This window comes from Portunus trituberculatus, chromosome 35 (genome assembly GCF_017591435.1).
Source record: "Portunus trituberculatus isolate SZX2019 chromosome 35, ASM1759143v1, whole genome shotgun sequence".
Lineage (NCBI taxonomy): Eukaryota > Metazoa > Arthropoda > Malacostraca > Decapoda > Portunidae > Portunus > Portunus trituberculatus.
This window is the reverse complement of record NC_059289.1, coordinates 10,463,426-10,530,925: the sequence shown is the minus strand read 5'-3', so window position 1 is coordinate 10,530,925 and position 67,500 is coordinate 10,463,426. Positions and strand designations below refer to the sequence as shown.

General features: G+C 39.4%; 2 protein-coding genes across 4 annotated transcripts in view; one reads left to right on the top strand and one right to left on the bottom strand.

The window, feature by feature from the left end:
- The window catches only part of LOC123513320, a 40,194-nt gene extending 35,225 nt beyond the window's left edge, over positions 1–4,969 (bottom strand). Inside the window, exon 1 of the mRNA XM_045270428.1 lies at positions 4,950–4,969. The gene's annotated coding sequence lies outside the window, so the exon portion shown is untranslated. The remainder of the gene's footprint in view (positions 1–4,949) is intronic.
- A 4,699-nt stretch (positions 4,970–9,668) lies between these two features.
- On the top strand, positions 9,669–48,804 carry LOC123513172 (apolipophorins-like). 3 transcript variants are annotated; one of them, XM_045270116.1, is made up of 58 exons: positions 9,669–9,816; positions 11,234–11,281; positions 14,834–15,039; positions 15,319–15,501; positions 15,680–15,826; positions 16,903–17,068; positions 17,564–17,810; positions 18,271–18,430; positions 18,515–18,593; positions 18,779–18,879; positions 18,982–19,134; positions 19,278–19,425; positions 19,605–19,819; positions 20,111–20,320; positions 23,625–23,801; positions 24,573–24,760; positions 25,212–25,329; positions 26,058–26,484; positions 27,100–27,249; positions 27,410–27,519; positions 27,645–27,807; positions 28,331–28,470; positions 28,605–28,772; positions 28,882–29,056; positions 29,174–29,343; positions 29,584–29,795; positions 30,254–30,498; positions 31,571–31,715; positions 32,325–32,441; positions 32,561–32,660; positions 33,246–33,395; positions 33,718–33,990; positions 34,160–34,306; positions 34,554–34,739; positions 35,048–35,194; positions 35,602–35,861; positions 36,133–36,268; positions 36,570–36,827; positions 37,336–37,456; positions 37,714–37,973; positions 38,139–38,294; positions 38,496–38,696; positions 38,846–39,014; positions 39,283–39,458; positions 40,115–40,350; positions 40,685–40,890; positions 41,577–41,704; positions 42,003–42,074; positions 42,765–42,933; positions 43,252–43,457; positions 43,587–43,835; positions 44,106–44,251; positions 44,465–44,868; positions 45,207–45,369; positions 45,645–45,882; positions 46,035–46,149; positions 46,391–46,497; positions 47,234–48,804. In XM_045270116.1, the coding sequence occupies exons 1-58, from the start codon at positions 9,777–9,779 to the stop codon at positions 47,372–47,374; spliced, it is 10,128 nt and encodes a 3,375-aa protein (XP_045126051.1). In that variant the 5' UTR covers positions 9,669–9,776; the 3' UTR covers positions 47,375–48,804. The 3 variants fall into 3 exon arrangements, with proteins under 3 accessions (XP_045126051.1, XP_045126052.1, XP_045126053.1); XM_045270117.1 differs by lacking the exon at positions 14,834–15,039 and having other exon boundaries at positions 9,758–9,816; XM_045270118.1 differs by lacking the exons at positions 9,669–9,816; positions 11,234–11,281; positions 14,834–15,039; ... (3 more) ...; positions 17,564–17,810; positions 18,271–18,430 and having other exon boundaries at positions 18,530–18,593; positions 18,749–18,879.
- Positions 48,805–67,500: the final 18,696 nt, after the last annotated feature.

Below are 67,500 nucleotides of genomic sequence, written 5' to 3'. Positions count from 1 at the left end.
TCTCCTCTCAAATGAAAACATGTTTAATTCCTTTAATCTATCTCTATACTCCAGGCGCTTTAATGCTGGTATCATCCTAGTTGCTCTTCTCTGAACTGCTTCTAACATGTTGATATCCTGCCTATAATGGGGTGACCAGGCCTGTATGCAATACTCTAAATGGGGCCTAACATAGGAATTATATAAGCTACGCACCACTTCCTTACTTTTATAACTAACATTTCTATTTATAAAACCCAGGATCCTATTTGCCCTATTTCTTGCTTCTAAACATTGCTTTGAAAATTTCATAGTCCTGTCTATCACTACTCCTAAATCCTTTCCTTCCTCTACTGCCTCTAGCCAACATCCCTCCATCTCATAGTTAAAGTTTGTGTTGTCTTTACCTAAATGCATAACCTGACACTTTTTAGAATTAAACTCCATCTGCCACCTGTCTGCCCATGCTATCAGCCTGTCCAGGTCTCGTTGTATTCTGTAATTGTCCTTTTCACCCTGTACTGCACATGCTATCTTAGTATCATCTGCAAACTTTGATACTTTGCTACTAATTCCTATATCTAAATCGTTAATGTACACCAAGAAAAGAAGAGGTCCTAGCACTGATCCTTGGGGTACCCCACTAACCACTTCCTTCCACTCAGACATTGCCCCATTTAATACTACTCTCTGTTTCCTATCAGAAAGCCATTCACTAATCCAATCAACTAACCTACCCCTATCCCATGTAGTCTCAATTTGTACACTAGCCTCCTATGCGGTACCTTATCAAACGCCTTGCTAAAATCTAGATATATAACATCTATGCTATTTCCATCATCTAACTCCTTGGTAATATATTCTAAGATATCGAGCAAATTTGTAAGACAGGACCTCCCTGATCTAAAGCCATGTTGGGTATCTCTAATTAATCTATTCTCATTTAAATGCTCCCAAATACTACCCTTAATGATTTTCTCTAGTATCTTACATACTATACTAGTTAAACTGATCGGTCTATAATTATTCGCATCATCCTTCCTACCTTTTTAAATATTGGAGTAACATTAGCTAACTTCCAGTCCTGAGGTATCTCAGCAAACCTAAGTGATCTTTCAAAGATTAACTTAAGTGCTTCAGAAATACTGTCTACACCCTCCCTAAGTACTCTGGCATGTAGCTCATCAGGACCACTAGCTTTCCTATCGTCTAGTTCAAGAATAAATTTCCTAATAATTCCCGGTTTTATATCAATATTTTCTAAAGCTCTTAAACTACTCGTCGCACTGTTTGTAACAGGATTTCCTATTCTTTCCTAGTAAATACTGAAGAAAATTGTTCATTCAATAATTCTACTATGTCTTCATTTTGATCCACTACTACACCATCTTTTCTGAGTGGTCCAATCCTATCCTTATTTCTTTTATCACTGACCTTGTAATAACTATATAATTTTTGGGATCTTTACTCCCAGCTCTAGCTAGTTTTATCTCTGCCTGCCTTTTACTTTTTTTATAACCTTACTCAAATCATCTCTGACCTGTCTGTACCTAATCAAATCTACATCTTCCCACTTTTCTGCAACTCTCTATATGCCCTCTTCTTCTCTCTGATCTGGCTACCTATCTCATGAGTCCACCATAATGGCTTCCTGTTTCTCTGCCTTATATCTTTGTAAGGGATACACTGCATCACTATACCCTTTACTACAACCTTAAAAATATCCCACATCTCCTGTGCAGTTTTATTTCCAAAACTATCTTCCCAGTTTACCTCTCCTAATAACTGACGTAACCTACCATAATTGCCTTTCTGATAGTTTGGGACTCTAGTCTTATTCACTATATTATCCCTACTGGAATTAATGATAAATCTAATTATATGATGGTCACTGTTTGCTAAAGTCTCTCCTACCTCAACTTCCTTTAAACAATGCTCAATATTTGTTAGTACTATGTCTAAAACCTTCCTCCCCTAGTAGGTTTATCTACCATCTGCACTAAATAGTTATCCTGAAAACTTTCCATAAACTTATTTTCACTAGCATCTCCTACCATCCTCTCCCAGTTTACTGACTTAAGATTAAAATCCCTAAGATAATTGTCTGACTAGTACACCCCTATTTATCTCATCTACCATAAGGTTGTCTACATCTGCTGACTGGTTAGGTGGTCTATAAAAGCTCCTACTCTAATAACCTTACTTTTGTTTACTCTAACATCCAGCCATAAGGACTCTACTCTGTTATCTACCTTAATACCATTAACCTGACTGGAAATGAAGGATTTTTACATAAATAACTACTCCTCCACCTATCCTACCAATTCTCTGGTGTAAATACATAATGTATCCATCTACTTCATATTCTTTCCTATTTTCCCTAAACTTTTCCTCATTTACCCATGCCTCTGTGACACATACAACATCTAAGTCCTCCTCAACTATATAACTAGATAACTCGTCCTTCTTGTTCCTAAGACTCCTGGCATTTACATAAAAACATTTAAGTCCTGCTACCTTCCTAGATGCTGTCTGCTTATTTGGAATCCTAATCTTATTCTCTCCTATTTGCACCTGGAAATCTTTCTTAATCTTTTCACTATCTCTGTTTATCCTATCTAATTTATGTCTAACATCTTTCTTCTGGAATGCAGTTGCTACCTTACCCGCTACACTCCATCCCAACTCCCCCCTCCAGACATCCACTCAGCACATCCACACCCTTCCTACTCAGATGCACACCATCCCTAGTAGTGAACCACACTACTACTACTGTACTACTACTACTACTACTACCACTACCACCACGCTAACACGACTTAGGTAGTTCCACACCCGGGCCAGATAAGCGTGGTGGTAGTAGTAGTAGTAGTAGTAGCAGTAGTAGTGTGGTTCACTACAGTAGCATCACTACGTATTGCACATAATATTATACATGAAGAGGGAAAACATTCACATCACATCACGCAAGACTGAAATCATGCATACTTTCATAGTTTTATTTACATACATAATATTGTTGAAATATTCACAGTGCAAATATTAAATATATACACAAGAATCACAACTCTGATTAAATTGGTCTCAGGTAAGTCATCAGCCTACCGATAGAAATAGAGAATGAGAGAATCGAATCGAATCGAATATAGATAGAAAAGGCGGAGGGGAGAAGTGGGGATAGGGGAAGAATAGGTGTGTGATAAGAAGAGAGCTTTAGTAGGAGAATAAAGTCACTGGGGCTTGACCCAGGCGCAAGATGGTTTTCAGTGATGTACCACTCTATTTTTTGGTTCCATGAGATAAAAGAAATAGTCTGCCTTTTAAATACCTCATTTCTTGTCCCGCGGGAGCTGCCACACACACACACACACACACACACACACACATATATATATATATATATATATATATATATATATATATATATATATATATATATATATATATATATATATATATATACACACACACACACACACACGTATGTGTGCGTGTGTGTATTGGAAATTGCCAATTTAAATATCTAGCATTTATCATTTCTATCTACATAAAGCAAATCACACAGCTCTTTCATAAATATTTTTGTAAAAAAAAATATAAATAAATATATAAATAAAAGACACACGGCCGTCTTCATAATATATTGTGGTTCCCTTTTAAAAGTGATGGGAAATACCTGAATTATAGCAAACTAACATGAAAAAAATAATTCGTAATGGTATACACGCTAAGTACCATGAAAGAAAATGACACACACACACACACACACACACACACACACACACACACACACACAGTCACCCACCCACCCACACACACACACACACTAACCCACCCCCACACCCTCGGGCCTGGAGCCAGGTATCAGCCTGGGTCCGGCTTGGGGTGGGGGGTCGGCCCTCCCTTGATGACGTCACATATATTCGTTACGCAAATCATTTTGAAAATGAGGATTCCCAAAAAGGCAGCTGGACACGAATGTTATAAAAATTCTGACTCGTTATCAATCGAAACTAACTTCTAAAATACAAAAACATTGCCGAGAAAAGGAATAATAAAAATAGCTCAAAAATATACTAAATAAAGTATTTGAACTTCGACTTGCTTAAACACAATTTCAAAGCCCACCAATTTCATTCAACTGAATCGATAACGTTTTTCAAAAATTATGACTATCATTTCGATATATCAAAACCTGGCAACTCGCCCTATTAGAAAAATAATATTTAAAAATGACGTTGTTTACAATATTAACAGGACTACATATCATTCTTAAAGTCCACTTCTTTAACTTCTCAGGAGCCTTGCACACTTTTCTCATGATAAACCATCTTTTGAAAACACAAACACTTCGCTACAACCTCAAATAAAAAAATCACAGATAGCGGAGGTAAAAATTTTTGCGTATTTTGGCCCTCCCATTCAAGTCATAAACACCCTCTACGTCACCGTACTTCACTCAACTCAAACATGGAAGACACGTAAAACACTGCGAACTATCATTAGAAACCCTTAAAAGGCACTTGTGACTCGAAATAAATGAAATGAGACAAATATAAATAATAGTGGAAGTCGAGCATCTGGGACCGGCATTTTGGGCGGGAGCTGGTGATGACGTCACAGCCTGGGGCTCGTGACGTCATGGGTAGGCCCGCTTCTCGCTGAGCCTCCATAGCACACAAACAGGTAATTGCGGATATATCTCAACAATTAATATGAAAGATTAGGCCTATGGGTCCACTTTGTGACCTGTCTAGCCTGTAATGAGTGAGAGATGAGGCAGATGATGGCTGAGAGAGAGGCGGTGGGTCAGGGGATCGGTTTGTTTACGTTTTCAAGATTTGAATTATTTGGTTTTTATAAGTATGTACAGGTGTTAGTTCACTGATATGTTGTCCTGGAGGTTACCAACGTTAGGTTATGACATGGCACCACCGTGAAATGATGAGTTACACCAATATATTACTTACGTTAGCCAAAGACTGCTCGGCGGCGGCTGTCCGTGTCACTAGCAGGCACCCACACTCCACTGTCCACTTTGTGTCCTCAACCATGTTTAAATAGTTAACCTCTGATTACTGAGAGGCTACACACACAATATTCTCTTCGCTTGTATAGATATCACTATTATCGGTATCTTCATCTCCACCACTCACTGTCCCTCACGGCCAGCGCCTTGTCCTGCCAAGTGCACGGACTGGTGGGCAAGTTCCGGTACCAGTACCGGTAATACTGGTACCAGCCTTAACGGTACTGTACCGGTTAATAGCCGAAACGGTACTGAGCACGTATACAGCGTGGAGGTGGCTCAAGGCGAGCGGTGATGGGTAAGAGTGAGTCATTCTCACTCTAGGTACCGCTCCACACTGGTACCGACTGGCTGCCCTGGCGCGTCGGCGCGGTCTCGGTAGCTCGGCGAGACGCGTCTGTACTGGTACGACTGAATGTGCCGGCATCATTTCCGCTACCGCTTGACGCTTGTACCGTCTAGCGTCTGTGCCGGGACTCTGCTGTTTCCTACCGAATGAATAAGCAGCAGAGTCCCGGCACAGAGGCTAGACGGTACAAGCGTCAAGCGGTACCGGAAATGATGCCGGCACATTCAGTCGTACCAGTACAGAAGCGTCTCGCCGAGCTACCGCGGCTCGGCCGGCGGAATGAGGCAGCGGCCGGAAACTGAAGAAAGAGAGAAAGAGTGGTATCACTGAGTCAGTTATCAATGAGTATTGACCATTGACCACAATTATTTTGTTTTTATTATCATGATTACATACATACATACATACTACATACACAAGAAGATAATCAATATGATGAAAATTTGGTAATGCATTATATATATATATATATATATATATATATATATATATATATATATATATATATATATATATATATATATATATATATATATATGTACATATATCAGAGACAGACAGACATAAAATGATGCAGCACTATGCCACGGTTGATGAAAAATAACGGCACTAACTACCCCTAACGGCCTCAGCCGTCAAGGACGAATGAGCAAATCTAAAGGGATGCTGACAGTTGACTTGACACCTTCCTCACACAACTGAGAGGCCCCGCGTTCGATTCCTAAGCGGGATAAGATAATTTGGCCTTGTCTGTAATATTCGTACACTTAATCCTGTGTAGTAGTAGTAGTAGTAGTAGTAGTAGTAGTAGTAGTAGTAGTAGTAGTAGCAGTAGTAGTGGTAGTAATAGCAGTAGTAGTAGTAGTAGTAGTAGTAGTAGTAGTAGTAGCAGTAGCAGTAGTAGTAGTAATAGCAGTAGTAGTAGTAGTAATGGTAGTAGTAGTAGTAGTAGCAGCAGCAGCAGTAGTAGTAGTAATAGAAGTAGCAGTAATAGTAGTAGTAGTAGAAGTAGAAATGCAATGGTAAAATGCCGACCAACTGTAGTGTTACTGCACCGCCAGACGCCAGTCCGCCAGACCTCCACCCGTCCCGGCCACCGATCCGCCGTGTGGTGCCGACACATTATTCATTCTTAGCGGTAGGAAGCAACAGAGTCTCTGCTATTCTCTCCCTTACGTTAAGTTAGGTTAGTGAAAAGTAATCATTTCGTACTCGGTTTACTCGGTTTCACAGTGTAATCAATACCGAAATACTCGGTTTGCAGAAAGTACTCGGTTCGCCCGTCACTAATGTATACTGCTTTGACAAATAACCAAAGCTGGACACGAAAACGAAGAGAAAGATGTCACAATAATCATTAAATCATTATGTGATATTTTTACAAGTACAATATCTCATTGATGATAGATTTAGTAATAGATAGTTATCATAGACATTCATACTATTATACAACCGTAGTGCCTTCACAGACACCTGCTGCTGTTTACAACGGCAGTATTAGTCTTGTGGTGGCGGAGGTGTTAACAGTGGTGGTGGCGGTGGGCTATACTGACCCATACACACCCACACACAGCCATGAACGCTCAAAAAACACTCTTATATACCGAAAACACTCGTAAACACACTCAAAACACCGCACACATCCAGAAAATGTCTACACACACACACACACACACACACACACACACACACACACACAAGTGAAGTGAAATGAAGTGTTGCTATGTTAAAAACAGTTTCCAAGCAGCACCAAACCCCTATAGCGGAAAGACAAGCAGTGCAAGCCTTCGTCACAACCCTCCACATTGCCTTATATTCATCAATTAAAGGTATTTATAAGGTCATTCACTTATTCTTAGGTTTTCTTTACATATGAGAGTGAAAACAGTACGCAAATATTAAAAGGTGATAAGTATAACTACGATTATAGAAGTAACGTCAGTATTAACAGCTGATATTTGCATCCTACACTTACCGTAAGCCAAACATGTGTCAGAATGCAGCCAAGTACCAGTCTACCATTTCATATCCCATAGTCAAAAGTTTCCTATATGGCTTAATTTTGGCTTGGTGAGATGATAAAGACAATATATGGAGATTCACCACCGCTGTTCCAGTGTTGCCTCCGGGCCACATCCCGCCGCGGTACCCCAGCCATCACCCTCCCCCTGGCAGCCTGACTGCGGGGTCAAATACTTTTTTTTCAAATATTTCCTAACGGTAATATTACGCTTCCATGGTATGTTTTTATGGTTTTTATAAATGTTTCGTTGTGTTTGAAGTGTTTTTCGCGCCTGTATTGGGTAAATATATAGCGTTTAGTGGTGTTTTATGGCGTATGTTAAAGATTTTTTAACGGTCATAAATTTAATTTCCCAATTTGAATTTTTTTTTATTTGAAGCTATAAGTGAGCCTTTATGGTATCAACGAATCGTCTATGCTCTTTTAAGTGTGAAATCAGTCTATTGAGAGAAATATGTGGACTTTGAAATGGTTTTTGGTGCTGTTAAACAAAAGTCCTATTTTTCTTTATTTTATTTGCTTGCATTTCTGCTTCTCAGTGTAACTCGCCGTAAAATGCCTTAAAAGATAGCTCAGACTCCGTGAAATGTGGTAAAATACTCGCCAAGTGAAAGTGGCTTGACTTTCCAGAACGTTTTAAGAAAGTAATTGTTGAAAATGTTTTATACTTTTAAAGTAATTAATTTAGACATTTTTTTAAAAACTAGTTCAGCTGGAGATATTTTGATATTTTGAAAATTAGTTTAAATATTTATCACGTTATAAAATGTCATGCATTTGGTCATGGCTTCGTTTTTTCTAAAAACCATTTTTTAAATAAAATTATTTACGTAATTTAGCCGAGTCACCCCCGTTCCCGTTCTCTATGATGACCACAGCCCAGGTGGTGAATCATCATAGCCCCAGACTGGCGCCTCTTTTCCAACACCCCAGTTCGTCAATATTTTGCCTAATATCTACTGATGTCTACGTGTTTTCGTGTGTTTCTAGGTTCAGGTGTGTAGATATTGGTAGCAGAAGGACGAATAAAAGAGAAATAAAAGAGGATGAAGAGAAAGGAAGGAAAAGGGAGGAGGAAGAGGAGGAGCAGCCAAGCCACAATATATGTCTCCCTCCACTTCCTCAATATTTTGCCTAATATCTATTGTTTTGATGTGTTTCTAAGCTCAGGTGTGTAGATGGAAACAATGAAATGAAGAAAAAGGAGAATGAAAGGAGAAGGACGAAGAAGAAAGAAGAAAAGGAAGCGGAAGAAGAGGAGCCAATACGCCATATTTAGCTAAGTTTTCCATGTAAACTTGCCGTTCTTTTTAATGCATTTTTGGTGTTTTTCGGGTGTTTTAAGTTTGTTTTGGATATATTTCATTTGTTTTCAGTGTGTGTTAGATGTTTTTGGGCATTTCATCAACGTATCCTGAGTGTGGTGTAGTGTGTTTGAATATGTGAATGTGTTTTGACTGAGTGGGAAATCTTAATAGATTGTATGGTGTTTTCTGTGTGTTTTTAATTAGTTTTGAATGTGTGTGTGTGTGTGTGTGTGTGTGTGTGTGTGTGTGTGTGTGCGTTAAAATCTTCCATACACGATTTTGAGCAAAATATAAAGGGATGTGGAGCATTAGGCAGTGGCGTAGTGAGAGAGAAATTTACATGGGACGTACGAAACCTAAAAACGCCGTCCCCGAAAGAAAAAAAAATGTGAGATAAGGTATAATACACTTTCTGATTAAGTTTACATAACCCACTGAAAAATATGCAGCCCGGGGCATTCTCCCCGCTTGCCTCCCAATCACTTATGTACAGGGGGTCGCTTTTGCACATGACAGCGGTTCAGAATGAAATGGGTAACGTGATGGCCGGTGTAGAGCCAAATCGTTTTTGTCAATAAAATTTCATACAGTCAGATATGTTATATGAAATTTCGTACTGTATACCGTTGATTTCAGTCCAAATTGTTCCCAAGAGCACCAGTCCAAATTTCTCCTGTGAGTGATTTGTACGGTGGGAGTGGCTTGGCACGACTCCTGATTTTATCCTCTGGTAAGTACACAATTAATACGTTGATCTGTGGACTTTGTGCCATAGGATGCCTCATCTGTTCAAGTTAATGATGTTCTAAGCATTTCTCAGTCCATTCGGAGAAAAATGCTGAAAGAACGAGAAGTAAGATAAGGGTCCAAGGATACCCAGAGAAATACTGCTGGAAGGGGAGGGTATCCTGGGAGGGAGTGGTGCTGGCGCTCGGGTGGAGGGATGGAGGGGAGGGAAGGGTCGAGACGCGGACACGAGCCCTGCGTATCAGTCCATGTCCTAACCTGACGACGAGTAGTGACATCCCTCCCACTTCATTAGCTCCGGCTGGTGGAACACAGCGCCCTACCAGCTAGAGTGTCATTGTGATGTGGCAGTTACTGCTAATAGCGGGCGTGGCCGCGGCAGGTAAGACACGCTATATAATGATCTAATGTTAATGAAGGAAAAGTAATTAGTATGATTATTCTTCTCTATTTTACTAATTTGTTCAACATCATTTTCTTCATATATGATCTGTATCAGTGGACATTTGTGGTGAGATACTGATGGGCCAATAAATCAACATTGTAACAGACACAATTCAACATGGAAGAGAGAGAGAGAGAGAGAGAGAGAGAGAGAGAGATTGTGTATTTACTGGTATGTAATTATACAGACTTGTTAGGCTTGTAATACTAGTTGTTATTTAATCATTATTATTGATATTACTTATAACGGTTTTTATTGTGTAGCCGGTGTTCACCTAGCCACTAGGAGGTACTAGATGTCTCGAAGGGTTATGGCCTCGCTGTCCCCTGGTGTGTGGTGTGCGTTTGTTGTCCTACCCGAGGATCGGTCAGTAAGTTTACGATCTCGATCTGTGAGGCCTCCGTATGGGAACGGCTAGTTGGGTGATCAGTAGATGACCGTGGTGGTAATGAATTACACACACACACACACACACACACACACACACACACACACACCACTTCCTCTGCATTCCATTCATTTAATGGTTTCGGGGAGCTGCACTGTAATATCTTCGTGCGTTATTTACCCGGGATCGTTGTGTTGGTTTTTGGACACGATGATGTATTACGAAAAAATGTGCAGAGCTTATATACAATGATTACAGAACTTCGGTTAGGATTAAAATTACTTGTTTACCACACACTGGGACAACAAGGTCACGATCCCTTTGCTCACTAGTTGGAACCAGCTATGCACATCATGGGGCTCGTCTTTGTCTCGCTTCTGGGACTCGAGCCAGGATTTCCTTGGTGTAGTTATGGGAAACTGCAAGAGGCCGCAACCTGCACGTGGCAGTCCCTGAGACAGAATTATTGAGCCTAGGGTGATGATCTCTACTGTGCGCCGTGTATTTGTGTGGATAAAACCTCTGAAATATAAATGTAAAGACAAAATATTATATGTTTCATCACACACTTGTTGATCATCTTCATTAGCAATTTTTAAGTTTTCGTTTTCGTGAAGCAGTGCAAGTGCATGACCAGTTCCTGCTTAGTGAATGGCGCACGGCGGTGTGGTGAGGAAAGGCTGTGTGTGGGAGGCAACGATCGAGCCACTTACCCTCGCTCCGCTACCACTACCACTACCACCATCACTAGATTGGTCTCAATGTCGTGTGCTTCATGCATTTTTTGTGATCTTCTATTATTTCGCTAGATTTATCCCTTATTTTTGGAAAGAGTAGCCTAGATATTGTTAACCTTATTATTTCATGTCCTCCTTGGAAAGAGCAACATAATTTGATTAATCAAGCCGTTATCATATTAAACTGTGGTAACGTTATTAATGTATCTTTTATATTTTCATGTTGCAGGAGGTGGCGACGTCAGAAGTTGCCTGAGAGATCCTCCTGTTTGCGATGGTGAGTGTTCATAAGCCCCTTTATTTCTTCTTCTATTGTCACCCATCTTTTTTTTTTTTTTTAATTCAAATGTAAGTGTATCAATTTACATTTTGTGTGCATACATTCCATGATTTTATCGTCTCTCTCTCTCTCTCTCTCTCTCTCTCTCTCTCTCTCTCTCTCTCTCTCTCTCTCTCTCTCTCTCTCCGCAAGCCAATAAGAGCGGTAGTTGTGTTTCCGAGGAAGTAGGGCATGTGGGGAGGGATGGCCAAGGAGAGGATAGAAGCTGTAAGGCAAGATGATGCTGTCAGGAAACTGTGTCTGGTGCGTGTCAGGGTCAGGTTAGGCCACCTCCGATACCCTCTTTCCACTGTGTGTGTGTGTCTCTCTCTCTCTCTCTCTCTCTCTCTCTCTCTCTCTCTCTCTCTCTCTCTCTCGTTTAAAAGTTAACCCCTTCAGTACTGAGACGCATTTTTACCATGAGTTTTGGGTGTGATTAGACAATTCTATTTACATTAGGAAGGGTCTATTGACGTCAGAAAATTAATGGCCAAAATCTTCACTGTTTTAATCCCCATGTAAGTTTTTGAAGCTGAATAAAATCACCAAATAGTAAGCAGAATAAATATGAAAACGTGTCATGGTACTGAAGAGGTTAAGTTATGTGGATATGCTACAGTTGCACATGGGGCTCGACACTCATCTCCGTTTCACTCTCTTTTTATTTTAGCTATTGTGTTTTCTCGGGTAGATACTTGGTGAGTTTCAAGTTCGCGTGCACTATTGCCACGTAGCGAGCCGTTGACCTGATTGACCTTTACGCCGGCGGGGTCCTGAGGTGATTCATTTACCCTTCCTCTTTAGGTGCACGATGTGTCTCTGCTGGGGCATGCAGGAACAAAACACTTACTCCAGCTATTATAGTGCACATTACCCTGAGAGATTTAATTGGTCACTACTTTACTGGATTGGGAAGTGTTAAAACTGTTTATTGTTTTTGCTGTTACTACTGCTACTGCTACTGCTGCTACTACTACTACTACTACTACTACTACTACTACTACTACTACTGCTGCTACTACTACTACTACTACTACTACTACTACTACTACTACTACTACTACTACTACTACTACTACTACTACTATTGTTATTATTATCATTATCATTACTATTATCATTATCATTATTATTATTATTATTATTATTATTATTATTATTATTATTATTATTATTATTATTATTATTATTATTATTATTATTATTTATTTATTTTTAAACAGTTCAAAATCAATCACATCTTTGATTACCTTCAATTATTTGATGAGATTTGAAGTGTGTGTGTGTGTGTGTGTGTGTGTGTGTGTGTGTGTGTGTGTGTGTGTGGCAGGGAAAGGCAGGCCAGCAGAAAGCCAGAACGTCTCAGCAGCTGATGGCGAGCAGCTGTCAGTCTGTCAGCCGGCGTGGTCGGTTTAGGCTCACTTCGCTACTTGGATTACCTTACCTCTGAATAGTGTTGAGTTCAACGTTCATATCACTTGACCGCAGGATCAGGAAGTGTGGCCCTATTGCCTCCTTCCTCCTCGACTTACTTTATTACTAGGCTGACTCAGAGGCACAGCAGTCTCATTAAACTTTACTTGTGAGTTGCGCTATGTGTGTGTGTGTGTGTGTGTGTGTGTTCAGTGTGTCAGTGTTCACAAGAGAAGTATTGAAGTTTTTGTTATTTTCTCATTCCTCCCAACCACTTACATCTCCCCTAACATCCCTTTTCCCTATCTTTAAAAAACAATTAACACGCCTCTGTGGAGATGGAAATATGAATACTGATAACCAGGATTGCTTTAACGCGAGATTCTGTATCGCGTGCATTCAACCATGGAAGGACGTACGGGAACTACGAACGCAGAATATGAGACCACTGTTACATTTGGACTTTAGAATAAAAAAGAAAAAAGAAAGAAAATATGATAAATGAAATAAGCAAAAAGATAATTGAAATAACAATAATAACAACAATGATAATGATACAACTATTACTAACAGCTACTACTACTACTACTACTACTACTACTACTACTACTACTACTATTACTACTACTAATGATAATAATAGTAATGCCTCAATCATTCGCTGAACGTGTGTACTCTTATATAAAGCCCTGCAAACGCTGTTCCTATGTAATGTGGGGATTGTCTTCAACAGTACCCTTTGCAGAGTAACGAGTCAAACTTTCAAGAAGGGCGTACAAAGACGGTGTAGCCTGAATGACTTGTGTGAATAGATGCAGTTGGAAACAGTGAAGTTAGTGACGTACTGGATGCAATTGTGTTCTTTTCTGTCTAATTGTTAGATAGGCTGATGTTACATAACCGAGTATTACGTAGTGCCAGGACGTGTCGCTGAGGCTGCTGCTTCAATCCACGAGTTCTCTTGTACTCGAGAGAGAGAGAGAGAGAGAGAGAGAGAGAGAGAGAGAGAGAGAGAGAGAGAGAGAGTATAGACAAATTTAACTACACCACGTACAAGTTGTATTATCAAGAAACCTCTATTACGTAATCCTATGTTGACATCCCGGGTGGTCTCTGAAAATAATAGTGCTATGAGGAATTATGGCTGATTAATGTGGACGGAACTAATGTCAAGGTATTTCCAACACATATCTGTACCTAGTAGTGAATGAAGATCCTTCGATAAAAAAAAAAAAAAAAAGTTCAAGGTACAGTAGCGATCAGTGCTGTAGTCTTTCAAACATTCCGCCCCGGGACTGGTCACATACTTTTTTTTTTTTTTTCCCACTCATTGAGTTTTTGGAGATCTGTCTGTAACTCGTAAGCGACCCATCCCTAAACATGCCTTTCTTCTACGCTGGTCCATGCTTGGAGGTAATCACCTCCGCTTTCTCTCATAAGTCACTCCTAGACACATTATAATATTTGAGGTGATGAAAACCGAGACCTTTTAAGTTCAAGAAAAAGAGGCAGCCTCCAGCTAAGCCATGGAGGTACGTACTGTACATACAGTAACTCATTGAATGCCGTCCGTACATCCTCTCCACCTCCATACATTCTCCTCTTCCTGGAGGTCACAGGTCACTCATGCCACACCATGGAGGAAGTGGGCAAGGCTGCCATCCAGTTTGTTATTTGTTGCACTTCCTGTCATTTTGGAAAGTTGTTAAGGAACAATTACTGTGGGTAGTATTACGACCGTGTCTTTACGTATGTGTAACTATAACTATTTCTTGTTAAGGTTATAACTGCATGGGTAGGTAGTGTGTACGTTTGGTAACCATTGTTTCTACTGTATTGCAATTTTATAGGGTGTCATGCAAGAGCGGGAATGACGCTTTGTCTCGGGATTCATGAGTTCGTTCATGTCCTTTGTTCGTAAACGCATATACGTTGTCATACATATAATCATATCCCAGAGCGAACCTTGCTGGTCTTTTTATTTTTCTCTTACGGCAAAAATGTTAGCATAAAAAGCGATATTACATAATATATTCTGAAAGGAAATGCAGAGCAGCAAGAACCTACATACGTATTTACAATGAAATGTTTCTACAGGATTGGGTGTGACTCACTTGCCTGTGAGACACACAGCCATTTATGTCATAGGAGGATCGTGGGAAATAAACCTGCTTGGTGAAGTAATACGACCATATACAACCAAGAAACAAGTGAGGGTCCAGGGGCACGCTGCCGTGACTCGGGTGTCCCCGTGTAGGCTGAAACTTGACTTGTGGAATGTATCCTTTAGTAACTGGCAAGGGGTGAGTAGACATGCTACTCAGAACTGTAAGTCTTGATTTTGTTAACTTTCCCTAAGTGAAAGAGAAGCAAAACATATTTCTTTTCATTCCCCTTGTTTGAGGAATTGACTCCAGTTTCTCAGACTTTGCTGTGGTGCATCCCTTGCTATCATCAAGTTTAATTTCCATGTGTACTACTCTGAATTTCCTTGCTTACTTTGTATATCCCTTCCCTTTTTTTTTGTACAATGATGCCATTTGTAAACTTGAAACACCTGTCACTTGTCACATTTCTATTAGAGTGAGGAGGCCATGGTGGAGACATGGGTGACGGTGAATGGGGGCAGCGTGGGTGCTGTGTGCAGTCCCCTGCCTACTGTCTCTCGTCACTCAGCTCACCTGCATTCCTTGGCACGGAGTGTGGCATCAGCTGTCCTTAATGTGGTCCCTGCATTAGGTGCTCACCCAGTGACAGCATCTGAGGTACAGTTTAACACTGTTAGTTTAGCTGTGTTATTGATAACTTAGTCAATGAGTGCAGTGGTGTTCTGTATGGACAGTGTAACTAACACATGATGTACATATTGCTTGTGATTACACAACCAGTCAGATGATCATGATATTATGTTGAGGCTTTTCGTATGTTATTAAAATTGTGCAGAGTGATGAGCATGGTCACTGTGCCACAAAGTACCAGTTGATGCAAGCATCGCCGGTGGGAAGGGAGGTGCTGCGGACCAAGAATCTGGCCACTTGTACTCCGAGGGATGCTGGACTTAAGCCACTTTCAGTTCTAACAGACAATGTAGTAAGTCTTTTGTGTCGGCACTTTGATATTTGTGATTCAACATGTAACTCGATATCTGGATACAGGGCATGCAGTTCTGACAACTAAGGGGTGCCAAACAATGATATCCTGCCTCTCCCCCTTCCTAGGATAAACGAAACATGATAGGAAAATATGAATTTGTACCAATAGGTAGCACAATTCACTGTTAGTTTACACTTACAAGCTTAATATTCAGTGTTCACTCCATTGCCGTCACAAACAGCGCAGTTGAAGATGAGCAAGGAAGGGAGGCAAAAATTATTCAAAAAGCTCCGTATTGATCACCATTTGTCAAAGGACAGTGGATCCATCTTGAAGGACCAAGTGTGAGAAAGGATGCTGTCTGAATCTCTAGCAGCTCAAGTTAGATGTACTGGAATGAAGGAGCACATTGATGCTGTCTTTTGAGAAATGGTGTTCAATATGAAGTTTTTGGAGTCACTTGTCTTTCTATTTCTACCCTGCTTGTCTTCAAGCTGTTCATGGCACCAACAATTAATTAATTGTGTTATCATTGTTTGGCTTCTAATTATACTTACAGTACATATATGGTATCAGAATATGTTGCTCATAAGATGCATTGTTTGGAGCTGGTGTCATCTATAGTGCTTTAATTTTTTTTTTGTCAAAGTACACATGTATAATCTTCATTTGGTGTGTCAATGATATATCATTATCCTACAGGTGGCACTGCAATGCTTAGTAGATTCCTTTTTAATCCCCCACAGCTCTGGGTTGCCTCCCTTGAAGGGGAATTTGTCTCTTATATACATGTGTACTACTATATAGAAGTATATATATATTTTTTTCGTCTTAGTAATACAAATATCTAGCGACAATAAACAAGCCACAAAATTCCCATTTCCTTTTTTTTTTTTTTCTTTTTTTTTATACTTCATTAGTAAGTTTGCAAAACTTCAGTCATGAATACTCTTCCCAGTGATCTTTAGCATAGCTAGGAAGTGAAGTTACATTACTACTTGCTATAGTACATTAAATCATGACATTGTCTGAATTTACATTTATCACAAATCTCATGTTTATTTATTTTGTAGACCTTGAGCTGCCACCATGTTTATGAGGGGAGTGTTGGAGATGAGACACTACACCATGTGAGATGTCAACAGACACTGACCCTCAGCTCTGTGGCTGCCATGGACTCCAGCCTCACACTCAGCCTTCTGCAGTTCCATCCTTTCAGACCTACTTCACTCAACCATGGTGATTTTAGGCAGCTCATCTTTCTTGTTTTAACTAGTTTTCATTGATGAAAAATTTATATACATACATGCACATAGTGCCTGCCCCATTAGGAGAGTACCCTACTATGAGTAGGATGGAGCTCACAGGTAGGGTTGGCCAATCACACTGTGCCACATTACTCTCATCCTCTGTCCCTCCCCCTTCTCTTGGTTCAGTTCGCTTGTATTTTTCATTCTACCTTGTACTACTGAAGATGAAGGCAGTGACCTTCGAAACGTCCAGAATAAATACTTCAAGTCTACAACTGTGGCTTTACTGACAAGTTTATATTCACGTTAGTGTGTTATTCCATCCCAATATTAGTATTAGTTTGTGTTGCTTCTCTTAACACTGTATTTCAAATTTACTTCCTAAAATGTAGCATAAAAGATTCTTTAAAGCTCATGTTTCTCCTTTTGACTGATTTATCATGGTGACTTGAATATGGGTGATATTTCTATCTTGAATATTCAGGTCCCCTACATGAAGTCAACCTGGGAATGGAGATGATGTCCAGTTTAACTAAGCAGGATCAAATTACAAAAGCCTACAGTCTGCTGAGTCAGATGTGTGAGGAACTGAGTCAAAGGGTAACATCTAAGGCAGCTCTCTTGTACCCTGACCTGGTGGATGTCTTGCAGCACCTCGACCAGGAAACTCTCATGCGACAGTATCAAGAGGTCAACAGTGGAAGACTTTGTCCTAATCACCAAAAATTGAGGTAATTTTTTTTTATTGTTTCTGCAAACAAATAAACACAAACTAACAGACTTATCTTCTGTGGAACAATGCAGTAGGATATGTGACACAGGACATGATTGGTTCTAATGCTGCATTTAGTTATGGTGACTAAAGAACCTATGGGAAAATATTTATTAGTTTCAGGGAACCAGAAAGTAATATAACAAATTCCACAATTTTTGAAAAGTACATTAAAATGAGCACATTTGCACTACTACATTTGAGATAACATAACAAATATATGCAACACCTGGTAGGCCTAGAAAGCATACAACGTAGGCTGCTTCAGCAGGGGACAGTCTCCTTGAAAAAATGAGACAACTGTAGATTGAAAACTGTAGGGAACTGTCTGATGGACAAAGATATGAAAATCTAAGAAAGATATAATCAAAAAATCTACATATTATAATGGTAATGTTGACATAATCATACGTGTTCAGGGGTGTGTTTTCTGGTGCTTTACGGGACTCTTCTGCCTCCACTGCTGCTGCTGCAAAGTGTTCCTTGATATTATCTGGGCTTGTGAGATCTTCCTCTAGTTGGGCATTGTCTCTTGTCAATGTCAAGCAGCCAAGTACTGAGACATTACATGTTTGTGGTGTAAGTATTTTTGTGTGTATTATCATGTGTATATATGAAATTATTCATGATGTATTCTAAGTTACACTAACAGTTTGGTTGCAGGGTCTTCTGGCCACTGACCACTGGGAGGCTTCAGAAGTTTTAGGTATTGCAACTATGGCAAGACATGCATCATGTAAAAGTGAGTTGAAGTCACTTGTATCTTCATGATGTAAATTAAGTGAACCCAAAATGAATATTTTATTTTATGATGCTTGTTATAGGCTGCCTATGTCCTTTGCTCTCACATCCTGATTTCATATCACACTATACTATATATGTTGTTATATATTATAGATAGCCATTGATGATTACCAAACATATCAGATGGTGATGACAACTGTTTAGTAATGGAGGCTGCAAGGAGGATTGCCCATCGCCTCAGTGGAAAACTTAACAGTTGTTCAGAAGTGGACCATCACCATCAGGTGAGGCAACATTTTAAATAACCTGCAGTGATTGCTCTACCCTCTCTATATAATTCACAAAATTTAAATCCAAATAATTTTCAAGGCTTTTTAAACTTTCAGGTGTTGATTGCAATTCGAGGTCTTGCCAACATGAGACATTATGGACGCGAGGTGGAACTCAAGTTACAGACGTGCGGCGGCAACGAACGGGCAGCAGATTCCACTCGTGTGGCAGCCATTGCAGCGCTCGGCAGGGGACCTTGCTCATCACAGGTTTGAACTGCTTATGTTGTATTGTGTTTAATGATAATCATTGTTAATAACATTCTCAATGTGCAAGAAAGAGAACTGTTTTTATTTTGGTGCACTTCTTATAAATCGGGATTGTCAATAATAAGGGAAGTTTCCTGTTTCAGGTGTTGAATTGGCTTAAGTGGAAAGTTCTGAATGAAACCTTATCATCTGAACTGCGCATCACAGCTTTCCAGTCTTTGTGGCAATGTAGTGAAAAGGAGGCAAAGGCAGCAGCCATCCTTATCACTCAGAGAAATTCAGACCCTCAAGGTATTATTGGCAAGGTCAAACAGTCAAAAATGGGTGTGCTAGGTGTCTATTGCATAGTTGTGCAAAATATTCATATACAGGAAGGTCTCATTATACATACATTAGTCACTGGGTGATATTATTATCTTGTACTCCAGATAAAAACTATGTTGAAGTACAGTCTCATTTATAATCAACAGTAAAATCCTATGCGAATGACTTCCTGAGTGACAGCAAGACCAATGAAGATACTCGCCAGTTTTCTCGCCATCTGCTGGCCAACCTAACGGCTCTACTAGGACTGCAAGACACGTATCTTTTTACTGATGTTGTATTTCAAGACTCCTTCTTGCCTCGCAGTATTGCATTGAATCTGTCGTCTCCCTTGCTGAAGCATGTTGGAGGAAGTATTCAGGTACGTTCCTCTGAAGGTCCTTAGAGACCTAGAACATTTATGTTAACTCAGTTATTAGTTTTATCAGAGTTCTTAACATGTGATTGAGTGAAATCTTAATAATTAATACTGTTCATGAAGATTAATAAGTATAATGATATATTCTTATTATGCTGCAAAGTTTACCTATATGTATTAGATTGTGTAACTGAAATACATTTATATTTTCATTACTGAAATTTGCAGTTACTTAATTCGATCTCCATGGTATACTGAAGAGTTAATTGAAGCAATTGTGGATCTCTCAAACAGTTTGGGAGTCGACTGGAGAATCTGGAGAATGTGCTACAAGCTGTGTTTGGCCCCAATGGTTTGGCTAGAGGCAGTGTGGAAATGTGGCTTTCTACACTGATAGAGAAAATTGAGCAGATGTTTGCTACAGCTTCACAAGACTTCATTCAGAGCCACGAGCGAAGTAAAAGAAGTTATGCTCTATCAGATGTTGTTCAACTTCTTAATAGGGTAAGTTGTGTGTATGTGTGTGTGTTATTCACCACAGTCATCTGCTGGTCACCCAGCCAGTCTTTTCCTGATGGAAAGACCTCAGAGCTCATACTGACTGATCTCCAAGTAGGACTGAGACCACATCACACACCACACACACTGGGAAAGTGAGGCCACAATTCCTCGAGTTACATCCTATACCTACTTACTTCTAGGTGAACAGGGACTACACATTAAGAGGCTTGCCCATTTATCTCACCGTTTCCCGGGACTTGAACCCAGGCCCTCTCGGTTGTGAGCTGAGCTGCTAACCACTGTGTGTGTATTTACCTATTTACCTAATTGTAACATACGGGAAAAGAGCTATGCTCGTGTTGTCCCGTCTCCATATCTATTAATGTCCAGCTTTTTCTTAAAATCATGAATATTCCTTGCGTTGACCACTTCCACGTCTAAACTATTCCATGCTTCCACCCTTCTATGAGGGAAGCTATATTTTTCACATCTCTCCTATAAGTGGCCATTTTAGTTTTTCCCATGCCCTCTCGACATTCTTCCATTCCACATACACAGATCTTCCCTATCCATTTTTCCATGCCAATCATCACTCTGTATATTGCTATCAGGTCTCCCCTTTCTCTTCTGTTTTCCAGGGTTGGAAGTTGCATTCTTTTCAGTCTGTCTTCATAAGTCAAATCTCTTAAGTCAGGCACCATTTTCGTTGCAGCCCTCTGTACTTTCTCTAGTTTCCTTATGTGTTTCTTTAAGTTCGGAGCCCACTGTATTGTTGCATATTCAAGCCTCGGTCTTATCATTGCAGTAATTATTTTCTTCATCATTTCTTCATCTAGATATACGAACGCCACTCTTATGTTCCTCAATAAGTTCAATACTTCTCCAATTATTTTGTTTATATGTCTCTCTGGCGATAGGTCATTGGTAATTGTCACCCCAAGGTCTTTTTCTTCATGACTGGTTTTATGTCTTCATTTCCTATCTTGTACATACTCCTGATTCTTCTTTCACTCTTGCCAAACTCTATTTTCTTGCATTTTGTCGTGTTGAACTCCATTTGCCATGTACAGCTCCATTTCCATATTCTGTCCAAGTCTTCCTGGAGTAGTTCGCAATCTTTGTCACATCTCACTTTTCTTAACAATTTTGCATCGTCTGCAAATAGGCTCACATAACTGGACACCCCATCCACCATGTCATTTATGTAGACTGCGAACATTACTGGTGCCAACACTGATCCCTGTGGAACTCCACTCTCCACCAATCCCCATTCTGATGGTCTGTCCTTAATTATTGTTCTCATTTCTCTTCCTACCAAAAGTCTTCCATCCATTTTAGTAAACTGCCATGCACTCCTCCTACCATTTCAAGTTTCCAGATCAGTCTCTGGTGTGGTACCTTATCAAAGGCCTTTTTTAAATCCAGATATATTCCATCAGCCCAACCATCTCTTTCCTGTATTACATCTATCACCCTCGAATAGTAACATATCAGGTTTGTCGTGCATGAACGCCCTTTCCTAAAACCAAATTGACACTCACAAAGTATGTCATTTTCTCCAAGAAGTCTGTCCATCTAGTCTTCACCACCCTCTCACACATCTTAGCTACCACACTTGTAAGTGACACTGGTCTATAGTTCAATGGGTCTCTCTTGTTACCTGATTTATAGATTGGGACAATGTTAGCTCTTTTCCAGTCTTGGGGCACTACACCTTCCCTTAATGAGGCATCAATTACTTCACAAACTTTTTCTGCCAATTGCTCCCTGCATTCTCTTAAAATCCATCCTGATACCCCATCAGGTCCCACAGCTTTTCTCACTTCTAAACTCCCCATCATGTTCTTGATCTCCTCCACCGTTACTTGAAACTCCTTCATAATCCCTTTCTGTTCCATTACCAGTGGTTTGTCAAAAGCAGTCTCCTTTGTGAATACCTTCCGAAAGCATCCATTCATAGCCTCTGCCATTTCCTGGGATCTTCACTGTATACTCCATTTACTTCTAAACTTTCAATACTTTCTCTATTTTTGATGTTGTTGTTCACATGTCTGTAAAAAAGCCTTGGTTGGTCTTTACATTTATCAATTATATCCTTTTCTTGTTTCTTTCTTTCTTCTCTTCTAATCAACACATATTCATTTCTTGCTCTTTTGTAACTTTCCCACTGCTTAATCCGTCTTTTCCTTCTCCACCTCTTCCATGCATCCTCTTTTCTTGTTCTAGCCTTTTCACATCTATCGTTAAACCAGTCCTGCTTTCCAACTTCTCTATGTTGTCTTATTGGTACAAATTTTTCTCACCTTCTTTGTATATTTTTATAAATTCCTTCCACTTTTCATTTGCTCCTTAGCACTCTTGAATTTCATCCAATTTGTCTCTTGAAAGAATTTCTTTAGGTTTCCAAAATCTGTCTTGGCATAATTCCATCTTCCCACTTTATATTCTTCATTTCTTCTAGATTTCTCTTCGTCTATCACCTTGAACTCCAAAACTGCATGATCACTCTTTGCTAAAGGGCACTCCACCCTCATCTCCTCAATGACCATTGGCTCTGTACTAAAGACCAAGTCCAGTCTTGACGATGCTCCCTCTCCTCCAAACCTAGTATCTTCTTTGACCCACTGAGTTAACACATTTTCCATTGCCAGTGTCAATAGTGTATTTCCCCATGTTGTCTCTGATCCTTCCATTGACCAGTCCTCCCAACACACCTCTTTACAATTAAAATCTCCCATCATTATAGTTCGTTCACAGCCACCCAACATTTCTTCCAGACATGTTCCTGTATCACTTATCATTTCTTCATATTCCTGTACTGACCATGCATTTGTCTTAGGTGGTACGTACACCACTATGTAGTGCCTCTTTTTTCCTTCATTAGTTTCTGCTCTGATCTTTAGCACTTCTGCCTTTCCCATACCTTTTTTCACTTGATCCACCTTTATATCTTTTTTAACCAGCAACATCACTCCTCCTCCCATCTTACCTACTCTATTTCTTTTCCAAACGTTATATTTCCCTTCTCCAACCTTCATCAGGTCTTCTCCCTCTCTCAGTTTTGTTTCAGTAAGACCCACAATATCTGGGTTCTTGTCCCTCAAGTAATCGTTGAGTTCTAAAATCCCCGATATCACTCCATTTATGTTGGAATACATTACATTTCGCTCATATGTAAGTTTCTTTAGTCCTTTCTTGCTGTACTTTTCTGGGTTATGAACCACTTCCTCAGTCTGTGTGTGTGTGTGTGTGTGTGTGTGTGTGTGTGCTGATATAGTAAAATTTGATAACTTTTCTTTTGCACCAGGTCCAGCACAGTGCAGTGACAGAGCTGCAGGGCTGGATATCAGCAGGTCTTGGGGAACAGGAATGTGTTTTTCTTCCCTATGCATTTGATCCAATGGCTCTTCACTGGGAAGAATTAATTACATCATGGTTTGATGATCTTCTGGAAACAACTTATTCTTCCCTTATCAATTCCAATGTAAGTGTAACGTATGATAACTACAAGGCAAGCTGACTTTTTTAATATATTGTTTAGATATATCTTCAGAATATTAAACCTGTTTCCTACATTATCTTTGGTAAATTAGAGGAATTAACTGGCAAGAAGTGAAAACTGGAAGGATAATAGGTAGGGGAAGGCTGGTTCAATTATCATGCCACACATTGCACACAAATCAACTCCATGCAGGCTGCCAGCCATAAAACCTTTCCCACGTGCCAAGAAAATTTTTTTTTCCTATTTTTTTGTGCAAAAGAATTTCATTGATTAGACACATGATTGATACATTTTACTGCTTAGCTCTTATCATTTCCTTTCCTTGATTTTTAGCCGCTGGAAATTGCCCAGAGACATTGACATCTCACTTTCCTCACCACTATTACAAGGGTCACTATCAGACTCAGTCACTTACATCACTATCCGTGAAGTCACTGAGGACTAAGGGCTTCATCACAGACATGAGTAAAGTTGGATGTTTGCAAAATATCCTTTGTGCTGTAAGACATCCTCCCTGTACTGCATTATGGTCAGGAAAGTGATTCATACCTTCAGGATACCTTAAACTCTGCCAGGAGGAAGATTTCTAGAGATTTATCCTTCAAATTAAGATGATCTTTATTATTTTTCTTTTTTGTGACTGGCTTTCTCAGTGGGCTCTTTTTTTTTGTTCCTTTTGTTGCCTATACCAATGTTTTCTCGTAGTTGGTTAAGGTTGTAATGTGATCTTTTCTTTTTTTCATGTTTTTTAAGGCAGAACTAACAACTGCATGGGCAGAAGTTGATGAGCAAGTGGTGGTGTGGAGTGTGCTAGGAACTCCTGTGGAGGTGTGGCAACGGGAAGGTGGTTTGATCTCCCTTGCAGCTTCCTCTAAAGTTAATCTTCTTAGCCTTCTCACCAATCCTTATACCTCTACCCTTAATATTGGTTTAGGACCAAGGTAAGTAAGTCTGTGGTTACTTTTTAATGAATTATGTATGGTATTTGAAAGAAAATTAATATCAATGTAGAGTGATCATTCGTGGTGTACAATTGAGTTAGTGTGGGTGGTTATATCATAATTCAACCATTGCTTCAGGTCAGGATCAAGGCAGCCTGCATTAAGTATGCTTGATTTTTATTGGAAGATAATAATTGTCAACCATAGCTAGTCCAGAGTGATACAGTCATGAAGTACTTCCCTTCTGAGTATCTACAGAGGAGAATGACAGCATCTTGACAAAATAATTGACTTGGAAGTCTCAATCTCGTGTTTAATGGAGCAGCTTTGAATAATTACGCATTGAACCTTTCACATGATAAATACAAAATATTCCATTATATATATAAATGCCTTAGTTATTTGCTTTAATATCACCATTGGTATACATGAAACAATATCTTCTACACAGCATGGGAGTATACTCCAGGCTGGGTATGAGCATTAACAGTCTCCCAGGAAGGATTGTTGTAACTTCCACTACACAAGCTGCAGCTTCTATTGACGTCAGTGCTGTGTTGGCGTTACAGGTTAGTTTCAATCCGTCTTTTATATCATTATGAGAGGGAGCAGATGGTTAAGAGGAGCAGCAATGCTTAGACAGGAAGTCCTATGGGCATTTTTTTACCTTGATCATATTGTGTGTGAAGATCCTTAGATGAAGGAGCAAGGATAATTATCAAAGGTGGGAAGTGTTTGCTGTGTTATATTGTACTGTTATTGACAAACTTGTGTTTTTTGAGTAACAGTAATGGCCTTGTTCATTGACTTTTTTGTTACATTATTCTATTGCATACTGAATTTGGTACACCTATGTGTCAGCTACTCAGCACTGTCACTCAGTGGTGCTGCTTGTTGTTTGACCACTGGAACATTCAACAGCCAATGGTGATCACTGATCCAAACAGTAATGAGTGTCTGGCTGGTAGGTCCACCACTAAAATAGAGAAGTTAGTGTGATTCACAGCTAATATGGACAATTTGATTCATGAGATTTTCAGTAAAGCAGAAAGGCTTCAGGTTATTATTATGGTTTGTTGGACAGGAGAAAGCATATAGGATTAGTTTGCTGGTTGGAAGTACATAGAATATAATTTGATCATTATACTATAGTCTTGATTTTTTTAAGGGATCTGTTTTAAATACATTAAAATTTAACACTAAAAACTGCACAGTACAACTGTTACATCATTACCTATATCATACCTGTTATTATCTCAGGCATGCTGATTAATTTGTACCATAATAATTCTGACAGGGCAGTGACCATATTGATTTGCGAATTGATCTTCCCGACTCCTCCTTCCACGGCTATTCTGTTCAAGCTACTCATAGCTTGGAGACTCCAGATGACAATGAAAGGAACCATGAGGAAGAAGCCAGTGACATTCATGAGAGTCAAGACACTTCAAATGGAGCTCAAGATGATGACAGATCAAGTTGTGACGAGGATGATGACATTCTTTCTGGCATTGGTGAAAAAGTATGGGATAATGAAATTGGAGGAAAGTTGGTGACAAAGCGATACTGTAGCAGAGGCCTTGAGACAGCTTTGGGAATAAAGTCTGGCCAGGTGAAGCAATGGGTTGTAGGCCAACAAGAAGCAGCTTTCAGATCTTTAGGTTATCTTCACAAGAGGGAAGGTATCACAGGATACAAAATACTAATTTCCTGGAAGAATCCTGGTAAGTAAAAAGTTATGAGCCTCATTAATCAATGTTATTTGCCTTTCAGATGTTAATTTTTATATGAAAACTATACCATCATAATTCCTATCTGAATGTTGATATTTGATTAATCTATAATCATTAAGTATCAACATCGAGTAGTTATTATTTAAACTTGTTTCAACATTCTTGTGAAACTCTAACACTTGTAGTGCTCTGTGATGATGGCCTGGTATTGCAGATCACCTCAGTAGAATACTTTGTTTAAAACAAAAACAGCCATTTTGTTAACTGAAACAATAAGAAATCACAAAAGATATCTCTTAATCTTGACAATATATCAAAGTGTGAATGAAGTATGCTATACTTTCAAAAACATATTAGGGCCTAAACTGACTTTCTTTGTGATGATTTTTTTCCAGACTTTTTTTCAGGTTGAGAATGAGCAATTTGTCAGTTTGTGCCGTGTAATGCTCAAATTGGCGGGAATTCATTCTGAAGTCTTTGGCACTGAGTGTATATTAGATAGTCCTGAGTCTAAGCAATTTAGAAGGGACTAGTCACAGCTTTTATAAGATATGAATTATATTACTGATTGGCAAGTTTAGTGTAAAATATTTTCCCATGTTACAGGCAGAAAGTCGTTTTTCCTGGACATGTCCATTGAAGCTGAAGGCTTGTACCAGGACTACAGGGCAGGCATAGTTGTTGGCCTCACCTATAGTCCTCACATCACGTTCAAGGTTCAGTGTCACAGTAAAGAGTATTCTGCCTCTACTGAAGGTAAGGAGAATTGTACTGGCAGTATTATGTTATCATTTTATTCAGTGATGTGATTTAGTGTTTGGGGAAATATCAGACATACAGTATGCTTTTAACATAATATTTCAAATAAAAAATATGGTTCAGTTGTAATGTTTTTAAGTGTGCTAATTTTGCACAGTGTCACTGGTGAATGACCCAAATTTGAAACGCATTGATGGTCACGTTCGCTACCAAAGAATTCACTATGGACTGAAGGCAGAGCTGCTCATGGTGCAGGATGGAGGGCATGTGAGTACACATGCAAAAGTTAACATTGAATCCCAGTCATGTGTGACTCATGATGATTAGTATTGATGATTAGTATATAGAAAGTGACAATTTCAATATTTGTTGAATATTATAATTGTCATCAGATGAGTGTAAAGCCCAGACTGGTGGTGAGCTATCCTGGTGTGCAGGAAGATGCATTGCTGGAAGGATACTTTGCCAGGTACTTTTCTGACAAGGTCACTAGTGTTACTGTTGATGTCTACACTGAAGGATCTCTGAAGGCATACCTTGATGCTGCTCTCAAAGGTTAGTTTTAGAAGGATACACAGGCCTGTTTGCATTTACATTACATGTGTTGTGTGCATAGTAGCAGGAATCTGCATGTGAAATAATTAGGTTGTATATATATATATATATATATATATATATATATATATATATATATATATATATATATATATATATATATATATATATATATATATATATATATATATATATATATATATATATATATATATATATATATATATATATATATATATATATATATATATATATATATATATATATATATATATATATATATATATATATATATATATATATATATATATATATATATATATATATATATATATATATATATATATATATATATATATATATATATATATATATATATATATATATATATATATATATATATATATATATATATATATATATATATATATATATATATATATATATATATATATATATATATATATATATATATATATATATACACATACACAGCATATAATAAATTTGTTTCATTGCCTAGGTACAGCAGAGGTTAAAATCACACCTGATGGGAGCAAAGTTGTGATGCTAAAGAACATTAATTTTTCCTCTCAAAATCTGTCATTTGGTGTGGAAGCTACTCTGTCTCGGAAAAGCAAGGGTGTGGAAGGAAGAGTGCAGGTGAGGGTTATGTTGTATGTTGTTTTGGTTAGTGATATCAATTCTAGACATTAATCAGAGTATTGTGAAGTTTAAAAAATATGAAGTTATTTAATGCTTTGAAAAACAGTGACTTTTTATTATTATTTTGCTAGGTGATGTGGGGAGGGAAGATGGCAGTAGTAGATGGAAGAGTTACAATTCTTGGAGACACTGGAGATGGAGAGGGCAAGGCTTATGAGATGAGCCTTCAGGTTTTGCTTCCCAGTTACCCACACCTTACCACCAGCATCCTTTGCATTACTTATACACAAGATTCACAGGTAAAGCTGAGCTGATTCAGGAATCATATATGCTATAGTTGATATAATATTCTTTATTTATTCTGTTAAACTTAATAGTCATTTGATGTCAGTGTGTATGTATCTTCAGATAATGAATAACGTGACTCTGACAATGGGAGGTGAGGCTGTACGTAGAGAGTTCCAAGTGTTTCATTCCACGTCATGGAAGGTGACTCGGGAGCAAACTAATTTAAAGGAGCATTTGCCACAGATGGTGCCTCAACATCATGGTCTTGCAGTGGAGGTTATAAATGAACTGTGTAGTAAGTGAGATGACCATCACGCCTGACCAAAACATTGAATTACTCATGGACATGAGAAATGTGACTTGTAAGAAACAGCTTCATTAGAAGTTTAACTGGATGGTCTTTTCTTTTCAGTCACATCTCCAGATGTGAATATTGAGTGGAAAGTTAATCATGGGATGAAGATGACACAGAGATCTGTGGAGAATGTTATCACTGCTGATGTGAACAGAGAACTCCACAAAATCAAGGCAAACTTTTATGACCAAACTCGGGATACATTCAAGTATCATGTTGAGTTGGAGGTGAGAGAGAGAGAGAGAGAGAGAGAGAGAGAGAGAGAGAGAGAGAGAGAGAGAGAGAGAGAGAGAGAGAATGTGTGTGTGCTTACTATCTGAATACTTGAAAATACTAAAAGATTATTCCTTAATATTCGATAATGGACAAGCAAGTAGACACTACTAAAACTGTAATTGTTGCTTCTATATTTCATTGTAAAAGACTAATTCTTCCCTTTGAACACCTGCATTGATTTCTGTTTACAGGTGAGCTTGGCAGATTGGTACTTCAGTTACATTGACACACTAGAGCAGCAGACAGAAGGGGAGGTGTTGGGTGTCAGCACCACTGTCATGCCTTCGGGCAGAATCTATGCCACTACATCCAGATACTTTATAAATACCAAAAATTCAATAACTCAATTTGAAATATACTTTGATATAATGGTCAAGGATGGCAGTGTGAGCTGGAATATCATGTAAGTTGTTTAAAACATATTTTCCTTGTTATAATCTATTGATTGTTTTGCTCAGTAGGTCCTCATGATCTGTCTTATTGGAAACAGTCAACTTAGCATGTGTCAGCAACAGGATCTTTTCTTTTGTTAGGAAAGCACACATTTCTCAAAGCAAGTGTAAATAAAACTGACCATTATTATCAATGTAATGGGCAAGAATGAAAGTATTGCTGTATACTATATAGAGTCTTTTCTCGTACAATATTTCTGTGATGGATACATTGGTATAATAAACAATAGGCATGCTGATTGCCCACACAGGATCCTGTAATCCCATTGATGAGTGCCAACTGTATAAAGTTTCCATAGAAAAAAAGGTATCCATCTTTCTTCTCTTTTACATAGTTCTGATATGTAGAGACACTACTTTTATATTTCATTTTTTATGTAGATTATGGCTAGATGTAAATTTTCTCCAGTGGACAGGAAGCTTTTAAATGTACACCCTCTGGAATCACCTTGGTGGCCAATGTGAAGGCTGGCCAGGTGGAAGTGTTTGGGCTTGAGGCATCACTGGAGGGCATCACTACGTCACAAGTGGACTTCCATGCCAAGACATGGGCCAGGAATGTGTTTGAGGGAGAAGTGTCTTTTGGAATTGAGGATGGCAAGACTAACTTCTCTCTCAACCTTCTTGTGATTCCACTTGATCAAGAAATTATCAGTAAGTAACATAAGTAAATATTTAAAGACAAGAGGAGAAATATTCCTTCCATATTGTTGCATATTTTCCTTAGGTGTGTTTCATGGAGTCACTCCCACATGTAAGCCTGATGGCCTCTTGCAGCTTCCCTAATTTTGTTAAGTTCTTATGTTTCCATCTTGCTGGAAGTTTGCATACATTCAGCCTTTTCCTAAAAAAAAGTATGATCATTCTAATCTCTCAAACTACAGTCGTATTGCTTTGATTTCCTGCTTATCTAACGTTTTTTAATCTATCCTCTATAGCAGGGGTACTCAATTGGCGGCCTGCGGTCTGGATCCGGACCCTCTGAGTGTTGTAGTTGGACCCCAGGCCCCAGGAAGAGAAAAATCTAGTTAATTAGCATGAAGGTCCTGGTGATGGTTTCTTGCAAGTGTATTTCCTTGACTGACTGTAAGTTAGGTGTGTATAGAGAACATACGTACGGTATTTAGCTTACGAATGCTCCCAGGGCCTTACATATAAATATTTAGAATAGTTTCCCTCTGATATTGCATTTATTGCATTTATTTATTGCATTAATTATTTTCTTTATTTCATGTAATAAAAGTTTTCGGACCTGTGCTCACATTAGAACTTGTCTAACTGGACCTTTGCTTATATTAGTTGAGTAGCCCTGCTCTATAGGAAGATTCTTAAACATCTATCGACTCACAATCTTCTATCTCATCACTACTATGGGTTCCGTCAAAGCTACACTACTGGTGATCTGGCTTTCCTTACTGAATCTTGGTTATCCTCTTTTAGAGATTTTGGTGAAACTTTTGTTGTTCTCTTAGACATATCAAAAGCTTTTGATAGAGTCTGGCACAAAGTCTGACTGACCATCTTCAGCCTCTTTCTCACCACTGCAGTGTTACAACTTGCTATCTTTTACCACTATTTTTATGCCAACTGGTCTTCTGATCTTGCTAACTGCATGTCTCCCCTCCTCCCATGACCTTGCTGCACAAGCCTTTTTTTTTGCCCTTGGCCAGTTCCCCTCTTACATGAAAAAAGACCTCTGCTGTTTGACTCATGAATGTGTGTTCAGGTCGGGTGGCAGTGGACCACCAGCAAAACAGTGGTGGAAAGCTGGATGGGGAATTATCATGGGATGCTCGTGGGGATCCCTCCAGTGCCCTCACTCTCTCATCTGCTCTTCAGCTGCCTCAGGTTGGCTCACCTCTACAGATCAGGTACATCACATGTTTTTAGACATTTTTTATTTTCATCTTTATAGCGTGAAGTGTGGCCATTAATACAACATGAAGTGATTAAAATTTATGTACTTATTTAACAATTCTTTATGCATGAAGTAGCAATTAAAGTGACAGATGTCTGCTCCTTATATGGCTCTTTATATTGTGGGTAAACACTGCTGAAATATTAATTACCCCCAGTGAGGTCTGAAGCAATAGGATCATGATGTGCTGAACTCATCAATAACCCAGCCCACATCACTAACCCATTAACCCACCTGTGAGCCTGTGACCTCACTGAACCTTTCTCTTTGTCAGTCTTATTGTTATGTATTTGAGAGACACTGGTCTACTGCAAGAGAAGAACAAAAAAATAGTCCACTGGTGGGGCAAAATGACTTTGGTCTCATCCTATTTAGGAGAGCAGTGTGTTGAAAAACTAATATGCCCATGTTTTGTAATAGTTTAGATGATTGTTTTTAATATTTAAGAGTACACCTACAACTCAGATTTTGTAATAAAAACTCAAGATAGAAACAAATTAATTATAAACATGTACTGGTTACATTCCCTTGATTTACTTTGCTTTCCCATTTGTGTGTCCAGCGGATCATTGTCTCTTCTTCATTGGATGTGGAAGACTAACCTGATGGTAGAGTTTGGAAATGAGGTTGGTGACATACACAAAGTGTCTTTCATCTTCATCTTACCTGATAAATCAAGGTCAGTTAAGTCTTTTTTGTAATATCCCTTAGAATATTGTGTAATGTGGCATGCAATTCATAACTGTAATCTGTGAATTATTAATGAAAATATTTTAAATCTCTATTCATGTTTTGTAGGTTTGAGACGGGTTCACAAATGGATCTGTCATTCAGCCAGAAGAACTTCTCTGTTATGACTGATTTTTACCTTCACCTACCTGCTGGAGACAGGCATAATGTGAGTGGAACTCATTGCTGATGGTGTCATATATTGGTACTTTGGGCATTGGTGTACCTACCCTACAGTTATGTCACTTTTACACTGACACATACATTGTGATATCTCTCTCTCACTCACTCAAACTTTCATTCTTTGCTTTAATTGATCTAAAATTATGATATTTCATATACGACTGCATGGGTAATTGATTGGTTTTTACTTTGTACAAAAAGAGAATAAAAGAAGATATGAAAAGATATATTTTTCATGACAGCAATTAGCCAACAGAATTCATTGACTGAGAAAATTGTGTATATATGGAGCATTCATAGTTTTGAGAGAGAGAGAGAGAGAGAGAGAGAGAGAGAGAGAGAGAGAGAGAGAGAGATGTAGCACATGAATTAAAGGAAGGGACAGTACAAGTTTTACTCAAACCAGTAAGTCACACAACCACACATGCACATAGGCAGGCTAGATGGGTAAAACACAGTCCACGGAAGGATGAAACACATGTCTGGCATAATTACAAAAAAGAAAAAACATAAAGCACAATTATGATATTGAATTTCATTTACAAAAATACTAATGTTTTATGACTGTCAGTTATCAGTGGCAGCCAAAGGGATACTGAGTGATGAGCTGAGTGAAGCTAGACTGAACCTACATGCTGATTCTCCAGTCAGTCAAGAGATGGTTTTCCTGGCCCATGTTATTAAAAAGGAAAGTGAAGATGCTAGCAATCTAAACTTTAAGGTATGGTGAATACTGCCTTTTGTATTTCCATATTTATTGTTTCTCAGACTTTGTGATGGTCAGGAGTAAGGTTACTGACCTAAAACAAGTTGTGCCAGGATTTCTTTTTCTTTATGGACTTAAGGCCTCATGAGTTTGAGTGTTGTACATTGCAGCCACAGCATGTGAATATATCATGAATTCTATTTTTCTGGTTCTTTTAATCAAGTCCATCACTTCTCAAAACTTTTCTCATAAGGCATTTTGCTGAAATATCTTGTGTAATTTTTCTTTTGATCTTTTGTTCCCCATTTCCCTCATTTTATTAATTTTGCTTTCCCAGTTACAAACCAGCTCAGAGGCCAAGTACTGGGAGATGTTTTCTTCTGAAGTCAAGGGTGAATGGAATGGCAAGCAAATAGATGGAGCTGTTGAGGTTGACTGGGGAGATGTTGCAGTTATTCTGAATATGTCGGGTCTCTATGAAATTATAGATAACAAACATCACTTGGCAGCTTCATCAGAGCTGAGGGTGCCATCATTAGCGGCTTGGCATCAACTGAAGTCTTCCATTGAAGGAACTTTGAGTAATGAGCAAAATCCATCTTCATTCAAGGTAAATCTTGCTTCATGTAAGCTGTGCTTCATCACAGTGCAAATCTTTCTTAGGTTACTGTATTGTTTTGTTAGATACTTTCATTTGAGTTTTTTTTGGGGAGTAGCATTTGTTCTTTATTTATCTCATGTTTAAAGTGTTTAGTCAGTTGATAAAGACTGTGATGCAGGTCATCCAGACTGTCATGGTTGAGAAAGACTATAAGGAAGTGTTCAGCAGCCAAGGACATTTGACAGTACATCCGCCAGAGATGACTGGTGAACTCTCTATTTCCCATGATGGAAAGTTTGCCTCCAGGCAACTCTACAATATGGAAGTAAGTGTTTGCTTAATTATAAGTTTGTGCCAACCTATTTTTATTGTTTGCTAGCCAATTTAACATATAACACTTAAGATCTGTTCATGACATCACACTCTCTCATTGATAGTTTGAATCTCTTTAACTTTTTTTATTATTACCTCTCCATTGTTCCCCAAAATAACTTCCCATTAATAAAAATGCAAGATATCTATATTGTTCCTACTGTGTCCCAGGATGAGCCTCATTTGCTATGTATGTTTAGGGAAAATTTACAGGGCAAGAAGTTGAGATGAGGGTTGTGGGAACAGTGGATGGTGAGCCTGTGAGAGCCACTGTTCACTATATCCACAGCAAGGAAGTCAAGATCCATGCCAGCTACCGAAGTGAAGACTACTTTAGCCTCTCCGTCACTACTCAGCTTCAAGACTTCCTCATTGGCACCATTGGGGTAAGTGCATGGATTCTTTTGTGCCATTACTGATTTTACAGAAGTTTTTTCTGTAGTTGTCACTTGAGTTTAATGAGATGCAATGAGTAGCACAACTGTTTGATAGGAGTTGGCCAAATCCCTTGGCAATGCCTGTTTTTTCCCTTGAAATCTCTACCCAACAGTGTTTTCTTTCAAAATTATTGCACCATAGAACTTTTGACTAAAGGAATGTGATTTAGTTTTTATCTCACTGATCTTCAGCATCATCACTTGGTAGGTTTTGAGATATTTATTTAAGATATTGAATATGCTGGTTGTGTATACAGGAAAGGGGTCCAGCTTACTCCCTCAGCACAGAGGGCCAACTGGTAGTCCTTGGCCAGAGGACCAAGATGAGTCACCAACTATCCTTCTCTGATACACGAGCCTCTTCTTTCTTCAAACTTGATCCCCTTCAAGGAAAACCTTTTATGGTAAGTTAGTTTATGTTTTAATTTGAGTCTCCACCTCCATCACAAATTTTGTTCATTCCAAGTCTCACGCTTGTGTTGATTTTGTACCACAGAGTTTTGATTTTGTTTTGCATGCAGTGGGGAGAGTCCCAGGATCACATTGTCTTTATGCTGTAAGCATAAATGTATGTGTGCTTTCCTTGAAAGACCAAAAATTACTTATAAAGTATAACAGTATAAGGATGCATCAGAGAGACTAGAACTGATGCATACCATACTATAAGGGTAAATAAAAAGCACAAAAATAATAGTATTATATCATCTTAAAGGTGTGATATGTTGGGGATTTTTCATTTACCAATTCTTTTGAAGATTTTTGAAGATCACTCATCACTTTATACATGCGGTGGCTTTCTGATGCCTTACAGCTCAAGAAAATTCGTATCAAACTTGGTCACAATCACTGGCGCACTGATGTCATCCTTAATTGGGGCCAGCGTATCTTCACCTACCATGATGAAGTCAACATTCCTAGTCTGAGAGGTCTGTCATTCAAGGTAGAGGTTAATGCCCCAGCCCTCAGGCTTAATTCAATAGTGATGTCATTGGAGACAATTGAAGAAGCTCAAGGAGGACAAACTGTTTATTTGCATCTCCAAAGACACAATTCTACTCTTCACAGTGCCAGGTAAAGGTTTCCTTCTTCATTCCTTGGCCTTAGAGAAACACCATAAGATAGCACCATGCAAGTCCTTGTGGTATTTGCTAAGTAATTGAAACTGATAACATTTTGTTCATATGTAATATGTGTTCCTTTCTGAATTAATATATTTGGACATCTGTAATCCATTCTGAAAATTTCACTTGACTTGATCAACTTTAAAGGGTTTGCTTGCTATTGCTGGTAAATTTGTAGAACATTATCTTTGAATATGCTAATATTTCTTCTTTCCCAACAGGGTTATGTTTTATAAGTATGACACAGATGGAGAAAGTGTGTGGCAGGCCGGAGCCACAGATGTTGTACTTAACAAGCAAACATACCAAGATGTTATGTTTCGTCATGTTGTTATACCTCTTACATCAGGTCTAGAGGTAATTGTTGTTATAATCAAGGCATCAGTAAGCTCCCCCCCGTCTCTCTCTCTCTCTCTCTCTCTCTCTCTCTCTCTCTCTCTCTCTCTCTCTCTCTCTCTCTCTCTCTCTCTCTCTCTCTCTCTCTCTCTCTCTCCATTTGGTTTTATTTTGTACAACTATTTTCTACTTAAAATAACTTGTACTTTCATCTCCAGCAATATCCACAGAAACTCATGGTGCATCCTCTATATATAAAGAAGTCATTTGCTTTTCTTTGATCAAAGTAGCATTGTTTATATATGTTGTATTATGTTTGCAGGTAAAAAGCAACATGACAGTTGGCCACACACCACTAGTGATAGTTGCAGTGCGAGTCACTCCCGATGCAAGAGCCTTAGGGCTGGCTCTGTGTACGACCGGTGAGGAGTGTGTGCGAGTACAGGCACAGGCCAGGGCACAAAGCACGCTGTCCACCAGGACTCTCTCTGTCTCTGTACATGCCCTTAACTCACTCTTTTGGAAAGATGAACAGGAACCACTCATTCAAAACTCAGTTACTTTTCTTGCAGAAGAAACGGTGAGTTGTTATTTAGGAATATCCCTTTATTCTCTCCTTTATTCTGTTCAAATCCTTAATGCAAAACTTAACATTCTTTCCCTTATTATGTTCATCTCGTTAAGGAAAAAGTTAACTAGTATTCTTAATCTTTCATTCCTTTTACTGGTAAATGTTGGATCTTCCAGCCTGCTTTTACTTTTCCCATACCGATGACTTGAACCCTTTCAAGAGGGAAGGTTATATACATAATTCTTCATGTTTTTTTTTTTACAATTCTTTTCATTATTTAGTTACTGATGCCTGCCTTTATTGTTATCCTGGACCAAAATCCATCTTACATAAAGATGAAATATAATAATGTATTAGTAGATTATCCTGATGTGTGCATCACTAACTGGCGTACAGTTCAGAGCTTAGTTTTCTTTTTAATCCAATTTGGCACAGAGTCATGCTTTCACTTAATTCGTGTGATCTAATTATCTGAATTTTTTTATTCTTTACTTATGTTTGCAATCCTGCCTTTCAGGCTGAGAAAATGCTGGTGTCTGGGGGTGTACAGCGGCTGGAGTGTGTGGAAGTGGGCTGCACCACTTCCACTACCAAGGGTCTTCTGCACACTACTTTGCTTCTTACTCCTAACACTCTTGGTCAGTATTGTGACCTGACATCTTTGAGGCATCTCTTATTCCATGAATCTGCGGAATATATTTATCAAAGAAATGCAGGAAAGGGAAAATACTTGTGTCAACTGTGTCTGTAACAGCAATGTAAAAAATTTTCAAGCAAGAACAATACTAATAGTCTATAACCAGTCTCAATTTCAGCAAAGAAGAAACTTTTCTTGACATATCACACAGTAGATTGACTTGCGGCTACATAAGATTTTTGCCTTTCTAACATACAGATGTGATGGTGAACACAACCCACCGCACTATTGCACTGACAAGTGTACTGCAGGAGAGCCAGCCCAATGAGGTTCCTGAAAGTAGCCTTCCTGGCGGCATTCTGGCTCACTCCTACATACTAGAAAATCAGCTTTGGCTTGACAAACAGCATGATCCTTCTGGTGGAATTAGATGCACCATCAGCTTAGCTTCTTATGAATCCTCCAGAGCTTCAGAGTATGTCCTCGCTTCATCTCTTCATCACTCATCTTTTACCAGGGTACTGAAGAATGATCTTCAAAACATTGGTTTGGTTGTTATAAAATGACAAGTAAAAGGTAGCTGCCAGTAGCTATGAATTTGTCTTAATACAGTTATCTTGTGTTGATCTTGTTAGATTATTAGCCTAGATTCTTTCTTACATGTATAATGTTGTGATTGCCAGGACTTAGATGTGCAGAGCTCCCTCATACTCAGAGCAGAGTCCACCGTAACCATTGTGGCAGTGCTTGATGTTTTTTCCTTGAGAGAGGACTCACTCAAAATGGAGGTTAATTTGCAACAAGAGAGTGCTAGATACATCCTGCATGGCACCTTATCTGTAAGTATATACTGGTGCTATCTCCTCTCATCTATTTATCTATGAGAAGAAAGTATTTGTTCTATTTTTATCACATAAGATATTCATAGTGTTTGCCTCTGAATGATGTTTCTGGTACAATATAAGTATAAAACAAGCATTTCATACTAAAATGTATAACTTGTGCTATTATATTTGTACTATTGTGCTTCCATTTAACAGAAAGCTAACTATGTAAGTGGACGCTTGGTTGATGCAACAGTTGTAGTTGTGCCATCACCAGATAGCTGTGAATTCAGCATTGCTGTGGTGATTCTTCCACAAACACCACCACACCTCCCAACTATTATGCCTGCTACTCTGGAATTCAAACTGTTTTGTGAGCTGGATGCTGTGGATGGCCATACAACTGTCTCCTGCAAGGTTCATTGGTGTTTCAATCATTGTCTTATTAATCCATGTAGTGACAAAGACTTTTTACTTATTGCTGCACTACCTTCATCATGGAATATACTGACATGACACTTGGAAAATGAGCACATGTAGATATTTGACTCCTTATTACAAAACAGGTAATAACTCCATCAGTGAATGAGAAGATTAGTGTTGGGTACCAGAAGTGGGAAACAATAGGCTGTGTAGGAGGCCTTGGTTTTCTGGACCTCCTAAACCATAATTACCAACTCCAGTACAACTCCTGCCACGATCCTGCCAGTGTACAGACTACTCTCTCTCGGAACGGTGAGCAATGTGAAACATGTTGTGCAGTACCTCATGGCTACTGTAGACTGCCGAGACAACTTATCACATGTTAGTTAGTTAGTATGAGAAAGGGTTCTCTTGAGATGACTTTCAAGAGTGGTGGTGGTGGTGGTGTGGTGGGTGAGACAATATGCTTCTTGTGATTACAGATGCACGTAAAAAATGAATCTAGGTATATTTCATGACGACTATCCTCTTGTAAATATTAGTGAGTTTAGTGAAAGTGTTTTCCTATTACTTTCTGAAGGTGAAATGGAAACCAAGGATGAACTTTCACTTAAGTTTGGGATGGTGGATGTACATCGGGCAGAAGTGGATCTTTTGAGTGCCACCGGCCTGAGTGTGCAGCTGCATCCACCTTTCTTGCTTTATGTCACAGCCCACCACAGCAGGAGTCTTCAGTCATGGTGGCAACATATCATGGTAAGCAGATGGTAGGTTGTTATGTTTTGGGTAAGTGATGAGAATATATTTACTGTGAACTTGACAAGAAATACTGTATAATGTTAAAAATGTTCCAGTAACATTTATGCAAAGTTATCTATACTGTTTGTGCCTAATTAGTTCTTGCTCAGTTTTGGGAATAGTTGGTATTCATTATCTTCCCTTTCTGTTGGTGAGCTGAACAGTGGCAGTGGTTTGATCAGTGATGGTGGTTGTTGCCTGGATTTGTTGTATTAGTGCCCTGCATTACACTGTGTAGGAGCACTGGGCTACATTGGGATAAGCTAATTCATGTCAGTGGGAGCTGTGTGAGGGGTTGTAGTTGGTTGTAAAGAAAGTTGCAGATGCTGCCAGCCTTCATAGGGTTATCATGTTATCATTCACATTATCTGTTTTCCTAGACTGTGAGCTCCATATACAATACATTTGAAATCTATGTACCAATGAGATTGCTTTTGAAGTAATAGTGCTTGTGGTCCAAGTAATCATTGTATTGCTTAAAATTTTGCTAGCTTTGATTTCTTTTTACATTCATGCTTTCATTTGGTTAAATAATTTCAGTATCCCTCTAATCTTTCATTGTCACTCTTACTGACCAATATATATTACTGTAGTCTTATTTTTTTTTTCTACAGATTGGAGCTCATGATGAATTATATAATTTGACAGTCATTGCCAGAGGTTTGGTACAAGATTTAACAACAGACCTTCAAAACACTGAGAGCTTGGTGGCCATAAGTAGTTCCAGCTCAGCTTCCAGTCTAGTCCAACATCTTTGTAGTGAAGGCTATCAGCTACTGCAAGAAGTACAGAATGACCAGCTCCTGCTAGACATAATCCATAGCATCCAGGCCTCTATTGATGTCACCAGGTGTGTCTTTATTCAGTTTATTGACTTTTTGTGAATAATTTTTGTAAGTAATACAGGCTGGGTGTGAATATGTGTGTATGGATTGCTTCTTACCAGACATCAGAAATAATCAGAAATAAAGAAATAGGTATATTTAGCTGGCTGACTTTTGCAAAGGTGGAAGAGCTGAAGTAAGGTGTCTACATGTGTACACGTACAATCACCTTCACAGTATATCTCACAAGCTATCCTCACAGATTTACCTCTTGATATGGAAGTGTATGGTAAATTAAACACCAATGTAGATAAAATAATGACAAAAAAGTGTGATGTTTTAATCTTGAATTTTCAACAGCACGATTGTTGAGACTGGGTTTGCTTATATCAGTCGCAACTATGGAGAGACTTTCCAGGAAGTAGTGACTGGCATCAAGGTGTGGCTGGAAGCTGCCACCATGAACATTGGCAGCTACTTTGTCCAGTTGGTGGAAGACGTTCAGCATTACTTCATCACCACTCTTACTTTCATCTCTAGTTCTCCTCACATGCTGCTGGATCAAGGTATGGAAACCTTGGCATCACCATGGGTGGTGTTAAGTCATGGTTATATAATGTTTACCTTGTAATTATATAACCGGTGGCATAGTGGATGAGGTGGTGAGCGTGGGATCGGGCAGATGTCCATGCGTAGGTTCGAATCCCACTGGGTACAGCCTTAAACACTTTGCCATTTTTCGAGTGGTTTAAAGTTACCTACATGTGACCACGATACCCAGGTACTAGGTGGTTACACCCAAGATGAGCTTGGGTGGTGATATGGCCTGAGTCTAAGGTCTGAGGCTTGCTAGGATATGTGGCTGTGTTATTTGTGTGGATGTAGAGAGCAAGCTGTTAACTAGAGTGAATGGATGGTGTGGCTGACTTGTAACTATGGAATTCTTGAGTGGAATGTGTAACCGACTTGGCCGTGTTTGATATGAGCCCTTAACATTCTAGTGTAGGTGTTTGGATCTGACTCAACTCCAGGTCCTAGCTAGTTTACCCACTCCTTGAATTGAATTTTAGATTTGAATTGCTAGTAATTACCCATCACCTTTTTATCATTATTTTGTTGAAATGTAACTTAATTCTAACAGTAATTACAATTCTATAATTTCATGTTTGATTGGAGCTGTTTTTATAATATTGTGGTAAAAAGTTGGATGTATTTTTGAATTGAAATGCCAAATGTTTGATGTTTTTTGCAGTGTTGTCAGTGCCTTTGATAGAGCAAGCAGCAGAGTGGACTTTGGGACAGATTCACCTGATTCAAGAGTCTGTTGTCTATTCATTCACCAGAGACTTGATCTCCATTATTACAAGCTCTCTCCACAAGGTAATGACTGTTTTGCTTGTAAGAATATTTTTTTATAACTCTTGCATAATTCCAGTCAGGTAAATGCTAAGAAAGTAATGCTATATAAATTGCCACACATTTTGTTTCATGTGTCAATGCAGGGAAATATTTCCTTCTTTAATTCCTTGTATGTTATAACAGGAGACTGGAAGAGATGGAGTCAGGGCATTATGGACCTTCTCTGTTTTTGTTTTGTTTCATACCTTTTGTTCTTCGATGTGACAACGTATAATGTAAGCCATTTTATTTTGTAAGATCATACTTTGATCACTTTCAGGTGTTGTCCTTTCTGTACTCTGAGGAAGAAGAGACACATAACAAAGTGGACAGTGAAGTCTGGCATTTCTGGGTAAGGCAACACCTAAGATTGAGACACAACAGAAATTAAGTGAGATTTTATGTGTAATTATGTTGATGTTACTGGATTTACTGGAATGTAATAACTACATTAATTTGAATTAAGTTTATTATCCTGATTCTCATTAATGTGATTGGAACTAACACTTTTATGATCAGACAGTTTTGATCACTATTATGCTGGAGTTTGAAATCTAGTACTTGTATATATGTTAAACCATACAGTATGATTCTTTATTGAATTATTGCAATCACTTAGTTATGTTATACAAGAGTTGATTCAGTCTCTGTAGCTAGTATATCTATCCTGTTTTACCTTCAATTTTTATACATTCTTTGGTGCTAGTTCCTCTTCTTGTATGTTCAAAGTATATCTATACATACTTTAATAAGGAAAAGCTGTACTGTATTAAATCATTTGCCTTCCATTTCTTAACTTTTATCTTCATCTATATATCCAGTCTCAGTGCTATATTGACTTAGTTTGTTTTGCTTTTTAGTTCTATTATTCTTTTGAATTTGTGAAGACATAACAGCCAGAATAACAAAGCTTCCACATATGTTTTTGTTTACAATGTACTGTATAAGTAATGGGTGCCTGCTGAAGCATTTTCTGCTTACCCATGGCAGCATGCATGTGCACTTGTGTGTGTAGATGATGATCAAGAATACATTCATACAGGTTCCCTTGGGCAAATGTAGTCACTCTTTGCTGGATGTGTGGCAATACATTTCTGGCACCTTCAAGAGGACCTCACATCAGGAGTATTTGGGATCTGTTCTTCTCAGGTGGTGGCATCTCTTCACACACCCGCAGCAGCTTTTCCACCACCTCTCCCCTCCTTTCCCAGGTGAGTGTATATATAAGCACATATTAGTTGTGTCATTCTTTTCATGTTATATTTCTGTCATAACTTGTTTGCTTTAGTGTTAAGTTGCTGCAAGTATATATATTATTATGAGTAGTGCTGTAACAAAAAGAAAGAAAGAAATAGAGAGAAGGAAGCAGCAAAGAGAGGAAGAGAGAGAAAGACGAAGATATCTGATGTGCAATGTCTTCCTGTCCGTCCCATGGCACTGAACATTACACCATTGAAGTCATCCTTCCATTTGTTCTCCATTTGTTCTTATATAAAGCAGAATGTATAATTGATATTCTTTATTTGCAGGTGAAGGAGCCATCATTGGGAACAACAATTTTATAACAATAGATGGTAGAATCTTTACTTTGACTCCTTCCTGTCTACACGTCCTACTAACTGATGCAAAGCACCAGTCCTTCACTCTTCTGTCCCACCAGCAAGATGTTGAGACAGGCACCAACTATACACTCCTATTACAGAATACAACTGTTAATATTCATTCTAACATGATGGTATGTAGACCTGATTATTGCATTAAATTCTAGTATAAAATACTGTAGATGTCTTTTCACTTATGCATGTTAAACCTTATGAATATTGTCCTGTACTATTTTGTAATTTCTTTTTGTTTTTATCATCAGGTTACTATAGATAATGCAGCTGTCAGCCTACCATACATCAGTGATACTTTGAATGTGGTGCGTCAACTCCACAAATTGGAAATTACTGCCAGACACACTTCAGGAGAAGACTTGATCACTTTCACCTGCTGGCTGGGACAGCAAGCATGTGTTGTGGGTGTGAGTGGCTGGCTCCATGCTGACACTAAAGGACTGCTCGGCAATTTCAACCTTAATCCAGCTGATGATTTCATGAGACCTGGTGGAAAGGTTTGTGATACTATGATGTATTTTGTTTTGTTATGGCTTTGTATTAGTAGGAGTAATGGAATACAGAGCTTTTATTATTCAAACTTTTTTTGTCTACTGTATTTATTTAATTTTAATTTCTTTGATTTTATTCTCCTTTTCTTTTTTTCTTTCCTTAGTTACATATTTCTCCTGGAAAGAACTTGGTGTATATAAAAGAATGAATTAGAAAAGTAAAAGCTAGAAATGCAAGCAATTGAATGATATTTTTATTTATTTTTTTTCCTCCAGGTTGCATTAAGTCAGGATGTGTTCAGCCAGAGTTGGCGATTGGCTTCTGACTGTGTGCCAGAGAGGGAGATTCCAGTGCTTGCACCACAGCCTGAAACACAGCTGCTGTGTCACAAGTTCCTTCTCCATTATACTGCACCTGTCTTGTTAGTTTCTGTAATACTAGAGAATTCATTATTTATATTAGAAAACTTTTAAGAGAATATTTGATGGTAATGATTTTATACAATATTCTGTCAGGCCTATGGATGCTTTACTTAGAGTAAGAGGAGTGTCCAGGATTTACATCCTGCAGTTGAGCTTAAACACAATGTTTTCATGTTTTGGACATTAGTATACAAATACTTTTCTGTTTTCAGTGCTTGTCATAAAGCTGTGAACATCATGCCGTTCTACGATACCTGCCTGAAATTTCTGACAACTTCACATGATGATAGACATGAGGCTCAGGAAGAAGACCATGAAAACAGCAACACACTGCACACTGGTGAACTTGGTACAGCACATTCCTTGCTGCCATCCTCAGTGCCCACTTTCACTTCACAGAGAGATGAAGGTAACCAAGGAACCACTAGATCTCTTCTTAGCAATAGCACAGAGTATGAAGTCAAAAGGAGAGATGTGCCCCTCCTATTGACAGAAGGAAATTATATATTCAGCGGTATTTCTGAAAGGAAAATTTCAGTGTTGTGTGATGTTGCAGCAGCTTACTCTACCATATGCGGCTGGCACAAGATTGACTTCACTTTACCTTCTCTTTGTGGTAAGGCCGTCACAAAAGATTGATGTGTTTTCTCTAATAGAGCTCATTATTTCTTACTCATTTCATAAGGCAACACTTGTCAAAAGATCCATATGGAACTGCAACTTTGCTAGGCTGGAATGTAGATCAGTACAATGTGATGATAGAAACAATGAAACTGTCTGTCCTCTAATCCTAAAAAGGCAGGAATGACAAAGTATCTGTCAAACACTTTAAATCTGTACCAATTTGTCTCATGAATGACATTCAGTGACTAAATATTAAAAGATTAAAACATCTAGTGTACTACATACTAGTAATGGATTACTAACCCCTTCGTTATCTCCTTCTCTAAACAGAAAAAGGAAAGCAGCTTACATATGAGGAGCCCCTTTCCCCAGAGCCACAGCTAGACTTAGTGATGCTCATTAATGAGGAGTCATGTGATTCGTTCATTTATCAAAACTTAGTGCGTCCATTTCCTCAAGTCCTGACGAGAGTTGCCCAAGGAAAGAATATAAGGTAAATATTCGTGTGATGCTTTGGAGAACAATTTAGAAATAATGGATTTTCATTCTTGTCAGTCAGACATACAGGGGCTTTTGATAAAGTTCTATAACTAATCCAACAAGTATTCTTGTATCATTTGTTGTTGATCTGTTAATGTTGTTATTTTCAGTAGAATGTTTAATCTTGTTAGTGATCATTGATACATCTCACTTGTTTCCTGAAAGGTTGATGTCACCTAGAGAGCAATCTGGCATTCATATGAAGACTAAATGAAATCTGTTTGACAGTGACGTTCAAATTGGCCTACTGGGCTTTGGGTCCGGCACCGGTGAAGTGGTGTACCGCACTAAAGGCACGTCCCTCCTCACTCCAGCCTCTCAGCTAAGAATTATTCGCCCTCCGGAAGGACAGCGCTCCCAGGCATCCCTTCTCACTGGAATGAGAGCAATAAGCAAATTTCCTTTCCGAGCAGGATCCATGCGTGTTGCTCTCGTCATGCGGTGCAACAGCCGTGATATTCCAAAGGTTACCTGTTGTTCAGATATTTAATTTATTACTTGAAAATGGGTATTGTGTGGTCGATGAATTTTCATTGTGTGAAATATTTGAATGTATCCAAGATAAGTGAAGATTTTGAAGTCAGCCACAGTGTAAAAATTACTGTGTATATTTTGCAGTTCACAGACACTCTGCCTAAGGAAATGCAGAGGAGACGTTTGGTTCTGTTCACCCTCACACCAGACCTCCTGATGTTTAACCCTCGCCGTCCTAAAGCTGTCCGCAATACTATAGGTGTGTGATGAAGTGACCAAGCTTGTAGTTCCTAGGCTGGTGGTTACCAACCTTTTGTGATCTCTAGTAGATTCTTGTTTTTTTTACATGTTTTATATTGCAATCTTCTTAAATAATCTTCATAATCTTCAGAAGTGTTATAACAAGACTTCAAGATTCATTAAAGCTTTCTGAAGCATACTTTGATGTATTAAGATGTATTATTTAAGCTCTATACTCTTACATGAATGTTTGTACACAGGTATTGACCGATGGAGGGTGTACAACCTGCACCTGGATCGCCAGCAGTCCACAGACTCTTGGGGCATCAGGGCGCCAGGCTCCAACATTGCTCAGCTCGCTATGAAGGTCTGAAAGAAAAAGAATTATTACCATTATATTCACCTGATCTGAATCGCAATACTCCTTTACAGACTTAGTAGGTTTGCTTCTTGATATATGATATTTATTGATAGAGGAAATCTATTAGCTAAAAGCTGTACAAGCAAAGACTATGGTAGATATCATAAAGGACTTATGTAGATCATCAAACTGTAAACTCATTGACACAACTTGATGCATTTACAAAATTTTAAAGATTTCTATTTATAGGAAAATCTTTAACCTCTCTTCATTTGGCTATGGTTTGCTAGTCTTTCCAGTCAAATTTCATTCATCACATTATTTATATTGAGCTACGGCTAAATGTGTATTTAATGCATGTCACGGAAAATTTATCAAATAGCCTCTGTATACGGCATCCTGAAATTTAAGGACTTGGCAAATACATCGATCTAGAATATGTCCCTACTGAGAATAATAATAACAATAATGCATTATGGTGTGTTTAAAAGTGGTATTATGGCTTTAAGGAATGTATTTGCACAACTGATTCCCATAAAGTGAGGTTAAAAGGCTTTGCTTTTTCTATTTAGGATCAAGAGTAGTATGAATGAGTGAAAGTTGTGTGCTTTGTCTTGGCTGCCCTGATTTCTAGGGGAGCCACCCCTGGTATGTGCAGGTATTAATTTGTGTATTTGGTATTTTTAGGTGCTGTATAGAAAAATATTGGATAAATAATTGATGTCTTTTTCTGGTTTATCAGAGTGGTGGAGGAGTGTTCTCCCTGTCTGCACTGCGAAGTGATGACCGGACCAGATACCACATGAAGCTGTTTCGAAGGGTCCTCAGCAGAGCAATGGTCAGAGTAGCAGTGAATGCGTATAGACAAAGGCCACAACCTTGAGTGAATGTTTTGTGTGTGATCAGTCTGGGAGTAGTACTTGTAATGTAACACTTGTGCTTGTAATTGGCCCTTGACAAGTAGAATGGTAATGTATGTGTTGGGAGTAGTTTACTAATTTACAAACTTAATAAGCATTGCTTCTTTAAAAAAAAAAAAAAGTGTAGTTGGAAAGTAATTTGTAAAGCAGTACTTAAATGTATATCAGTAAAGCAAAAATGGAAGTTAAAGTGTTTAGTGAAGCTAAAATACAAAATTGAAGTAAGATGTTCATGTTCAGGTAAAAGTTCTTCAGATTGGTGAACCACATGTTAAATTTTTATAATACAGTGAACCAGAGGTCTCCAACTCGTGGCTCGCAAAGCAATTTTCTGTGGCCTGCTATCTCCAAGGAGAGAGAACCATCATTGTCATCAGTTGTTGAGAAATTAATATGCTGCCTTTGCTTGGGAATAAATTTCTTGGGTCTTAATGTATGATCAGAAATAATGGGAAACACCATCAGGTGTAGCTTTTCTTTGAAAGAGTTCCAAACACACGCAGAAAATAATTTTGTTGCCCTTTAAGACCCCCACTGGCATGAGGTGTGGTCCTCGAGTCACTTGAGTTAGATCCCTGCAGCCCTTGTTATACCAAACTACAGAGTGTCACCACTTCACTGATTGACCAAAAGTTGTGTTAAACTGTCATTCTATTGTATTATTAACTTTCCTTGTTAATTAATCCAAAGAAATAATTGGTAGTGAAATTGCCATAATTGTTTATGATCATAATTGTCAAGAACATGAATTCACAGTATACTTCATCAACATGCTCACCTGCTGTAGCCATCAGCCACTTGTAACAGTTGTTGTAGGGGGGAAGAGTTGGGTTAGACTTTCCATGACAGAAGTTGGATAAGTGTATAATACACAGCATACATGTAGTGGTCATGCATGGAGGTATAACTAGTTGAGCTTAATCCATAACTGATCTAAAAATTTTGTTGAAACAATGTCAAAAGAATCTTGTTTGATCTTTTTGAATGTAGTCATAACTTATTTTTCTTTTCTTATGGGCAGCTTTCCTGATTGAGTGTGTGATTTGCTTGTCATTATCACTAAAGTATGATGCTTTATGTAATATTTTCCTCTCTTGTCTTTGTTGAAATCAATGAGAACATTTGTGGTTTAAAGTAATAATGTTTGTAAAGTGACAAATGGAAATTTTATCTCCTTTTAAGATGAGAAAGGTATCCAAAAGATATTATACAAATAATTATAATAATTTACTGATCAATCAGATACTTTTTGTTTTATGGCACTCTAGAGAACCTTGTATTGTTTCACATTAGATATTTTTGTTTTTTGAAACTAAAGAGATTTCTATATTGTTGTAGCCTACATCTCTCGTAGAACAGTGCAGCTGAGAGTGAATACAGTGCAGTGAGAGAAGTCTATTCTTATTATTTCATACCCTGCAGTATTATTTTGTCTGTCGTTGTGATAGCATTCAGATGTCAGGAACATCGCTTTAATACTTGTCCTTAAACCACATTGCATGAACATGAACCAAGAAAAGAATAATGAAATAGGAAAAGAAGGGGAAAAGAAAGAAAAGAAAGAAAGAAAAAAAGAAACAAGAACAGAACCAGCGCAGTAGTTATTGTTTTGAAGCACTTGAAGTGAGCGAAGGGATGGGAAGCCAAAGCAGACATGACACGCGCGGAAAAAGGTTATATACATTATGGAGATTGTGACCGCGGGCGAGGGGGAGCCGGACAGAGATGAGAATGGCGGATGTCGCAATGATTTACCACAAAAGGCAATCACAGTATCACAACGGTGGCTCTGACATGACACTGAGCGAACCTTGAGGAAGAGTCTTAAAGGTGATGCCATGTTGACTAACTGTGCTACATCTTTCATTACCTTATATCATATGCTTTTTTCCTTCACAAAATCTCTCTCTCTCTCTCTCTCTCTCTCTCTCTCTCTCTCTCTCTCTCTCTCTCTCTCTCTCTCTCTCTCTCTCTCGCTCTGGATAAAACCTTTGCTGTGATGGGGAGCGTGAAATATTGTTCGATGCATCACGCGGCTGGCCGATGACGTGCCATTTCGCGTGCGCTTTAACGCCTCTCATCGGCCGCGAAATTGGGAAAATTGGCAAACTGCTACCAGGAAAAAGGATGAATAAATGAAGGAGTCCGTGCACGTGCGAGTTGCCGAAAACTGACGAACATTTATTTAGATAGTGGATACAAATTTGGGGTCTCTCTCTCTCTCTCTCTCTCTCTCTCTCTCTCTCTCTCTCTCTCTCTCTCTCTCTCTCTCAGTCCAGCGTTGGGTATAATACATTGAAATATGGTGTTTTATGATATTTTCCTGTCGCTAGCTTGTTTGAGAGAGAGAGAGAGAGAGAGAGAGAGAGAGAGAGAGAGAGAGAGAATGGGATAATTTTTGTGTCATTTTGTTTATTAATAAAAGGGGGATGAAGGAAAGACGAGAGAACGAGGTGTTACTTCCATCATTCTTCTGAGTGGGGAAATGTCGTATGTTTGTCACTATACGTTGATGATGATGATGATGGTTTATGGACGGTGGTGGTGCTGGTGATGGCGGCAGTGGCGAGTCAGTGCGTTGGTGATGGCAGTAATGATAATGATGGATAGTGCGTACCGTTTTTGTGGCAGTAATTTGTAAATGTAGTTGTTGTGGTGGCGAATACAATATGGTGGTGGTGAAACAGCGGCGGTGCGAGCGTTGACAGTTGCCACAGTGGTGATGATGGTGACAGACTAGCGGTGATTGTAAGGTCCGTATTCTGAAACGCTTTGCTCTCTCACCAGTCACCATCACTACTTAACAAAGATTTAGTTGAAGATACTCTTGTTTTCAGGGATATTTTTATGGTTCAAGTGATGGATTGGCAAGCTTTCTAGTGTATCATAAGGAGAAACTGTCTTGAAAACCTGGTTAGTCGTCTCTGTGGCCTGGGTAAATTGAGGTGAGAGAGGAAGGCGTTTCTGAATAGTGGCTTTAAGTGCGGTGTTTGTTTAGTGAAAATCTTGTAGTGATAGTAATAATAGGTAAGATAGAAAATAGAAAGTAGAAAATAGGATAGCATAGCAAATAGATAGAAAACAGCAGTGATGAAACGTTTGAAGTGAAATCCAAATCAGAAACATGAGCAGTTTCAGTTATGCATTGTACTACGGTAAAGGTGGATTTGCATGTGGTTTGGTGTGTCTGGGATGGTTTGGTGAGGGTAGAAGGCGGGTTGTGGGGTGTGGGGAGTGGGTGGAGATGGATTACGCATGGGGGTAATGTGATGAGGGTAGAGGAGGTGCGTGGGAAGAGAGAGAGAGAGAAAAAAAAAGGGTCGTAGTGGTAAGAATGGAGGATGTGCAAACGTTTGTACTGAAATCCAAATAAGAAAAGAGCAAAAACAACAGTTACAGTTATGCCTTCTTTACTGTACAGCGGCGAGAGCTGAAGAATTAATGAAGACAAGACAAACCAAACGACAAAAAAAGCGACATATAAAAACAATCCAGCAGTGAAGAATGTGTTGGCAATTTTCTTACTTTCTTTTTCTTTTTTGTCTCCCTCATTATTTAGCATGCACGGACAAAGGTTCACGAAAAGCTACACGTTGTACCCAAGTTAGTAATGGTGTGTGTGTGTGTGTGTGTGTGTGTGTGTGTGTGTGTGTGTGTGTGTGTGTGTGTGTGTGTGTGTGTTGGCTCTCTCATCACCTCGCTGGCTAACGAAACAAACACAGGCAGACATAGGTGGCAAACTTGTACGTATTGGAGGAAGGTGACAGGAGAAGACTTTATTGGAAACTTTGATCATTGTTTACAGTTTTCATTTGTGTGTGTGTGTGTGGGGGGGGGAAGAGAGAGAGAGAGAGAGAGAGAGAGAGAGAGGAGAGGGAGAGGAGAGGAGAGCAAAATGAATTATAGGCAAAGAAAGAAAGAAAAAAGTAAATGTAAAGTAATGTTCACTGTCTTTTAATATCAATGCTGGAATTTATTAGTATGAGGAAAGGAAGAGGAAGAAGAAGAGGAGGAGGAGGAGGAGGAGGTGGAGGTGGTGGAAGAGACGAGAGCAAAAATAAGAGGAAGATAAAAGAAATAAACGAGAGGAAAGAAGGAAGGAATGGAGGGAGAGAGGCAAGAAAAATTAAAACAAGTGATATATTGTGACGCGAGTGTGGAAGCTCGGACGTAAGAGGAAAAATAAGAAGAGAATAAAGAGAGTGACGAAACAAAGAAGAGATTGGAAAAATTAATAATAAATGATGGAAAGATAAGAAGAGAATAAAAATAAGGCAAACGCAAAGACTGGACGAGGAAGAAAAATGAAGTGAATATAAAAAGATAATAGATTAGAGAGAGAGAGAGAGAGAGAGAGAGAGAGAGAGAGAGAGAGAGAGAGAGAGAGAGAGAGAGAGAGAAGGAAAAAGAATATATTAGTTTTTATTTCAACAATATGGAAAGCAGGGTATTGGATTATTGGCGGCAAGAGGAAGAATGAAGACAAACACAGACGATTGAGGATGACAAATGTAAACAACGCCGAAATAAATTGACAAAATTGAACCAACCATATTAACAACAACAACAACAACAACAACAACGGCGATAATAACAACATCAACAATAATGTCTTAACAATAATCTCTCAGCACTCAACGAATAAATATAGAGAGAAACTAAGAGAAAAAGGGGAAAAAAAGGGAAGGGTGAAGGTGAGATGGAGGAAAGGAGGACAGGACAGAGAGAGAGAGAGAGAGAGAGAGAGAGAGAGAGAGAGAGAGAGAGAGAGAGAGAGAGAGAGAAAGCCAGGAAATAGGAGAGAGATATCTGCCTCCGGTGCGTGGAAGGAAAATGAGACATCGTGACTTAACGGGAAGAAAAACCCTCATTTTTTTTTATGAAGATTATCCGAGAAGGAAGTTTTCGCTCAGGCGGGAAGAGGAGGAAGGAGGAGGAAGAAGAAGAGGAGGAGGAGGAGGAGGAGGAGGAGGAGAAGGAGGAGGAGGAGGAAAGCAAGATGAAAAGGAGGGACAATAAGATATTGAAGTAAAAGGAGGAAGAGGGAGAGGCGGAGGAGGAGGAGGAGGAAAAAGGAAAACAAGATGAAAAGGAAGAAAATTAGATGTTGAAATAAAGAAGGGAAGAAAAATGAGGAAGGTAAGGACGAAGAAAAGAGGAAGAAGGATGAGGAAGAGGAAAAAACAACACGAGAAGAAGAATAAAAAAAATACCACAGGAAAGAAATAAAGAAAAGGACGAGAAACAAACAAATGAAAAAGAACAAGAAGGATGAGAGAGAGAGAGAGAGAGAGAGAGAGAGAGAGAGAGAGAGAGAGAGAGAGAGAGAGAGAGAGAATAAGATAAAATGGACATGAATAAGAATTAGATAAAAATTGGTAAGATAGTGCTGAGTGACCCATTAAGACATGAAACGTACTCTCTCTCTCTCTGAAGGTTGCGTTAATGGTCTTATTTTATCTTTATTCAGTCACTATCAGCTCCTCTCTATCATGTGGAGCTAGTAGTAGTAGTAGTAGTAGTAGTAGTAGTAGTAGTTTTGGTAGTAGTAGTAGTAGCTTTAGTAGTAGTAGTAGTAGTAGTAGTAATAGTAGTTGTTGTTGTAGTAGTAGTTGTAGTAGTAGTAGTAGTAGTAGTAGTAGTAGTGGTGGTTGTTGTAGTAGTAGTAGTAGTAGTAGTAGTAGTAGTAGTAGTAGTAGTAATGATAGGTGATAGTAGTAGTGAAAAATAATGGTATGAATAATGGTAGAAATAAAGAAAAGAACACGAGTAACAACAGTAATAACAGCCACAAAAAAAAAAAAAATAGAAGAAAGTAGAAACAGAACAATAACAACAAAAATAAGAGAAAAAAAAGAAATAGAAAGAGAAGAACGAAGAGGAGGGAGAACAAGAGGAAAAAGGCAAAAAAAAATAATAAAATAAAAGAGGAGAGATGAATCCACTGTGAAAGACGTGTGAATGAGACGTGGAAAGGAAATGTGCCCCGAATGTTTGACAGAAAACTTGAGTGAATTTTCAGATAAGAGAGAAATCTGAAGCGAAGAAAACAAAACGAAACATTGAAAGCTGAAAAGGAAAAAAAAAAAAAAAAAAAAAATAGAAAGAAATGAAAATAAAAAAAACTAGATGTGATGCGAATTAGTGAATAAAAACAAACGTCTCATTGAACCAAAGTAAAGAGAGAAAGAGATCAAAGAGGAACATAAACAAACCTTGGAAGAGAAAGAGAGAGAGGGAGAAAGAAGAAAAAAAATAGATAAATAAACATGATACTCTATTGAAGAGGAGAGAAAGTAAACAAAATAGATGAATGAAGGAAAAAAAAAATCAATGCTCTTCAAACTTAATTAAATGACCTTAATTAAAAAGAGAAAAAAGGAGAAAAGAGTAAGATGGGAGGGAGGAGAAAGATGAGGAGTGTGAGTAGAGGAGGGAAGGATGGCTGGAGGGAAGAGGGTTGGAGGTGTCAGGTGAAGAATGAAGGAGGAAAGAGGTGTCAGAAAGAGGAATGCAGTGTCGAGAAAAGGAGAGAGAGAGAGAGAGAGAGAGAGAGAGAGAGAGAGAGAGAGAGAGAGAGAGAGAGAAAGTGGTAAAAAAAATGGAAAGTAAGAATGCTGGAGGAAATAAGCTCTCTCTCTCTCTCTCTCTCTCTCTCTCTCTCTCTCTCAATTTAATAATGTTTTATTTTTGGAAGTAATAAATATTCGCTATTCGCTCTCTATATGAAATCTTAATTTTTCTCACGAATTTCGAAAGAAGGAAAATCGTCAGACTTCATAAAGCAGGAGTGGAACTTGTGGCAGGAATAATTTGTTGTCCGTTCCTTTTTTTTCTATTAATACCATGTGGGCTTTTCACGGGAATTTATGGGCTAAAGGGGATAATTTTTGGGGTATCTCCTATCTCAAAGCCCACCCGCTAGGAAACCGTTGCCGCGAGTGAGGAAGCCCAACCTACACTCGGACCGTGGACAGGATTCGAACCCGTGCGCTTGGAGACCCCTCGGACCCCAAAGTGCGCATGGTTCCACTGTACCACGGCGGCCTAGAGAATCATGTTCCTCTCTCCCGTCACTGCCATTCCACCATCCAACCATCCAGCCATCGCCTGCACCATCCAACCATCCAGCCATTGCCGTGACCGCTGCATTATGCGCATCTTGTATTATTGCTATGAAGAAACAGTTTGAAATAATTAAAACAGTGATTATAAAATGAGGATCACGCGATGGTGACTCAGAACAAACCGTAGAAAGAAACAGGTTATGAATAATTCTGCTGACTCAGGAGCGCACTGTTTATTGCCATGAAGAAACAGTTTGAAATAATTAAAAGGGTGGTTATAAAATGAGGGTCACGTGACGGTGACTCGGAACAAACCGTAGAAAGAAACAGGTGACAGAATTCTGCCGACACAGGATCACACTTTATTGCCATGAAGAAACAGTTTGAAATAAAGAAGAAAATAGTGATTATACAATGAAGATGATCACGCGACAGTGTCCCAGAACAAACCGTAGAAAGAAACAGGTGACAGACAATTCTACCGACACAGGAGCACACCGTATGTCCATCAAGCCGTCCTCCCTTCAAGGAATCCTGTGTAGAAACTGCTTTGCCGTCACGGAGACCGTTCCACTTCCAGAACATCACTCCCGAGGTAATAAAGTGTTATCACATTTTACCAGCGTCACCACCCAATGCTCTCTGTCAACTTTCATCAGATGCGTTAAGTGAAAAGTCATTTAAAGCTTCAAAGTCAGACGTATGAGAAGACCGAACCAGAGTTGTTTGAGCAGCTTATTTCCAACACCAGTACGAAGGGCGACCGTCTCCCGCTACGTACTAGAATGAAGGCGCCAACTTGGATCGCAAAGAAGGATGGTGAGCGTGAAGCATCAGTAAGACTCAAGTGGTTTCATCAATTATTGTAGGTATTCCTGATACTTTACTTCAAATTGTAATCTTAGAGTAATCTGAAAAGTAACCACAATCATTACATATGGAAAATTTAGGGAGAAAATAATGAATTTCTTTCTTGTAGTTCATCCAGATTAACGAGTAGTGAGGAAGAATTAGAAAAAAAAATATATAAACAGTTGATATCTAGGTGTTGGAGATACTCAAAAGAAGATGTCGCCTAGTTAAGTAGTAAAGCGTGGGCGTCACCTACAGACCAAGGCAGCCATAAGACACTAGTCAACTGTCTGCTGGTGGATGAAAACCGTCACACAGAAAGACCCAGCAACACCACTGACAATTCGAAAACCTGTAAGATCTGACGTGTGCATCAGAAACATCCTTGACAGCAACGTTACACCAATTTAAAAAAGCGAACGAGACTGTCACTAGACACGAGTGATGGTGCTGCGCTAGGGAAGGTGTGATGCTGGTCAACACTAATATTGTTATCTTCAGCGAAAGTTATGAAATGTTGGTATTAGGTGAACTGTAACTCATATATATCTAGTATGAGAGAGAGAGAGAGAGAGAGAGAGAGAGAGAGAGAGAGAGAGAGAGAGAGAGACAGACTTCATTGCACATAAACACACACGAGGGAAACCTTGCATATAATTTAATATAATGCACAACTTTCCTTCGCGCTGCCAAATGTGTTTATAGACACCATAAAGTATAAATTTCTTTTGAACATAAATTTGCAAAACATTCAACTTCTGTAGCTGAGGTTAAAGAAGAAAGGGACGAAGAGAAGAAGAGGGAAGAAGAGGAAAAGGAGGAGATAGAAGAGGAAGAGGAGGATGAAGAGCAGGAGGAGGAGGAGGAGGAGGAAGAGGAGGAGGAGGAGGAGGAGGAGGAGGAGGAGGAGTTATTGGAGGTGGTGGCGGAGAAAAAGGGAAAGGAAATTAAAGAGAAAGGAATTTAGGTAAATAATAGAAGAGGCTTAGAAAAAGACAGGTTTTGGAGGCAGGAGGGAAGGTGTGAAAAAAAAGAAAAAGAAAACGTGTGCTACCTACCTGGTGATAAAACACACACACACACACACACACACACACACACACACACACACACACACACACACACACACACACACACACTGGATACTATTTTCTCTTTTCCTCTTTTTCTATTTGTTCTTTGCTTCTCCGTTCACTTCCTGTTCCTTGTGTGACCCTTCTATATTCCCGAGCTAACTGGCATTCCCTTTCTTTACGTCCTCTTCTCTTGTTCTTGTACACTCATTATCCGTCCCCTAATCCCATTCCTTTAGCATTCTTCTCTGTCCTTCCCTTCCCTCTTTCGACCCCGCCCTTACTTCCATTCCCATTATCTTTCGTTTTTCTTCCTTTCTTTTCTACAACATCTAGCCATTCAGTCCCAGCGTCTCCTTTCCCTCGTCTACAGCTCGCTTTGAAGGTAAACAAGAGTGTAAGGAGGGTGTAAGATAAGAGAGCAGAAGATTTGAAGATTTTTGTATATTGGCCGTTAAGTTTGAAGTCTCAGAATCCCTCAGGCTCTAAATACTTTCCAAGACTCTATTTCTCAGCACCAGTTCGGCTTAAGTAAAGCTGGAGGGAGTACAAAGACGCCCCCACTAAAGTGATCCTCAGAAAAACCTGTCTACTGAGACAGGGTTAATATATTAAATAAAGTACTCTCTCTCTCTCTCTCTCTCTCTCTCTCTCTCTCTCTCTCTCTCTCTCTCTCTCTCTCTCTCTCTCTCTCTCTCTCTCTCTCTCTCTCTCTCTCTCTCTGTGTGTGTGTGTGTGTGTGTGTGTGTGTGTGTGTGTGTGTGTGTGTGTGTGTGTGTGTGTGTCTGTCTGTCTGTCTGTCTGTCTGTCTGTCTGTCTGTCTGTCTGTCTGTCTGTCTGTCTGTCTGTCTGTCTGTCTGTCTGTCTGTCTGTCGTCTGTCGTTCTGTCTCTGTCTGTCTGTCTGTCCGTCCGTCTCTCTCTCTCTCTCTCTCTCTCTCTCTCTCTCTCTCTCTCTCTCTCTCTCTCTCTCTCTCTCTCTCTCTCTCTCTCTCTCTCTCTCTCTCTCTCTCACACACACACACACACATTGTCTCCTTATCCATCAAAATCAATACTTCTCCTCCATCCCTTCTCTATCTACGTGGAGTACTAACTATTAGATGCTTTTTATGTGCAGTAAGAGTAAATGCAAGGAAGAAAAGTTGAATTATCTGAGCAATATAAAATCCATTAGTACCACAATCCTCCAGCTGCCTCCTGCAAAACTTATCAATTTCCTCACAATGGACTTCCTTCATTCTCTTATATCCAACCCCCACTACCTTGCCTTCGTTTGATTTTCCTTCTTCTCCCTCCCATGTATTCTCTTTCTCTGTGTCTCTCTCTGTGTCTGTCTGTCTGTCTGTCTGTCTGTCTGTCTGTCTGTCTGTCTGTCTGTCTGTCTGTCTGTCTGTCTGTCTGTCTGTCTCTCTCTCTCTCTCTCTCTCTCTCTCTCTCTCTCTCTCTGTGTGCGTGTGCGTGTGCGTGTGTCCCCTCCTGTCTTTTCATTCAATCCACTCATTCCTCTCCAAATTCCTCTCTCTATTTTTTGTCCGTTCCTGTGTTTCTCCTCCATTTCTTTTACTTTGTTTCTGCCATATTCTTTTTTTTTTTCCTCTTTCTTTACATTGGTTCTTTACATTGGTTCTTTACATTGGTCAGTCCTTTCTATAAATGTTTCGTTATCCACCTTCTCGTCTTTTCTATTTCCATTATCACAAATTTCGATTCTTAGTATTCCACCTCCTCTCCTATCTCATCCTAAAGCCTTCCCTCTCAACTTTCCTTAATACCTCCCTCCATCCTGCTCTCTCACCTCTCCTTCATTCCTTTTTTCTCTCCATTCCATTGAAACAAGACTTGATTTTCTTTTTTCGTAAAGTCACCCCTAATTTTGAAATCTAAATGCAAGGCCTGCAGGACACCCAGCATAAAGGAGGTGGTTCCTTCGTCACCAGAGCACTGACTCTCCCGTGACGCGCCACAGTGTTGCTTCTTGTTTTTCGGTTCAACATGGAAAGAAAATGTTTTCTTAGATGCAGGCCAGAGTCTTTCTAAGTCTTTTTGTATGTATGAGAGTCACTGGCCAAGGGAAACAAAAAGAAGGAAAAATGCTGCTGGGTGCTCGTCATAAAACAGATGTTAAGAGAATCATCAGAAATTGAAGTTTAAGTGTCTTGAGACCTTCCTCTTGAAAGAATTCATGTCATAGGAAGGTGGAAATACAGAAGCAGACAGGGAGTTCCAGAGTTTACCAGGGAAAGCGATGAATGACAGAGAACACTGGTTACTTCTCGAATTAGAGAGATGGAAAGAGTAGGGGTAAGAGGAAGAAGAAAGTTTTGTGCAGCGAGGGTAGAGAGGAGAGACATGTAGTTAGCAAGATTGGAGGAGCAATTGACATGAAAATAGCCGTAGAAGATTGCAAGAGATGCAACACTGCGGCGGCGAGAAAGAGGCTGAAGACAGTCAATCAGTGGAGAGGAGTTGACAAGACGAAAAACTTTTGATTCTGCTGCCTAAAAGAACCGTACGAATGGAACCGCCGCGATACATGTGAACCGTACGTAAAGTCAGATAAATAGATAGATGCTCCTTCCCTTTCCTGGCGTTTTGATACTCCTGCTCCTCTCTTCCTCTTCTGTTCCTCCTTCGTCTATGCCATCCAGGTTTCTTTCATTGTACTATGCGAAAGGGTTCCCACTCACGGTCCCTCGAGGTCCAATAGGTTTGCTGCTGTTTGCTCTTCCTTTCAGCCTTTCATTTTTCTCCTTCTCCTCCTCCTCCTCGTCCTCCTCCTCCTCCTCCTCCTCCTCCTCCTCTCCTCCTCCTCCTCCTCCTCCTCCTCCTCCTCCTCCTCCTCCTCCTCCTCCTCCTCCTCCTCCTCCTCCTCCTCCTCCTCCTCCTATTATTATTACCACTATTATTAGTACTACTACAATTACTGCTATTGTCACTCATCCCCTCAATCTCCTCCTCCTCCTCCTCCTCCTCCTCCTCCTCCTCCTCCTCCTCCTCTTCCTCCTCCTATTATTACTACTACTATTATTACTACTATTTCTACTACAATTACACCTATAATCACTCCTCCTCCTCCTCCTCCTTCTTTCCGTACCATTAGAGTGAATATAATTTCCCGCACGAAACACGCAAGAGGAGAAGATACCAAATACGAAAGAAAAAAATAGACAAAGTTTAAGATATATTGCCATCAAGTTTCCTCACCGTTACGCGAGCCGTTTTAATTTCCCGGTTGGCCGCACTAATGGACGGGCAAGTGAGGTGTCGGTAGCCGTGTAAATCCGTGCTGGTGTTCGTGTCTCCTCGCAACTGGTTAATCCGGACCCCGGGATTGGGGCCGAACTAAGTGCTTGAGGACAGATCCTTCCTGCCACTCAGTGAAGGAGAGAGAGAGAGAGAGAGAGAGAGAGAGAGAGAGAGAGAGAGAGAGAGAGAGAGAGAGAGAGAGAATTTTCTATCGTTTCTACATATCTCACTGATCTCTACTTAAGGTTTATGTTCTTTCATCTTCCTTTGTTTTCAGTGATTATCTTCATCTCTCTCAGCTTGCACTTATTTTTCTACTAAAGAAAACATTTGATCAGTTCCTTTGTTTATGTACTTACACATCACTCTCTTTTATATATATATATATATATATATATATATATATATATATATATATATATATATATATATATATATATATATATATATATTGTATGTATTTCCCTTGGGACATTCCCCATTTGTACCCTACTTAACTTTTGGTTCCCCTTCCTACCTGTCTTCTTACCTAACCTCCCTTCCTTCCTCCTTTCCTTCCTCCCTTCCTCTCCTCTCCTCTGCTCTCCTTTCCTCTCCTCTTCTTTTTCCGGACGGTTTAAGACTTTTTGCCATCGAATTGATATATGTTCGTTTTCATGTGCATTTATTTCTGCGTTTGCCAAGTACTCAGATTATAATTTTCCTTCACTGAATATGTACGACAAGAAAAAGAAATCACTTTTTACCACTTTCCCTTACTTGTATTTAGTATTCATTTATTCATTCTTTTTAGTGTGCGTAGCAGCCCCTCACAACACAAACAGTCTGAGGTGAGCGAAAAAGTGTGTCCAACAGTCGCTTCAGAACCCCGCTGCCTTTATCATCCTGAAAAAAGAGTGAGGGAATAATAAATGATAATAATAAGAGGAGGAGGAGGAGGAGGAGGAGGAGGAGGAGGAGGAGGAGGAGGAAGAAGAAGAAGAAGAAGGGAGGAGGAAGAGGAGGAAGAAGAAGAAGAAGAGGAAAAGGAGGAAGAGAAGGAGGAGGAAAGGTTGACGACCCTGGCCTCATCTTAACACGTTAGTAAATCTTTCATATCTATCTCTCGTTAAGAAGTTTGCATCTACCGATTAGCCGTGGCAGCACCTCTCCTTTTCCCTCCACCCTTCTCTCTCTCTCTCTCTCTCTCTCTCTCTCTCTCTCTCTCTCTCTCTCTCTCTCTCTCTCTCTCTCTCGTCTTTAATAGCTCCCGACTCCCTCCCCGTCTCGCCCTCTCCACTAACATCACCCTGGTAATGCTGGGCGGGCCATGGCAGGTGCGAGGCTCCCGAGGGAACACACAGGTGGGTGAAGGAAAGCGATGGTTCGAAACGGAGGCAGAGAGAGATAGAGAGAGAGAGAGAGAGAGAGAGAGAGAGAGAGAGAGAGAGAGAGAGAGAGAGAGAGAGAGAGAGAGAGAGCGGGGGGGGAGAGGGAGAGAGCGAATGATGGGGGCAATAACTCACTGACTTTGATGACTTGGTAGTGTCCCGTGGAAGAAGAAAGGGGAAGGTATGGGAGTGGAAAAAGGAAATAATGGCTTTTAGAGTGTGAAAGATGAAGGATAGGGAAAGAAAGACGACGCCAAGGACTCCAGAAAAGGAAAGGAGAGAAGAGAGTGAGTAGAGAGAGAGAGAGTAGAGAGAGAGAGAGAGAGAGAGAGAGAGAGAGAGAGAGAGAGAGAGAGAGAGAGAGAGAGAGAGAGAGAGAGAGAGAGAGAGATGTGTTTCTATCATGGGGAAAAGGGAGAGAGGAAACTTAATTTAGGGAGTGGAAAGAATGATGTTCTGCGCTGGAATAGGAGAGAAAGAGGGAGAAAGTTTTGAGTGTGACGGAAGAGAGTGAAATGTTTAGGGAATACAGAGAGAGAGAGAGAGAGAGAGAGAGAGAGAGAGAGAGAGAGAGAGAGAGAGAGAGAGAGAGAGAGAGAGACTAAGGTGTCAGAAAAGGCTACGAGGCAAGGATATTAAGTACGTTTGTGAGTAATGTAGTAGAAAAAGTATGTTAAGGAGAAAAGAATAGAAAAATAAGAGAAAAAAGTGAACACGTAGAGATAAGTAATCTGAAAAGTCGAGAGAGGTAAAAAGGATTAGGAAACGAGAGAAAATTGATAAGAGCGAAGATAACAGCGAGAGGACACAAAAACAAGTGAAAAATAAGAGAAAAGTCATGATACGCACTCAAGACAAGGATAAGAGGAGAGGAAAGAAAAAAAAAGGAGTCATATCTTATACCACCACCACCACCGCTACTACCACCACCACCACCACCACCACCACCCTACTACCACCACCACCACCACCACCACCACCACTTCATCATCATCATCATTACCATTATACTTATCCAGAACGTTACAGAATGATGACAGTAATTCCATCGTAAAGAAGCAGAACTCAGGACGAGGAAGAGGAGGAGGAGGAGGAGGAGGAGGAGGAGGAGTTGGTGGATGCGGAAGACGACTCCAGGGAAATACAAAAAGAAAACAAACAAGACTTTTTTTTGTGAGTTTTCACGAAGGTAATGGTGAAGAAAGTAGAGTTTTAACCCCTTCAGTACTGGGACACATTTTTTGTTTGAGTTTTGGATGTGATTAGACCATTTTATTGACATTAGAAAGAGTCTATGGAGGTCAGAAGATAAATGGCCACAGTCTTCACTATTTTAATCCCCCACATAAGTTTTTGAAGCTGTATAAAATCACAAAATAGTAAGCAGAATGAATATACAAGCACGTCATGGTACTGAAGAGCTTAGCGCCTTCAAAACTGGGACACATTTTTACTTTGATAATCGTGTACGATTAGGCCACTTTATTGACATTAGAAAGAGTTTATGGCGGTCAGAAGATTAATGGCTAGAATCTTCACTATTTTAATTCCCTACATAAGTTTCTAAAGCTGTTTAAAATCACCAAATAGTAAGCAGAATGAATATACTAATACGTCATGGCACTGAAGAGGTTAAACAAATGTTACTGCTACAGTCTTAGATACCAATTACTTATGTTCCGGCTGTGTCTATGAAGTCTCCCTTCGAGTGTGGCCTCTGTTCTTTGTTTTTAGTGAAGGAGGTGAAGGAAAAGATAATCAAAATAAGCCAACGAAAGGAAAAATTTGACTGGAAGAAAGGAAGAGGATTAGAAGGAATGAAGGAGAGGAGGAGGAGGAAGAGGAAGAGGAAGAGGAAAAGGAGGAGAGGAAGGAGGAGGAGGAGGAGGAGGAGGAGGAGGAGGAGGAGGAGGAGGAGGAGGCGGCGGCGGCGGAAAATATCACTGAAAAATAGAAAGGAAAGCAAATACGAAGGAAGAAAGAAGAAAAAAATATGATAAATTACGAAGAGGAGGAAATAGGAAGAAAAGAATTGGACGAAGAAGAAGAAGAAAAAAAGAAAGGACAACGTCATGACACACTACATCGACCTCCCACCTTCTCTTCCTCACACCTCCAAAAAGTTATCAAAAGTTTGTTTAAATTCATATTCCCCTCACGAGAGAGAGAGAGAGAGAGAGAGAGAGAGAGAGAGAGAGAGAGAGAGAGAGAGAGAGAGAGTTTTCAGCGTAGGCGTTATGTAACTTCATAAGGCGGCTTGGCTCGTGCACCTTCCCATTGATAACTTTTCTCCTCTTTGCTCTTAACGTGACGCAGAGAGGAGGAAAGGGAGACAAATAGACAGGCAGAAGGACAAGGAAGTTAGGTGAAAATGGGCGTGGCGGAGCTGAATGAATGGGACACCAGTGCTACATTGTTTGGTGCTACATGTGTCAGAGTAGAAGGTCTCCCGCGGGCACTGGGAGACAAAAGAACGTCGCCCTTTTGCCTCAACTAGAAGCGGAAAAGTAATGTGTCCCGTTCCGCTGAGTCTAGCAGAAAATAACCCGCCAGTCACGAGGAATGAAGCGACACTGGCTGGGTCTTACTACATTCTTTCTTTCAGGGTGAAGTTATGTTTGTTGAACAGGCTCACACACACACACACACACACACACACACACACACACACACACACACACACACACACACACACACACACACACAGAGAGAGAGAGAGAGAGAGAGAGAGAGAGAGAGAGAGAGAGAGAGAGAGAGAGAGAGAGAGAGAGAGAGAGAGACAGACAGACAGAAAGACAAACAGAAAGACAGACAGAAAGAGAGAGAGAGAGAGAGAGAGAGAGAGAGAGAGAGAGAGAGAGAGAGAGAGAGAGAGAGAGAGAGAAAGGCAGGAAATAACAATGAAAACGAAAATATGTAGATCCCCATTCTATCCGTTCCCTCTCCTTCCCTTACTCCAGCTTCCTCTCTGCCTCTGCCTGTCTGCCTGTCTGCCTTCCCCTCCTCTCTCAATCGTCGCTGCCTTCCTCTCCCACTGAAAGGCAAGCGATCAACCTTCTCCTTGTGACATCAACGTGCGCCTCTAACTTCCTTGGACTCAAATATATGTTGTTGTTGTTGTTGTTGTTGTTTTTCTTCACATTTTCCAATTTTCTTCAATTCCCTTTCACTTTCCTCGCTCTTTTATTCCCACATTTGCACACAGAAAACGTGCTAACACTCACACACACACACACACACACACACACACACACACACACACACACACACACACACACACACACACACACACACCTAAGAAGACTAATAAAAGCAATGTGTGTGTGTGTGTGTGTGTGTGTGTGTGTGTTAGTACGTTTTTTGTGCGTAAATGTTTGAATGAGAGAGTGGTGGAGGTGAGGCGTGAGGGGGAATGAGGTGAAGGGAAGATAAAAGGACAGGAAGTGAGTGAAGTATTACCTGACTGAATAGACGAGCGCAATAACAATAATTTACGAGCTAACAACACACACACACACACACACACACACACACACACACACACACACACGCGCACGCTCACCCTTGACTATAAAGCAATTATTGGCTTACTTTGGCTTTTTGAGTTCAGAACTTTAGCTAACTGATTGAATAGACGAGAGTAATAATGATAACTTACTTGTCCACACACACACACACACACACACACACACACACACACACACACACACACACACACACACACACACACACACACACACACACGCCATTAAGCTTTTATTGGTCTTCTTCGGTTTTTTATTTTCAAAACTTCTGGTTTGTTAAAAAATTCCCACACTTCATATCTTCCTTTCTCATTAACTTAGTTTCCTTCATTATTTTCTTCTTCTTCTTCCTTTTCTTCTCATTTATATGCTTGCTTTAATTAACTTGCTTTTCCCTCCTTGTTTTCTTTTCCTTCTTCTTCCTTTTATTGTCATTTATATACTTACTCTAATTAACTTACTTTCCTTCCCTTATTTTCCTTTCCTTTCATTCTCCTTTATATACTTACTCTAATTAACTTCATTTCCCTCCTTTTTTTTTCTTCCTCTTCTTCCCTTCATACTCATTTTTATGCACTTACTTTAATTTACTTACTTTCCCTCCCTTATTTTCTTTTTCCTTGCATTCTCATTGATGTATTTACTCTCATTTACTTAGTTTCCCTCCCTTACTTTTCTTTATCCTTTCATTCTCATTGATATATTTACTCTAACTTACACTCCCTCCTTATTTTGCCTTCGATTCTTTTTCGTATATATACTTACTCGCTTCCCTATTTGTTCAGTCTATTTTGCACACGTTTTTTTTCTTTTTTATATCTTATTTTCCCTGTTTTGCTTCCTTACTTATTTTTTTCTTACTTTTTATTTCTTTTTGGGTGTTTCCTTTTTCACATTTCACTTGGCCGGTATTATTTCATTCGCCACCTCCATAACTACAAGAATCATAATTTTTTCGTGTTTTTTTTCCCTTTTTGAGTCTTTTTTCTTTGTTTCGTCTCCTTTTTGACCGGTATTACTTTATCACCACCGCCTTAACTACAAGCATCATCTCCTCCTCCTCCTCCTCCTCCTCCTCCTCCTTCTTTTTTTCTCTACTGCGGTATTGTCAGGTATCAATCACAAAGCAGGGGTGGCAATAACACGATTTTTCATGTACTGTATATTATATAAAATTTCAATGCAGTTTTGTTTTCTATTCTGCACTGAATATTAAATTTCCTTCTAATCCTGGCTGGAGGGAACAGTGGATGGGAGGAGCCTTCGTGTCTCTTTTGCTCTTTTTTGTATGTTATTTACGTATTTCATTGTGTAGTCCCTCAAACAGCTCCGTGGAAACTGGTATGCCTACATTCATTTGTTCCTCCTTTGTGTGTGTTAGTGCTGCTCCTCTTCCTCCTCCTCCTCCTCCTCCTCTTCCTCTTCTTCCACTTTCTCTTCCGCCATCATCTGCGTCTCTTTATTTCTCGCTAATTCAGTTTTCATTGTTATCGTTCCCCTCACACTTTACGTACATTTGGTGCTAATCACCTTTCCACGCACCTGTCCCTGCGCTCCTCTATTCAATCCGTTGGTAATTCACTCAGCCCTCTTCCTTTTATCTTCCCTTCACCTCACCTCTTTCGCTCTCTCATTCCCACATTTGCTCACCTATCCATACGCACACGCACGCACACGCACACACACACACACACACACACACACACACACACACACACACACACACACACACACACACACTCACGCACACACCAGTCCTTTCCCTTCTACTTTACTCATTTCTCATAATCCCCAAAGGACCTGTTCTGTCGTTCACTTTACCAGCAAAAATGAAAATTAAAACTGTGGATGCATTTTTTCCCGCGCAATAACTATTCAGCGTTTATTTCATTTATTTTATTTATCTTATTCTATTTATTTTTTTTCCTCTCCGGGTAGCCTGCAACGAATGGTTTTGTCTCCCCTCTGCTGATAGGTTTATTTAATTAGTTTTTACGGATGGCGAAACGCAGAGGACGCGGCAAAGTAAACTGTAGCAAGGCAGGGTGGCGGTCACACAGGACACTGGTGCATGTAAATAGGAAAGGCACACACACACACACACACACACACACACACACACACACACACACACACACACACACACACACACACACTCTCTCTCTCTCTCTCTCTCTCTCTCTCTCTCTCTCTCTCTTAATGAACGAAGGATGAAATGAGATCTAATTGAGATTTTTAAAATAGTAAAGGAAAGAAGGAAGGAAGGAGGAAAGAAGGAAGGAAGATAGGAAAGAAGGAAGGAACAACATAAAAACTTAATTAAACGTCAAAAAAGAAAAAAAGAATAGATGAGTAGAAGTTCGATAAAGGAGGAGAAAAAGATTAATTGGTACCACACTTCATTATTTGTTCTTCTATTATTATTATTATCATTCTTTAAAGCGCACACACACACACACACACACACACACACACACACACACACACACACACACACACACACACACACACACACACACACATTGTTATTATACATGCATATTTACCACGCTTAAACACACGCTGATAATAGTCTTTACAAGTGTGGCTGACGAAATATGTTGCGCAGTATTATGACGGTTAAATTTAGAGTGAGATACAGTAACTAACATGACACAAAAAAGTTTCTTACTCATCAACTGTCTCTCTCTCTCTCTCTCTCTCTCTCTCTCTCTCTCTCTCTCTCTCTCTCTCTCTCTCTCCTTTAGCTTTCCTCTTCAATGCAATAAACAAGGAGGACGATGTGTGGATAGAGGGAGAGACATAGAGAGTGGGGAAGGGAATGCACGCAGCAATAGAAAGGGAAAGGAGATTCATAGATAAACAGTTGGAAACAAAGCGAAGCAGATAAACTTTCTCTCTCTCTCTCTCTCTCTCTTACCATGATTTTTCCAAGGCCACAGAGACGATTAGCGGC

Bases quoted from the DNA above. Each gene is read 5' to 3' on its own strand.
- LOC123513172 (XM_045270116.1), top strand. From the start codon at position 9,777: ATGTGGCAGTTACTGCTAATAGCGGGCGTGGCCGCGGCAG. The intron at 15,502-15,679 runs GTACAGTTTAAC...AAAATTGTGCAG, and splicing joins ACCCAGTGACAGCATCTGAG to AGTGATGAGCATGGTCACTG. The intron at 18,880-18,981 runs GTGAGGCAACAT...TTAAACTTTCAG, and splicing joins AAGTGGACCATCACCATCAG to GTGTTGATTGCAATTCGAGG.